The sequence below is a fragment of the Schistocerca piceifrons genome, chromosome 2 (assembly GCF_021461385.2).
Source record: "Schistocerca piceifrons isolate TAMUIC-IGC-003096 chromosome 2, iqSchPice1.1, whole genome shotgun sequence".
Taxonomy (NCBI): Eukaryota; Metazoa; Arthropoda; class Insecta; order Orthoptera; family Acrididae; genus Schistocerca; species Schistocerca piceifrons.
The window spans coordinates 670,357,656-670,418,603 of record NC_060139.1 but is presented as its reverse complement, the minus strand read 5'-3'; the positions used below and the strand labels follow the sequence as shown (position 1 = coordinate 670,418,603).

At 42.4% G+C, this 60,948-nt stretch overlaps 1 protein-coding gene across 3 annotated transcripts; it reads right to left on the bottom strand.

The window, feature by feature from the left end:
* Positions 1 to 3,254: 3,254 nt before the first annotated feature.
* Positions 3,255 to 44,359, bottom strand: LOC124775035. 3 transcript variants are annotated; one of them, XM_047249809.1, is made up of 4 exons: positions 43,728 to 44,359; positions 39,532 to 39,668; positions 32,594 to 32,688; positions 5,439 to 5,568 (listed from the first exon to the last, which is right to left on the bottom strand). In XM_047249809.1, the coding sequence occupies exons 1-3, from the start codon at positions 44,133 to 44,135 to the stop codon at positions 32,610 to 32,612; spliced, it is 624 nt and encodes a 207-aa protein (XP_047105765.1). In that variant the 5' UTR covers positions 44,136 to 44,359; the 3' UTR covers positions 5,439 to 5,568; positions 32,594 to 32,609. The 3 variants fall into 3 exon arrangements, with proteins under 3 accessions (XP_047105763.1, XP_047105762.1, XP_047105765.1); XM_047249807.1 differs by lacking the exon at positions 32,594 to 32,688 and having other exon boundaries at positions 3,255 to 5,568; positions 39,532 to 39,623; XM_047249806.1 differs by lacking the exon at positions 32,594 to 32,688 and having other exon boundaries at positions 3,258 to 5,568.
* Between the last annotated feature and the right edge of the window lie 16,589 nt (positions 44,360 to 60,948).

Genomic DNA, 60,948 nt, shown 5'->3' with positions numbered 1-60,948 from the left:
GGAGACAAAAATTTAATAGTCATGGGTGACAGGAATTCGATAGTAGGAAAAGGAAGAGAAGGAAACGTAGGTGAATATGGAATGGGGGTAAGAAATGAAAGAGGAAGCCGCCTGGTACAATTTTGCACAGAGCATAACTTAATCATAGCTAACACTTGGTTTAAGAATCATAATAGACGGTTGTATACATGGAAGAGGCCTGGAGATACTCGGAGGTTTCAGATAGATTATATAATGTTAAGACAGAGATTTAGGAACCAGGTTTTAAATGTTAAGACATTTCCAGGGGTAGATGTGGATTCTGACCACAATTGATTGGTTATGAACTGAAGAAACTGCAAAAAGGTGGGAATTTAAGGAGATGGGATCTGGACAAACTGACAGAACCAGAGGTAAAAAGACAAGGGCTAGTAGAAATCTTAGAGTAACAGAAGAAATTTAGAATTTAATTGATGAACGGAGAAAATATAAAAATGCAGCAAATGAAGCAGGCAAAAAGGAATACAAACGTCTCAAAAATGAGATCGACAGGAAGTGCAAAATGGCTAAGCAGGGATGGCAAGAGGACAAATGTAAGGATGTAGAGGCATATCTCACTAGGGGTAGGATAGATGCTGCCTACAGGAAAATTAAAGAGACTTTTGGAGAAAAGAGAACCACTTTTATGAATATCAAGAGCTCAGATGGAGACCCAGTTCTATGCAAAGAAGAGAAAGCAGAAAGGTGGAAGTATACAGAGGCTCTGTACAAGGGTGATGTACGTGAGGCCAATATTATGGAAATGGAAGAGGATGTAGATGTAGATGAAGTGGGAGATATGATACTGCATGAAGAGTTTGACAGAGCACTTAAAGACCTAAGCCGAAACAAGGCCCCGGGAGTAGACAACATTCCATTAGAACAACTGATAGCCTTGGGAGGGTCAGCCCTGACAAAACACCATCTGGTGAGCAAGATGTATGAGTCAGGTCAAATACCCTCAGACTTCAAGAAGAATATAATAATTCCAATCCCAAAGAAAGCAGGTGCTGACAGATGTGAAAATTACCAAACTATCAGTTTAATAAGCCAAGGCTGCAGAATACGAACACAAATTCTTTATAGACGAATGGAAAAACAGGTAGAAGCCAACCTCGGGGAAAATCAGTTTGGATTTCGTAGAAACGTTGGAACACGTGAGGCAATACTGACCCTATGACTTATCATAGAACAGATTAAGGAAAGGCAAGCCTATGTTTCTAGCATTTGCAGCCTTAGAGAAAGGTTTTGACAATGTTGACTAGAATACTCTTTTTCAAACTCTGAAGGTGGCAGGGGTAAAATACAGGGAGCGAAAGGCTATTTACAATTTGTACAGAAACCAGATGGCAGTTACAAGAGTCGTGGGGCATGAAAGGGAAGCAGTGGTTGGGAAGGGAGTGGGACAGGGTTGTAGCCTATCCCCGATGTTATTCCATCTGTATATTGAGCAAGCAGTAAAGGAAACAAAAGAAAAATTTGCAGTAGGAATTAAAATCCATGGAGAAGAAATAAAACCTTTGAGGTTGGCCAATGACATTGTAATCCTGTCAGAGACAGCACAGGATCTGGAAGAGCAGCTGAACGCAATGGACAGTGTCTTGAAAGGAGGATATAGGATGAACATCAACAAAAGCAAAACGAGGATAATGGAATGTCGTCAAATTAAATCGGGTGATGCTGCAGGAATTAGATTAGGAAATGAGATGCTTAAAGTAGTAAAGTAGTTTTGCTATTTGGGGAGCAAAATAACTGATGATGGTCGAAGTGGAGAGGATATACAATATAAACTGGCAATGGCAAGGAAAGAGTTTCTGAGGAAGAGAATTTTGTTAACATCGAGTATAGATTTAAGTGTCAGAGAGTCGTTTCGGAAAGTATTTGTATCGAGTGCGGCCATGTATGGAAGTGATACGTGGACGATAAATAGTTTGGACAAGAAGAGAATAGAAGCTTTCAAAATGTGGTGCTACAGAAGAATGCAGAAGATTAGATGGGTGTATCACATAACTAATGAGGAGGTATTGAATAGAATTAGGGAAAAAGAGAAATTTGTGGCACGCCTAGACTAGAAGAAGGGGTTGGTTGGTAGGACATGTTCTGAGGCATCAAGGGATCACCAATTTAGTATTGGAGGGCAGCCTGGAGGGTAAAAATTAGAGGGAGACCAAGAGATGAATACACTAAGCAGATTCAGAAGGATGTAGGTTGCAGTAGGCACTGTGAGATTAAGGAGCTTGCACAGGATAGAGTAGCATGAAGAGCTGCATCAAACCAGTCTCTGGACTGAAGACCACAACAGCTCTTCCTGTCACCACTCTTAATCCCCAGGAGGGAATGTGTGTGAACCTTAACTGTATGTGAGAGTCATGTGAAAGTGTATAATAATAATAATAAATAATAATAATAATAAACTTCAAAGGAACAAGCTTAATTGAGGATGATTAACATACTGTGTACATAGCCCTGATCTAGTTGGGGCAGGAAAATATGTCGCATGAACAGCTGACAAAACTGGTTTGAGGTCAATGTAAGTGTCTGCAACCACCTCTTATGCTAACCAATTTCACTTCATGAATGTTGCCTGATTCTGGTAATCTGTATGATTCACTACAGCATCTGAACATTGCAAAACTGACCACTTACTGTGCCACTTTAAGGTGGTGAACAGGTTCCTCCTCAGCTGAACGTGCAGGCCAAAGAAAGCACAAATTGTTGGAAAAATGATCCAGTGAAAAATAATTTTATTCTGTATTAGCAAAATGTGGCAATCCCTATCATCACCAAAATTGTAAGAGATGAAAAGTAGCAGATCCAGTAACTGGAACCTGTGCTGTGTGCAGCTGATCTATTTAGCCCCAAATACAGCATCTGTAAGTGTAAAAGTCTCACATTGACAGTACTGCACATGAGATTCCGCTATTCGAGAAATTTTGCAGAACGTATTCCAACTATCCTTTGTGGCTTCTTTTGTGTCAGTTTTGAATCTGAATGGATTTTTTAAAATGGAGTTTGAAGAGACTTTGTCAACTTCTGGAAGGTCTTCATGTGAATCTATGAAGTACAAGAATTATGGCTCACTGTAGTATTTGGTAACTATGAACCTGATTCTTCAAGAAACACTCAATGTAACAAAAAGTTTTAGCAGTGAAAGAATACAACATCCACAGCAAAAGTTTTTTTTTCGGAAAAGTTTATTTTGTTACACAATTACAAAACTATAATAACTTCAAATAAAACTTTTCATACAATGTATAAATACTGCTACTGTAACAAAGCAAGTTAAAAGTAGTATAAACTGATTTTTCTCAGCAGTAATATTCAATAAATGTTAAGTACACTTTAAAACAGACAACCATGCTAGATGCTGTTTCTTATACACAACCTGTTTAAAACAACTTCATTGCGAAATTACTGTGAAGTATAGAACTGGAAAATTATTTTCATTTTTTGTAAAATTAAGAATGATGTTCAGAAAGAGACAAAATTAGTCTGAAAATGGATCTAATACTCTCCCACAATGACGTAAGTTCCCTTATTTGAATACTTTTGTAGCAAACAAATGATTCAAATCAATAAAAATACATTAATTTGATTTTGATATTCTGATAACAATTAATAAAAATAACAATGATTTTCCACAAATGAATCCATAAATAGCTTGTATGAAAACAGTATAAAATTATACCATAAATCATTTGTTATTGCACTTCATGTCTTCATATGTCAAAAGCATCCTCCTTGGCATGGCAAAATAAGACGTGTACACAGAATGAGACATCGTCAAACTATTTATGTGAAGAAGTATCATTCCCATGAAGATATAGTCAAGTCATAAATAAACTAAAAGTAAGTACAAATCAACATGAAACTAAAAACTGGACGGTGAAATGTAGCGAGATAAATCATGAACACACTAAAATGAAATGCTCTGCACTAATAATCAGTCTTAGTAATGTAGTCATATTTATAAAACAATGAGAGAAACAAGCCAGTAAATAAGAATGCAATGTACAATTCTATTGTCAAACAAGAATGAAAAATATACAAGCTGGTTTATTTCATTTATCTTTTGAAATACAAATCACAGTTTGAGATATAGGCCACATTTTTAATTGCAGGTGAGCCAAGGCAAAGAATTAAACCTGAATCACTGGTAAAATGTTCTTCAATGATAAAATAGCATCAGTAGCAAATTATTACCCCCAAATTACAGTATGAATTGTGACATATCAAGGCATAACCACTGAGGCTCACTAACTTTCAGTTGATGTCTGCGAACACTTCCCCTGTCAACACCAATACACAACTGTTTAATTGAACCAGTCAATCAAACTGTGCTGAACAGTAAAACCTGAAAGTATTTTGAATTAAGTTATAACTTGTTTAAATACATGGAAATTAATTGAACAGGGAGAATTAAGACTTCTGTGCCAAATTTCAGAGGCATGCAGTCACTACTATTTTTCCAACCTGAAAAATCGAGGTATTGTTGAAATTTCAGCTTAATGAGATTCTTTGGTATCTAAGGACAAAACTCCATGAACTGTACCTATTTTCTATTACCTTACATCAATCAAGAATATGTGCATCGCCTGCAATGAAGAATATGGAATCAACTGCACTGTGACAGTGTATTTTCTTAAGTAGCCAAATCAAATTTTTCTGTACATGATTACAACATTACTGACATTTTAATTTAGCACCTACAATTAATTAGTGTGCTCTGACTAGTTCCTATAAACATTTACTGTGATAAAATATTCAATTTTTTTGTAACAATAGCAGACGCTATCTTAATTCATTACTCGAATCACGTTCAGAATTAAAAATGGCGACCTAGGAAAAAAAGAACAGCAATAACTGAATCCACATTCTGTCTCTAACAAAAATATACAACTGACGAATCTATATACTTTACAAATCTGATTGTTGTTACCGCATATAAAATCTAAATGCGTACATGGCAAGGTAAGGTAACACAGAAAGCAAAGAATTGTGTGTGTAGCTATACTGTCACATTGTGATATAACAGACAATACAAAGCTTAACAAACCACTCTGAAAGACAATGACTATCAGAAATGGAAGCTAGAAACAGAAGTTCATTTATTAACTAAAGACTTCATACAAGACAGAATTTACAGATCAAACTGCTTTCTTTTCCTATGTGCTTTATAAAATAAACTAATACTTGAAAAAGCAAGCAGTCAATTAAGCTCAGTCCAACATTTTTTTTCTAAAAACAATATTTCACACAAAGGCAGCGAAATTCTAAGACACATCAATTAAAACCACAAATTTCATCCACATAACTAAAATGCCAAGCAGTCACTCAGTTGCTGTAGATGAACCAAGAGAGAGGTCTGATGGGTACGGTGTCATGTTGTAATAAACACTTGCAAACGAAGATCGCAGTGATGGCGTTACATCTTCACCTGAAGCAAGAGGTGCCAGCCGACGACCACCAAAGCAGCTGGAAGTGGAAGAAATCTTCCTCATCTTGGTGGTGATCATTGACTGAATGTTTCCTCCAGCAGCAACACTATCACTGATGGCAGTAAAAAAAAGTTTGCACACTTTTTGTGAACTCTGAAGATTAATTATATTAATCTTTATCCAAGTTACATAAAAGATTTTTTTCCCTTCTAGAAATTAAATAGCTATTACTACAAACATTTAATACTATGTAGGAGCAATCCTGTGTAATAAATTGAAACTTCATGATGCTGCAACACTACACTTATCCACAAGCACTATAAAGAATAACTAAAGTATTTGCAGGGGAAAAAGCTCTTCATATAATGATGCAATAAATAAAAAGATATTTGTATGGGTACATTGCTTCATTATATAAAGAATTATTCCCCTACTAGGCTAAGTTTCCAGGTTGGTACAGATGTGGTACTGATACAAAATGTTTTGTCTCAGGTTCTCACAAGGGAACCTCCCCATCGCACCCCCCTCAGATTTAGTTATAAGTTGGCACAGTGGATAGGCCTTGAAAAACTGAACACAGATCAATGGAGAAAACAGGAAGAAGTTGTGTGGAACTATGAAAAAAATAAGCAAAATATACAAACTGAGTAGTCCATGGGCAAGATAGGCAACATCAAGGACTGTGTGGGCTCAGGAGCGCCGTGGTCCTGTGGTTAGCATGAGCAGCTGCGGAACGAGAGGTCCTTGGTTCATGTCTTCCCTCGAGTGAGAAGTTTAATTTTTTATTTTCAGACAATTATTATCTGTCCGTCCGTCCGATGCGAGGTAACTGCGCCGTAGTATGGGGACGCTAAACCTAAACAAACATCAAAACACCTAAATCGGGCAAGGTAGAAGAATCTTTCTACCCATTCGCCAAATGTACAAGTTAGGTGGGTCGACAACATATTCCTGTCATGTGACGCACATGCCGTCACCAGTGTCTTATAGAACATATCAGACGTGTTTTCCTGTGGAGGAATCTGTTGACCTATGACCTTGCGATCAAATGTTTTCCGTTCCCATTGGAGAGGCACATTCTTTCGTCTACTAATCGCACGGTTTTGCGGTGCGGTCACAAAACACAGACACTGAACTTATCACAGTGAACAGAGACGTCAATGAATGAATGGACAGATCACAAGTTTGCAAAAATAGAGAAAATAAATTTTTCACTCGAGGGAAGACTTGAACCACAGACTTTTCGTTCCGCAGCTGCTAACGCTAACCACGGGACCACGATGCTCCTGAGCTCACACTATCCTTGATGTTGCATATCTTGCGCATGGACTACTCGGCTTGTATATTTTGCTTATTTTTTTCATAGTTCCACACAACTTCTTCCTGTTTTCTCCATTGATCAGTGTTCAGTTTTTCAAGGCTTATCCACTGTGCCAACTTATAACTAAATCTGAGGGGGGGGGGGGGGGGGTGCGATGGGGAGGTTCCCTTGTCAGTGTGAGTGATTATTCGTTGTACTTTCAATTGAAACAAGTTTTCTCCATTTTCTGCATAAATGTGAACAACTTGGTTGAACACCCAGAAGCACACCTTTAAAATTGTGCTTTTTATGTATAGTTTTGTTCACACAAGCTTTTAAAGTATTCTTTTTTATGTTTCAAAAGGCTCTGAGCACTATGGGACTTAACTTCTGTGGTCATCAGTCCCCTAGAACTTATAACTACTTAAACCTAACTAACCTAAGGACATCACACACACCCATGCCCGAGGCAGGATTCGAACCTGCGACCGTAGCAGCCCCGCGGTTCCGGACTGCGCACCTAGAACCACTAGACCACCGCGGCCGGCGTTATGTTTCAATCAAATGGATTAACTGGAATACTGTGTTGTCTAAATGATCCTTGCCTTCTGATACAAAGTTCTTTGGTAGCTAGAAAGATATTTTTTGGTTATGGACTGTTGAAACTCAGGTTTTTTTTTAATTTTTATTTTTTAGTGTGCAAGTCATTTAAGTCAGAGTTCAGGCACCTACCAAGTAAAAAGCCCCATTTATTCAAGTACTTTTGTTCATTATAAATAAGAAGACAGCCATTTCCAAAAATGTAAATGGAGACATAGCAGGGGTACTTGGCACATGGTTACAGCTTCTGAGCTTCTCACATTTACCTCTGTGACGTGTATCCTCCAAATAAATTTCAATCACCTTAATTAAACCTGCAATCAACAAAATCTTCGACATACAAGACAAAACAGAGAGTGGGAACTTGTCAAAAATCTCAGTAACGGAAAGTCTACTGAAGTAGTTGATAGTTTTTGGGCCAGTTCATTCAACTTCGGAAGCTGATAATGGAAGTCTAACTCTTGATGTGACCCTACTTCTGTAAGATTAACCAGGTGAAGGATGTATTAAAACAGCAACAGAAATGACCCATTACTGTGTTTGACAATGGTGATTAAAAATATTCCCATAGTTGTGTTGAGAGGGTGGGAGAATGTGTGTGGCATATTTTACATCAAGAATTAACTATGGGAAAGTTCGCAAATGATGCAGTTGTGAAAGGAGAACAAAAGTAATGTGCACTAATAGGTACAATGACTCAGAGTGGAGTGAATGGACAATTGGCAGCAATAATAACAGTAGAATACCTACAATTATTGTTCGAGAGTGACCTGAAAGTGGAATAAGACACAGAGGGAGAGGGAGAGAGAGAGAGAGAGAGAGAGAGAGAGAGAGAGAGACTAAGAACAGAAGCAGAAGCACAATTCATTGTAGGTTCATTTGATAACAATGGCAAAAAATTAAAATTACTTAGGTTTCCTTCAAAGTACTTTATTCCAGCATCTCTTCTCCCAACAACAACAGAAGAATGGATGTTCCACCTTAAATGAAGCTGGATGGATACATCTAGATTCCATACATTTAGGGATGTTACTGCTGACTAATTCCAAAACTGTATTCTTCCCCTACAATTTTATTATTTAATATAAATTTTGATAACTGTTTAGTTACTGAAAAAGCACTCCAAGCCATTCTTTACTCTTCTTTATTTCTTTCTTCTTCCACCCTCTCCCTTTCAACTGCCCTAAACACAAGAGCTTATAAACTGGTTCTCTGATTTCTTTATTAACCTGCTTATTTTCTTTCCAGTATATTAATTATACTTCATTTTGGTCTTCACGTAACTGATTTCCAAGCCTACTTCACGTAACTGATTTCCAAGCCTACTTCCAAAACCTACTCTGTTAAGTTCTTGCAGACACTGGCAATGTTTATCCTCAACAGAGGCAATCAGTACAATGTCAGTAAGAAAATTAATATGGTTCAAATACGTTCTTTCATAGTGCACATCACATTGGTAGGATGCACATTTTTAAACGTTCTGTGCCTTCCCATTTACTAATTATTTATAGTGTGTCTCCAGAGACATTACTCTGACTAATGCTGGACAGTGATACATGTTCAATGACTGGCATGGCCGCTCTGCAGTGGGGAGGAAATTTTTATCCACTTTCATCTGCAGCAACATTTTGTCTGGCTTGGTTACCTGGAAGACGTTTGACACCTCTCTGCTCCCTTGTGTGAGCAAACTTCATTCCATTGACATTTCTAAATCACTACCACTAGTGCAGATGCACCTTCCAATCTAACATGCTCTACTACATATTTCTGTTTTCCCATTTTTAACGACATAACTTCCTCTATGACTTAAGAAGTGTATTGCTAATATGGAATTTTCTTGTCCGACTTCTTTCTCAGTTCTGAATTTCTCACGAGCTTATTTAATGGAGCTGCAGCACAGACCGTTTTTAGTACACCAATCGATCATTCCTCAAGAGCAGTCTATACCGATCTGGTTAAGACTGAGTCAAGAGCTACCTCAAATTTTATCAATCAAAGGCAAATAACCAATTCACGCTCATTGCTCTGTTCTGTAATTTTATTCATGACTTGTCCATTGCTCTCTATGCTCTTTTGTGGTATCAATAGTAAATTATAAGAACAGTATCTGTGTTAGATTTTTGAATGAGCACGTCTCCAGAGATTGTATGTGGTGTACTATTACAGTAATGACATACCGAAATGCCTTAACAATGTTTCAATTCTATGTAGTGACCTCAACAATATTAAGAAAAGCATACATTGCTACTCCCCATAAAGATGACATGTTGAGTTGCAGGCAGACACATTTAACTTTCAGCCAAAGCCTTCTTCTGAAGACAGACAGACAGACAGACAGACAGACACAAAGCAAGCACAATTTACACAGACATGACCACCCTCTCTGGCAGCTCAGACCAGTCTGAGCTGCCAGAAATGGCAGTCATGTGTGTGCGTGTGCGCGCGCACACACACTTCTTAAGAAGGCTTTGGCTGGAAGCTAAATGCGTAACAGGCTTTTCACTGTGCCTGTCTCCATGTGTCATCTTACGTTGAGTAGGAATCTACCATTTTCCAAATATTGTTTATATTCCAACCTGGAGTTTTCAGTATGTATCAAGGTCTGTTGACCATTTCATGTTTTTTGACTTTATGTAGAGCAAAGTACAATGTCTGCACAAAGTCATACCATGGTAAGATAGCCGCCTCCTCCTCCTCCTCCTCCTCCTCAATACACGTTCTGCCCATTCCAGCCTTTTAATCTTAATGTACCTGACAATGTGTGTTTCAATATAAAGATTACATAATTCATAGTTTAATCTCCCCCTTCAGACACCATGTTCTTGCACTCGTGCAAGAATTTGTCTCAGATCTTTAAAACACGCCCAGTTCCCTTTCATCAAATTTTGTTCGAGTCCACGTTCCAGCACTGGCCTTACTAAAATTTGATAAATCGTAACTTTTGTTTTCTGATCAGCAATTTAGGTTTCAGATATTTTCTGTGGTCATGATAGCACTTGTTAGGTGACAATATTTGTTTTTGTATTTCAGAACTGATGTTGCTCTTAATGTTTACTTCTCATCCAAGGTAAGGTACGTGAAACTACGCACAATATCAAACTTATATGAATGAAGTTCTATGGATGGGGTTTATTTAGATAACCTTTCTTAGTTACAGGCATATACATAGTTTTCCCTCCATTTATCTGTAAATTCATCTTACTAGCAGCTCTTCCAAGACTTTAAAGCTTTCATTGCTCTTTGCTTTCTTGCAGTTATATAATCTGCATATGCCAGCACCTGAACTGTTTTATGCAGGACAGTCCTCGTTTGATGCCGCCGCCTCTTGTAACCTTCACCAAGGTCACGTTAAACAGAAGGCAGGATACTCCATCTCTCTGTTTTCCTCCACTTTTTTTTGTGATCACATATTCCGTATTTTAATTTGACTTCAGGTGTTTTCTGTAGCAGCTTTTACTATGGCAATCAATTTATTAAGAATTGAAAACTCTTCCATTGCTATATACAGCTCCCTTCTGTCAATACAGTCTTAGGCTGATCTGAAGTCTATATGGATGCAATGTGTTTCAGTTCCAAATTCTTTGCATTTTTCTAGTAATTGCCATATTGTGAATATCTGATCAACAGTAGATCTCCCCTGATGAAACCCACACTGAGTCATCAAAAGCATTTTCAACATAGGTCATAAACCTGTGAGAAAGGATGTTTGAGACTATTTTACATGCTGTAGGTAATAGGCAAATTTCCATATAGTCAGAACACTACATAGTTTCACCTTTCTTTTGTACTGGGTGTACGATACCAATGTTCCAATCATCAGGGATACTTTTCCCTATCCAAATCTTAATTCTAAGCACACAGAAATGTTTGACAAATTTCTTTCCTCCATTTTACGAGTTCTGCTTTTTTAGATCCATTCCTGAGGCCTTAATATTCTTCAGCTTCTTGATGGCTGCCTGACTTCCTCAGCAGTTGGTACTGGTTCCTCTGTATCTGAGTTCTGTGTATTTACAGAGGGTAAGACTCCTTGGTTCTCAAGCTGTACTATCATTCAGCAGTTACTCAAGGTGTTGAGCCCATTTTCTCCATCTTGCTTCATCGCTATTCAAAACTGAACCATCTGTTTTTCTACCCCAATTCATCATTGGCTGGAAATCCTTCTGGCTCTTATTTAACTTCGGATAAAAAGCTACTACTTTATCCATCTCTTTCAGCTGCTCCATTTCTTCAAGTTTTTTGTTTCATGCTCGCTCTTCTATGCAGCCACTTTTCTTCTCCTCTTGCTCTTCGTTTACTTGATGCATTCTCCCATAGGCTACACTTTTAATTCCTGTTACTAGTGTATACTCTTCATCAAACTAGCCATTGTGTATGGCCTAATCTACTATTCCCAGACCTTCATTAACAGCATTTGTAACCTCTTAGGTTTTCCATATTTCTTCGATACTGTTATTTAAGAGTGTCAGGTCTTCAATGAGTTTATCAGATAATCTTTGAGCAGATCTGGCTCCTTGAGCTTACCAATATGGAATTTTCTTGCACAAGACCAATTTACCTTCCTTTGTTTAGATGTTTGACTTCTGACTGTTGCTATTACAAGGTAATGGTCAGAGTTAACATTAGCACTCTTACAACTTCTAACACCCATTAGACTGGACAGATATCTTACCTATAAGGATATGGTCAAAATGGTTAGAAGTAAATCTGTTATATCCTAGTCAGTAATGCCACCCGAGCCCGCTGCCAAAAGGTTGGCAGCATCAAAGTCCGGACGTCATCCGCATAAGCAGCGCCAGCGAGACAGCAAATCGCCGCAAGTCTGCGCGCGCCACCGCTGGCTTCTGGCTTCTTAAGCGCTGGAGTCGCGAGCGCTAGGACAGTTCTGTATTCGCCGCTCAGTTGTATACTCGCCACCGAATTGTGTACTTGCTAGACAGTTGTGTGTTCATCGCAGCAGAGTAGTTGTTTGTCGTCAGCCGACGCTGACCTAGCCGCAACGACTCGAACTAGCCAGATCTCTGTAGACACGGAGTTCACTATTGTGTTTCTGTATCTTCATCAATAAAGATAAGTACCGACTTTTATTTAATCAGAGTGTTTGGGTTTTCATCTTTCTGTTCACTGTTCCAGCGGACCGGTCGGCCCGCTATTAAAAGTGTGGCGGTGACTTCGTAAGCCGTTTCTACAGCGAATTGTTTGTCGCTACGAACACCGCCACAAAAAAATCTGTCTTGAGATTTTCACATCATTTTGTGTATATCTTTACGTTTAAAAGCTGCACTGCCCACTACCCTATTTCTTGAAGTAGGTGTAAGAGTCCGATCCCACTTCATTAGAGTTATCATGCAGGCTGTATTTTCCAATACTAGAGTGATATTAATCTTTACTTATTTTAGCATTAATATCTGCAAAAATTATCTTTCAGTCTCCCCTTGAACATTCAGTGTATGCTTATTTAACTTGTCATAAAAAGCATCTTTTTCCTAACTCTCCTCTTCAGTTGGAGAACACAAGACTCCAGCTGAAAAATTTTCCTCAGATTCCAAGTCGGGACAATATGTGCGATTTAGCGTGGACGTCTGTAATAAGATGGTTTTCCTCTTACTTACAATAAAATCAGCACCAAACATGTGATATTTCTCTTGGCAGCTATGAAGAACATCATATGATCTTTCTCTATCACTCCTTCACTTAACCATTTCAACACTAAGAGCTGTAATATCCAGTCAGTATTCATCCAGCTGATCAAGTAATTTCTGTGAAGCTCCAGCTTGATAGGTGGGTAGAACATTCCATGATCCCGGTCTCAAGTTCTTTAGGTATCTGTCTGTTACAGACAGGTCAAGCTGGCTATTTCTTCATAATATTTCCCCCATTTTAAAGTGTTGTGAACTTGCTTTTTCGCCCTTGCATGACTTAACCATATACAATGAGTGTACATGTTGTCCAGGGGCCAAGGCATGAATGTGCATGCACTGGACTTTGTAGGGATACAGGCATTTCCTATGTTGTTAGTACATTTCTACCAGCAGAAAATATACCCACAGTACCATAGATTACTCATTTGACCCTTGGAGTGTTGAAGTGCTTGTATTTATATTATGGGAAAGAGCACTTTGCAGTGTAATAGCGTTTTGATACAACTGAAGCTTAATGAGAATTCTTTTCATTTCGATTATTTGTGTGTTGTGTGACTCAGTACCTATCCATCTGTTATTTACTCTGCCTCGCACTGACTAGAGCCTTGCATGTGGCTACCACAACTGGACAATCTTCGGTGAAAAAGCATGTGAGGAGGATAAACTGAGAGAACTATTAAAGCTAAAATCATGTTTGTGAAAATCAAAGGCATGTGCCAACAACAGGTGGTAGGATACCCACAGCTAAGTGGAGGAAGCAGTGTTGCAGACCACGCAGCTGGTACGTAGTAGAATTTTAGAATAGTAGGCTGAATAAATTAACACTTTCATATGATTTGAATATTCGAAGGAATGCAAGTTTATAAGAAATGAAATTTTAGTTTTTGCCAAGAAGTGCTAAGAGAACAGATGGTTGGAGCAGCCACATTTTTTCAGCATGAATAATGGATCACAATTCAAAGTGAACTGTATCAGGACTGTACTTTGTGTTTTTATTCAAACTGTTGAGATTGAACTATTACGAAACTACTCGTTATTGCTCAAATGAGCGAGAAGGCAATAAATTCAATTTCGAATAACAATGGCAAACATTTGTTCTGTTTTGTTTTAGGGTGCAACAACAACTAAGGTCATACACGGCCATGTCAGAACTGTAGAACATGAAGATGAAGAGGAGTTAAAAAGCAACTATTTGCTGAGCCCAATCGATGGAAGGAAAGACAACTAGAAAACAGACTCTTGGAGAAAGGGCCACAAAATATGCCACAGATGTAACAGAGGTCCTGAACTACAGGTTAAATATCCTTCACCATACTGCTATGCTGGATAAAAAGTAAAACACAGTCAACACCTCACGTGTAGTTCGCTAAAATGGCCGAAAACTCATATGGCAAACATACGCCTCACAGAGAGAGGTGGTCAGCCAAGCCGCAAGGAGATGTTTGATTTCTTTAATTCCCAGAGCTTGTTTCCATGAAGGGAAGACCAGTGGTGATGTCAAAGTGACATCACCTGTTGATAGATGGCAACACAGATCATTGGAGGGAACGGAAGAATCAGTGGGCCGAGGTTTGAGGACTGCAGCTTTGGCATTAGCTTCAGCGGCCTCCTTTACCAGGGACTCTCAAACATACTGTGACTGCATAAAGAGTAAGCAAGTGACGGCGTGCACTAAGGGATGGACATTGTACAGCAAACAAGGGCATCTCTGAAGGGCACAGAGGGTGAGCAGATAAAAATCAAAAAGCCCGCGTCTTCAGACATACTGCGTGGCTTGATACAGGGTGAAGAGATTTTCTGTAAATACTGAGCAGTGTTCCAGAAGCTATACCAAAAATTGTAGGTGTCAATGACAAAAGCACACCCAACACCACAATCAGTCTTAAGAGTCATCATTGTACACAAAGGTACTACTGCGAAGGTCATGAAGCTTACAGTGTACAGTGATAGAGCGAGGCTGGAGTAGTGTCCTTAGAAACAAGCCAAGGTGAACACGGGCCACCACACAAAGCCAAGGTGGTTAACACCCTTCGAGAAAGTGACTGAAGGCCAAGGTGAACATAGGCCGCTGCATGAAGCCAAAATGGTTTACACCCATTGGTAAAGTGGCAGATAGTGTGAAGTTAAGCTGCTGGAGCAAGAACTGAGAGGAAACTCCAGGAGGTAACAGAAGAGGGACACACCCCATACTGGCAAAGGAGGACACACAGGATGGGTGGCCAGGCACAGCAGTCAAATGGCATGCCTATCTGCTGAGGAGAAAGTCGCATCAGTATGGCAGTGAGATTTCAGCAGCTTCTGCAAATGGACTCTTAACCAGGCTAGTGTAAAAGGTGCCAGTGACCAAACGGATGCCACGATGGTGGATTATATTGAGACGGCGTATGATGGATGGACGTGCAGATGCATAAACGAAACACATACAGTCTAGTTTCAAAAGGACAAGGGATTGATACAAAAGGAGAAGGGTGGTCCGATCGCTCCACAGGAAGTACCACTGAGGACACAGGGCATTGAGGGACCAGGTATAGTAGACGGACAGGTAAGACAAGTGGGAGGACAAAGTTTGCTATCAAGAATGAGCCCCAGGAATTTCACAGTTTCACCAAATGGAAGAGCAATGGGCCCAAGATTTGAGTATGGCGGAAGCAACCCATTGTGGCAACAGAAAAAGCCATTGTGATTCTTCATGAGTAGAGATAATTGAGACCATGCTGAAGATGCCCCTCAAGTAGAGAAGTCTGTGGAGAACTGCAGTAGACGGCAAATCATCAACGAAATGGGAGCCAGAGATGACTGGTGGGAGACAGACTATAACAGGGTTAATGGTGATTTCGAAGAAGATGACACTCAGGATGTTACCCTGAGGCACACCTTTTTCCTGGATAAAGGTGTCCAACAACTCAGAACCCACACAACTTGAAAGCTCTGTCTTAAAAATTCCTTAAGAAACAGGACAGGTGGCCTCTGAAGACCCCAGGTGTAGAGTGTATGGAGGATACCAGTCCTCCAGCAGGTGTCTTATGGTTTCTTCAGATCAAAAAACACAGCCAAAGTCTGGCATTTACACACAAAACCATTCATGACATGATGCGAATCTTCATGTTTTGGCGGCCCAAAGACTGTTCCATTAAGTTTCAGGTGTGCAGCTGCAAGAATTCTCCTTCTAATATTTCGGCTGTATCACATTCAGCCCTCTTCAGAGTGAGCCGCAAGACTGCCACTCCAGTGCTCGCTTTGTCCCTTTATACTTGTGTACTGTGCAACTTCGCAAGCGGCCACAGATGCAAATGCCCCAGAGACGTTGGTCGGCGGCAGAGACGTGCACAATGCACGAGTTACATCTATGACTCCACAGTCGATCTGTGTTGGAATGTCGATGTATCATTGTGAGCTGCACTCTGACGACATCTTTGCGAGTTTATTACATTAAGTGCCAGATTCCATGATTTATCAAGGTTGAAACCACTATCTCTATTAATTAAATTCAACACAAGCGAATCTCAATTGCCTCCTTCACTATTGAGTCCCAAAAAGATGATGTAGTTACCAGAATTTCAATGTTGTCATACAACATACTGTGACCAGTGCCAACACAATGCTCTGCCTCTGCCAACTTGTTAGGTTGTAAAAGTCGTGTATACCTCCGGTGTTCTGTACATTTTTCTTGGACAGTACGAGTTGTTTGTCCAATGTAAGAAAGGCCACATTCACATGGAATTTTGTAAACTCCAGATTTTCGGAGCAGCAAATCATCTCTGACAGAGCCCACAAGTGCAGCTGTCTTGGGTGGAGGATGAAAAATTACTTTTACTTTGTGTCTGCTGAGAATCTGTACTATTTTTGATGAGAGGTTACCTACATACGGCAGGAAGGCCATCGATTTAAAGGTTTCTTCGTCTTCTTCTGCTTTCTCTGTGGCCTCTTTCGGTTTCATTTTCAGTGTCTTCTGTATTTGCTATGGAGAGTACCCATTGTCTTCAAACACTCTTTGTAAATGGGAAAGTTCAACTTGCAGACTGCTTTCGTCAGAAATAATATGCGCTCTATGGGTCAAAGTTCAGAGAACACTCATCATCTGGGCAGGATGGTGGCTCGATAGTGAAGGAGGCAGTCGAGATTCGCTTGACATCAAATTTAATTAATAGAGTGGTTTCAACCTCGACAAATCATGGAATTCAGGACTTGCTGTAATAAACTCACAAAGACATCATCACAGTGCAGCTCACACTGATACATCGACATGCCAACATAGATCAACTGTGGAGTCAGATGTAACTCACTCATTGTGCACGTATCTGCCGCCAACCAACGTCTCTGGCGCATTTGCATCTGTGGGTGCATGCGCAGATGCACAGTACACGAGTATAAAGGGACGAAGCGAGCACTGGAGCGGCAGTCTTGCGGCTCACTCAGATGAAGATGGCTGAACTTTAACAGCCAAAATATTAGAAGAAGGAGAATTCTTGCATCTGCACACCCGAAACTTAATGGAACATTCATGACATGGGTTGACAAAGTGACAAGACTCAACTGCAGCATGGTGTCCCTGAAATCCACATTGTGCAGTGGTTAGTAAATTGTGAGACTAACCACCATATCAGCTGGGCATGAAATGCACATTCCATCACTTTGCAAACACAGCTGGTGAGAGAAATGGGACAGTAGCTAGAAAAAAGGCGTTAGTCCTTACCAGGCTTAGGTATGGGTATGACTGTGGCTTGACATCAACTTTGAGGAAACATGCCCTCTGCCCAGATGTAATTGCACGAATGAAGGAGAAAGTGCTTGCCCGCAATAGAAAAGGGCTGCAACATCTGAATGGGAACAACGTCCGGCTCTGGGATGGAGGATCAGGATGAAGTGAGAGCGTGGTCTAGCTCCCTCATAGTAGAAGAGGCATTTTAGCACTCACGACTGAGAAGAGAAAAGTATCGCCTGGGCTTCCTGCACTCATTTCCGATGGAAGAAGGTAGGGTGATAGTGGGTGCAGCTCGAAATCTCCACAAAATAACGGCCCAAGTGTTGGAGGTAGCAATAGGGTCCATGATGACTTCACCTGCTACCAACGTGCCGAAATTAGGGAATGGACCTCGGTCCCAGAGAGCTGGAGCTTTTTTTTTTTTTTTTTTTTTTTTTTTTTGTGGTTTTAGGGAGCACAACTTCAATGGTCATTAGCGCCCTGACTACATTAAGAATGCACCGCGAGGCACAAGTTTAAAACAACAACTAAAAGGGAAAACATGATAAAAGACAGACTGACAGGCATAGGATTAAAAAACAGATAGGTTTGTCAAATTGATAAAACAAAGAACGCGAGCAGCTGCTCGTGGGTCATCCGCTAAAATGGCATCTAGAGTACATGGCAGGTTAAGATCTAGACGCAGTGTGTTAAAATCCGGACAGGACATTAAAATGTGGCGGACCGTCAGCAATTGCCCACATGGGCAAGAAGGCCAAGAAGGGCGGGAGGAGGACGTCCAAGCTGCGGGAAGAGGTTTCAAGGCCCGAAGCTTGTTGTCTGTAACTGCAGCCCAATCGGCATGCCACAGCGATAAAATGCGCCGACAAATTACCCTACTACAATCCGACGAAGGGACACAACAAGAAGCTGTCCGAGGCTGGAGGACTGCAGCCTTGGCCGCGGCATCTGCAGCTCCGTTCCCAGGGATACCGACATGGCCAGGGACCCACATAAAGCTAACCGGAGAACCGACATCCACCAGCTGCTGAAGAGAGCGTTGGATCCGGTGCACGAAAGGGTGAACCGGATACGGATCAGATGACATAAGCAGAATGTCGGTGGTGGCAGATGTAAAGAACAGCCTGGTAGAGGGCAAAGAGCTCAGCTGTGAAGACCGAACAATGGCCATGGAGCCGGTATTTGAAACTTTGTGCCCCGACAATAAAAGAACACCCGACCCCGTCATTGGTCTTTGAGCCATCTGTATAAATGAAGGTCATATTGATGAACTTCGAACGAAGTTCAACAAAACGGGAGTGGTAGACCGAACCGGGGGTAACCTCTTTTGGGAGCGAGCTGAGGTCAAGGTGAACGTGGACCTGAGCCTGGAGCCAAGGTGGCGTGTGGCTCTCGCCCACTCGAAAGGTTGCAGGGAGTGAAAAATTAAGGTGTTGAAGGAGGCGACGAAAGCGAACTCCAGGGGGTAGCAGGGCAGAGACATACAACCCGTATTGACGGTCGAGAGAGTCGTCAAAAAAGGAACGATAAGACGGGTGGTCGGGCATTGACAGTAGCCGACAGGCATACCGACAAAGCAGTATATCGCGCCGGTAGGTGAGTGGCAATTCGCCAGCGTCAGCATGAAGACACTCTACGGGACTAGTATAAAACGCTCCGATCGCAAGTCGTAAACCCCGATGTTGTATGGAGTTGAGGCGGCGTAAGATGGATGGCCGTGCAGTGGAGTATACGAAGCTCCCATAATCCAGCTTGGAGCGGACAATCGACCGATATAGACGAAGTAGGACGGTTAGATCCGCTCCCCACGACATACCACTGAGAACACGGAGGACATTTAAAGAACGGGTACAACGGGCAGCCAAATATGACACATGTGGAGACCAGCTAAGTTTCCTGTCAAATGTAAGACCTAAAAATTTTGGTGTCTCCACGATTGGGAGAGCAACGGGACCGAGTCGTAAGGACGGTGGGAGAAACTCTTTGTAGCGCCAGAAGTTAATACAGACCGTCTTCTCGGCAGAAAAACTGAAGCCATTGGCGACACTCCAGGAGTAAAGACGGTCAAGAGAACGCTGAAGACAGCGCTCCAGGACACGTGTACACTGCGCGCTGCAATAGATGGTAAAATCGTCCACGAAAAGGGAGCCTGATACATCAGCTGGGAGGCAATCCATTATTGGATTGATCGCAATGGTGAAGAGAGCGACGCTCAAAACTGAGCCCTGTGGCACCCCATTCTCCTGGCGAAAGGTGTCTGACAGGACAGAACCCACACGTACCCTGAACTGTCGATCCATTAAAAAGGAACGAATAAAAAGAGGGAGGCGACCGCGAAGGCCCCATGTATGCATGGTGCAGAGAATGCCCGCCCTCCAACAGGTGTCGTAAGCCTTCTCCAAATCAAAGAACACAGCCGCGGTCGTGCGCTTTCGCAAGAAGTTATTCATAATGAAGGTCGACAAGGTAACCAGATGGTCAACAGCAGAGCGGCGCCTACGAAATCCACATTGTACATTGGTAAGTAGGCGTCGAGACTCGAGCAGCCAAACCAATCGCGAGTTAACCATTCGCTCCATCACTTTACAGACACAGCTGGTAAGCGAGATGGGTCGATAACTGGAAGGCAAGTGCTTGTCCTTCCCCGGCTTAGGAATCGGGACAACAATAGACTCGCACCAGCATGCGGGAACATGTCCCTCAATCCAGATGCGATTGTAAGTACGAAGAAGAAAACCTTTACCCGCAGGAGAAAGGTTCTTCAGCATCTGAATATGAATAGAATCAGGCCCTGGAGCGGAGGACCGTGATCGGCCAAGTGCGTTTTCGAGTTCCCGCATGGTGAATGGGGCATTATAACTTCCACGATTCGAGGAGCGGAAGTTAGGTGGCCTAGCCTCCTCTGCCTGTTTGCGGGGGAGGAAGGCAGGGTGGTAATGAGCGGAGCTCGAAACCTCGGCAAAAAAGCGGCCGAAGGCATTGGAGACATCCTCAGGGGCCACAAGGACATCATTCGCGACTGTCAAGCCAGAAACTGGTGAGTGGACCTTAGTGCCAGATAGCCAGCGCAGGCTACCCCAGACAACAGAAGAAGGAGTAAAACTGTTGAAGGTGCTTGTGAAAGCAGCCCAGCTGGCTTTCTTGCTTTCTTTAATAATACGACGACACTGTGCACGTAATCGTTTATAACTGATACAATTCGCCACTGTAGGGTGGCGTTTAAAGGTGCGTAAAGCACGTCGACGAGCACGTAAAGCGTCTCTACATGCTGCGGTCCACCAGGGGACCGGTACGCGACGTGGAGAAGAAGTAGGGTGAGGGATGGAATATTCAGCAGCAGCGAGAATGACTTCCGTGAGGTGTGCGACCTGACGATCGCAGCTTGTGAAGGTTTGATCCTGAAAGGTCGCCCTGGAAGAGAAGAGCCCCCAGTCTGCTTTGGAGATGGTCCAACTAGATGAGCACGGAGAGGGGGTATGCTGCAGGAGGTGGATAACACACGGGAAGTGGTCGCTCGAATATGTATCAGAAAGTGCATACCACTCAAACCGGCGTGCAAGTTGGGGAGTACATATAGAGAGGTCTAAATGGGAATAGGTGTGAGATGTGTCCGAAAGAAAAGTAGGGGCACCAGTATTGAGGCAGACAAGATTGAGCTGGTTGAAAAGGTCTGCTAACAGGGAGCCCCTCGGGCAGGATGCTGGAGAGCCCCAAAGGGGATGGTGGGCATTGAAGTCGCCAGTTAACAAAAATGGTGCAGGTAGCTGAGCAATAAGTTGCATCATGTCTGCCCTGGTAACGGCAGATGACGATGGAGTGTAAACGGTACAAATGTAAAATGTAAAAGTGGGGAGAGTAATGCGGATGGCAACTGCCTGCAGGCCGGTGTGCAACGTGATGGGATCGTAGTAAATATCATCCCAGACCAGCAACATAACCCCTCCATGAGCCGGGATACCTACCACAGGGGGTAGGTCAAAATGCACAGAGGTGTAGTGTGCCAAGGCAATTTGATCGCATGGGCGTAGCTTCATTTCCTGGAGGGCTACGACGAGCGGACGGTGCAAGCGGAGCAGCAACTTCAAGTCCTCTCGGTTGGAGCGAATGCTGCGAATATTCCAGTGAATAAGTGCCATCGTAAGAAGAAAAGAAAGATGAAAGAAGGGGTCACCTCGAAGGCCGCTGAGGGCCTGGCTTCGAGCGAGCACTGCCGCCGCTATCAGTAGGCGGACAGTCATCGTCCATTGGGTCTATAGGTTCATCGGCCATCTTGGGAAGATGGCCGGGAGGGGGAGCTTCCTCCGCCGGTGAATGGCCAGATGTTCGGCTACCAGCGGTGCGGCCAAGTGAAACGGATGACGGCCTGGGGCGGCAACCGCTGGGTGGCGCAGGAGAAGAAATGCGCCGTGGCGGAGAAGGAGAACTGTGCTTCCTATGAGCCTTCTTGGAAGGACGTTTGGTGGAAGTACCGGTCGAAGGCTGGGAGGTCGAGGTACGTAGGAAGTCTGCACGGGACGGTTCCTTCTTGAAGGCCCGTGCATCTGACTTCTGGGTCTTCGTCTTAGCAGAAGCTGATGAAGGGGCTGGTGTCTGGTGTGATGGGACGAAGAGGAGACGTCGACCGCGCGATCTTAGCACTGGCCGAACGGACGACCGTGGTGCTGAAGGTCAGATCGCATGTCTGGGTTGCCACCTCCCTGGTAGTCCGAGGAGAGGCGAGGACAGTACTGTATTTCCCCGCTGGGAACAGCGTGGGCTTCCTACTAGCCAATAGCTTGCGAGCAGCCGAGGTGGACACTTTCTCTTTGACCCGAATTTCTTGGATACAGCGTTCTTCCTTATAGACAGGACAGTCGCGGGAGGATGCGGCATGGTCACCCTGACAGTTCACACAACGAGGAGACGGAGGTGGACAGTCACCCTCATGGGCATCCCTGCCACAAGTGACACATTTAGCCGCATTGGAACAAGACTGTCGAGTGTGATTGAAACGCTGATACTGGTAGCAGCGCGTAGGTGTCGGGACATAGGGGCGAACAGAAATAACCTCGTAGCCCGCCTTGATGCGCGATGGCAGCTTAACACTATCGAAGGTGAAGAATAGTGTCCGGGTCGGTACAAGGTCATTGTTGACCTTTTTCATGACCCTATGGACAGCCGTCACGCCCTGCTCAGTGAGGAAAGATTGAATCTCCTCGTCAGTCAATCCGTCGAGGGAGCTAGTATAGACTACACCACGAGACGAATTCAAAGTTCGGTGAGCCTCCACCCGGACAGGGAACGTGTACAGGAGTGTGGCCCGAAGCAGTTTTTGTGCCTGAAAGGCGCTCTCAGTTTCTAGTAATAAGGTACTGTTACGCAACCTGGTACAAGATTTGACAGATCCAGCTATGGTATCTACGCCCTTCTGGATAACGAAAGGGTTGACAGAGGAAAACTCCTTTCCGTCCTCAGATCGAGAAACGACGAGGAACTGTGGGGCAGGCGGTAGTACTTTTGTCACTGGTGGCTGGTCATGTTTCCGTTTTTGGGCAGAAGTCGAGAGAGATGGAGTGAAATCCATTGCGGAGGAATCCCCCAAGACTGCCAGCGTCTCCGATGGCCCCTCCTTCCTTGTGGGGACCCTCTCAGAGGGCACTCCCGCCTTAGGTGAATGTTTACACCTCAGGTCACACCTCCCGAGAAACAGATGGAGGGATCAATCGGCATGGTCAGAAGGTATCAGCTCAGGTAATCACCCCTCCCTGGGCCTGGCCTTTACCAGGGGGTACGTGCGTGCCTTACATGTCTACCCAGGGCGGGGAATTACGCGTTACCCAGTCACCGGCTACGCGTGCGAATGCCTTCAGGCACGCACAGGGAGGAAGGAAGAAGAGGAAAAAGAAGAGAGAGAGGACAGACTGTCTCAAACGCCGAGGCGGAGACCAGAGAAGGCAGGGAGAAGAAGGCAATGAGAAGGCAAGGAGATTTTTTTTTTTGTTGGGTTTAAGGGCGCTCAACTGCTGAGGTCATTAGCGCCCAGTCACTGTTGTTAGAGCACATGGAATCTGTTACAACTCAAGGGGATGGGGGGACACCAGAAGGACCTGACAAAGATGCAGATAAAATAAGTAAAAAGGTTAAATGTCTTTGGACAAGCCAGTTAAAGTTATAAAATGCAGAATACGAGCAGCTGCTCGAGCGTCATCAGCTAAAACATCCGGTAAAGTAGATGACAGGGACAGGACAACACGAAATTGACTAAAACGGGGACAAGACAATAAAACATGGCGCACCGTTAATGCCTGACCACAAGGGCACTGCGGGGCTGGGTCACCGGAGAGCAGGTAGCGGTGGCTAAACCGGCAATGCCCAATCCGCAACCTGGTCAGAAGGACCTCCTCGCGCCGAGATGGTCGGGAGGATGTTGTCCATACAGTTGGAAGCGGTTTTACTGCCCGGAACTTGTTTCCTTGGAGGGATGACCAAGCATCCCACCACGACGACACAAGCCTCTTACATACATCCCCACGAACGTCAGATGACGGGACACAATGGGAGGCTGGCCGAGGCAGGAGAACTGCAGCCTTGGCTGCAGCATCCGCAGCCTCATTCCCAGGCACTCCTACATGTCCGGCAACCCACAGAAAGCTGACAGAACCACCATTATCAGCGAAAGAATGGAGGGACTGCTGTATCCGTTGAATCAAGGGATGGACCGGATAGGGAGCTCCAAGGCTCTGAAGAGCACTGAGTGAGTCAGAGCAGAGTACGTACGATGAATGGCGGTGGCGGCGGGCATACTGAACGGCCTGATGGAGAGCAAAAAGCTTGGCCGTAAAGCTGGAACATTGGTCGAGGAACCGATATTTAAAGGTGGCGGCCCCGACGACAAAGGCACAGCCGACACCATCGTCAGTTTTGGAGCCATCGGTGTAAATAAAGGTGTGACCGGCAAGGCGAGCACGAAGTTCGACAAACCGTGAGCAATACACTGCAGCCGGAGTACCCTCCTTCGGGAGTGAGCTGAGGTCGAGATAAATATGAACCGGAGCCCGGAGCCTGGAGCCAAGGTGGTGTCGGGCTCTCACCCTCTCTGAAGGTGGTAGGGAGGGCAAAATCCAATTGTCGAAGCAGGCGACGGAAGCGGACTCCGGGGGGCAGCAGGGCAGACACATACAACCCGTACTGACGGTCGAGAGAATCGGCGAAGAAGGACTGGTAAGAGGGGAAGGCAAGGAGAAGAAGACAAGGGAGAGAGTAAGGAAGACCGTGAGGTGGAGAAGAGCAAAGAAAGGAACCAACCAAAGGAAGGAAGAAACGAGAAGTGAAAAAGCAAAATGACCGCAAATAGAGGTCGTGGAACCGTCCGTCTCCGGACGCAGGCGCTAACGACCCCCTTGAGGGGGTGGGACTCCTTTTAGTCGCCTCTTACGACAGGCGGGAATACCTCGGGCCTATTCTAATCCCCGGACCCGCAGGGGGGGGAGCTGGAGCTGTCTGAGATTAGTCCATGTCTGATGGTAGAGTGAGTGGAACTGTTAAGAGAACTAGTAAGAGAACTAACATTGTGGACACAACTGTTTATATCTAATACAGTTTGCCATCACAGGAAGACTTAAAATCATGGAGAGCATGTCACAGTGTGCGAATTGTGTTGTGGCATCCCTCAGTCCATCAAGAGACTGGGACACTGAGGTAAATATGAAGTGTGAGAAATAGAACATTGTGCAGCAGTAAGGATAACATTGGTAAAATATTCTACCTGGTCATCACAACTGGGGAAAAATTATTCGTCAAATGTCACCAGGTAGAAGTAAAGCTCCAGTCGAACCTCAGAAAGCTGCTACTTGGATTTGCACGTAGGTGGGGTAGGAGACAGCAAACAGATAGCACACAGGAAATGGTTACTCGAATGTCAGAAAGGATCATTCGTGACGCCGAGCAAGCTGGGCAATGCAGAATGAGAGGTCCAAATGGGAATAGTTGTGCGTGGAGTCTGAATCGAATGTGGATATACTAGTGTTAGGGCAGACGAGGTGGAGTTGATTGGGAAGATCAGTCAAGAGGGCACACCTATGACAAGTTCTGTGCGAGCCTCAAAGAGGACGGTGTGCATATGTCACACAGCAGCAAAAGAGAACAGGGTGAGGGAGTTGTCCAACAAGCTGGAGGAAGTCTGCCTTGGTGACACTGAAGGACGGAGAGATGTACATGGTAGAAAGAGAAAAGGTGAAGTGAGGGCGCAAAATGCGGATTACAGCAACTTTTACCCAGGTGTTCAGGGAGATGATTTGACTGAACATCATCCCAGATGAGCAGCACGACTCCCCCATGAGACGGAATGCCGTCCTCAGGGGGTAGGTCAAAGTGGACCAGGAAGAAATGCGAGTGGCTGAAGCGATCATGAGGATGCAATTTTGTTTTCTGGAGGCAGGGGATAAGTGGATGCTGCAATTCCAAGAGCAGCTGTAATTCCTCCTTGTTGGATCTAAGGTTGCGAACATTCCATTGGAGGAGAGTCATGATGGAGAAGGGGGAGGAGGGAAAAAGTGAAGTGGTGTCATCTTGGCTGCTGCCAAGTGCCACCCTCTGAAGACACACTGCTACAGGGCACAGAGGTTGGAGGATCCTGGTCCATGTGATCTACAAAGGCATTGGCATTCTCCCTTGTTCGATCAGCAGAGCCCATGGCAGAAAAATGGTTGGTGGTGAGCACCAGTGACATGCAGGTCAGCCAGGTGAGGGTATCATGCAGCAACAACTTTACAGAGGATCTCAGAGTCAGTTAAGGAGAAGACCGTCTGCCCTTGTTTGATTTCTTGGAGCCTCTGCAGTTGGCAAATACAATTCAGATGTCTATTGGCTGGAGGAGCATAAAAAGTCTTTGCAGGAATGTTCTTTTGGTCCTTTTCAGCTTCTCGGCTGTGTAGCAGGTGATTTCACTGCGGAATATTTTACAACTGCAGTGCTGAATTTGAGGTCTCATGTCTGCTTGGCCATGTCCATTGTGGAGTGAGATGTAGCAAGAACTGTACTGTAAGAGCCGGTGGTAAAACGCAGGGCTTCCAACTAGTCAACAACTTGTGAGTGATAGGTATGACACTTTTTCCTTCACCCAGATCTCCTGAATGGCCAGCTTATTAAGATATACAAGACAATCTCTGAAGGAGGCTGCATGGTCGCCATTGCAACTGATACAGTTGGGAGGATGTTTGGTTGGTTGGTTTGGGGTATGAAGGGACTAAACTACAAGGTAATCAGTCCCTTTTTCCGGAAGCAAACAAAGCTCAAGGTAAAACAACACCCTAAGTATGTCTGGGAAAGTAAAACAGGAAAATGAATGGGGAACCACACCTAAAAAGAAAGCGGACTGGGTGGGGGGAAGGGAACCTGGGGAAACATACACCACAAGGAAAAGTAGGAGGAGGTATTAAACACGTAGAGCAGATGGTCTGGGCTGGCTGATCAAAATAATAAAAGAGGATGAGCCAGCCACTGTGCAAAACACTAAAATGACCACCCCAAAACGGCAAGGGGAGATGAACACAAGGAGAAAGACAAACACCAAGACAAACAAATGGAAAGAAAGGGTGACAGAGTTAAAATGGGGGGTGGAGGCCTCAGAGAGAAGGCCAAATGCCCACCCTTAGATGGTACAATACCATGCGGGTGAAGATGGTAAGGAGGTGGCAGTGGGAATCTGCTGACAGATGTTTTAGCATTTGCAATTTATGTGGTCTGGGCCAGGGGATGTGTCAGGATAGTCGGCAAGGGCACTAAGAAATTCTCACTGACTGAAGGGAGCATTATAAGGCTCGGGTTGGCATGGAGCGAAAGATAAGTGTTGTCATTCCACCCTCTGAGGAGACGAAAGGTGGGGTGGTAATTCTGAGACCTAAGAGTTGCAAGCATATTGCTCAGTTACAGGCTCTGCAATTATGTCTTGATTGGCTGATACAGCTCCATTTGTGGAAATTCCAGGTATACCTGCAGGGTTCTGATAGTTGTCAAGTTGTGGAGCTTGGTCCAAACTTGGGAGGGAGAGGTTCATCTTCCAACAGTGGTGACAGTGTTCCCAACACTCCTGCTTCCCTCGTTTGATGAGGCGACGAACCTGGATGTGGAACCGTTTGAAGGCAATAAGGTTCTCCAGGGAGAGGTGGTGCTTATGATGTTGGACGGCCCACCTACGGTCTCTAATGGCCGCAGCGATTTCTGGCGACCCCCAAGGCACTGACTTCCACTGGGGGCAACCAGAGGAACAAGGGATTGCCCATTCAGTTGTGGCAACAATAGTATTAGTGAAGACATGGATCACTTTATTGATGGTGGCATGCAACGGATACTTAATGTTGGTAGCGGATGTGAAGGCATCCCAGTCAGCCTTGGGAGGAACCCACCTGGGCAAGTTTTGAGAGGAGGGACACTGGGGTAGGTGGGCAGGACCACAAAAGTCATCATGTTCTCTCCAGTGGACAGTTGGGAGAAGGCCAGGTCTGCAAACCGAGAGATCAATGGCTGAAAATGTGCCATGTGCCACACTGAAATGTGTGGGGCACCTGTATTTAGGAGGTAAATATCGAGTTGTGTTAGTAGGTCCTTAACATCTTTGCCATGCCCAGTAACCTTGGCTCCATCCCACAAAAGGTTATGGGCATTAAGGAGAAAAGGTGGAGGAAGTTGCGAAATGCGTGCAGCCAAAACAGGGGGTAGTGCTTCACCATCTGGAGGGAGGTAAATGTTACAGATGGTGATTTCCTGTGTTGTCCCTCACCTTGACAGCCACAGCTTCTAAAGGTGTTTGAAGGACACAGGTTCACTACAGACAGAGGTAAGGATGAAGATGCCATGGTTCCACTGGAGAATGGCGCTTTCTGTCATCTGGGTTGGCATGGACAGAGCAAGAAGGCAAATTGGGCCTCATCACCCCGTCGCCACTGGTTGAGTGTTGGCATCCAGTACCATTGCATCCAAGGCGTTGATGAGATCTAGGTCCTCAGGGGATGTCAGAATCTCCACCTCATCCTTGGACATAGGGCCATGAGGGAGTGCTGGTACAAATGGCACTGGAGGCTCCTGTTTCTTAGCAGACTACTATTTTGAAGTTTTGCCCTCTAGCTGCTTCTTAGAGGCTTGCTGGGAGGGCTTCTCAGAAGTAGCCTCAGGGACAGAAGAAGACCTCGAAGTCCATCAACCAGCAACCAGTGGCTCTTTCAGCCACTGGCGGGTGTCCGCTGGACTACTAGGGGGGTGGGGGACAACTATGGAAGGTAGAGTCCCAAGGGACCCCTTCCGCTTGGGAGTATCCGGAGGAGGCCATTGCTCCTCTGGCTGGGGGGAGGGGACCCATGTCCCTGGCATTTTGGGGGGACGAGCACAATTGCCCTTGTGAGAATCCCTACCACAGGTTACACATTTGGCTGTATGTCAACTGGCCATCTGACTACGGTTGTAACTATGATACTGGTAGCAGCGCATTGTGTTCGTAATGTGCAACTGGACTGAACTTTCACAGCCTGCTCTCATCTTTGAAGGAAGTACTCCTCTCTTGAACGAGAGAAGAAGAGTGCATGTAGGCACTAAGGATGCAGTTACCTTTTTCATCATCCAATAGACTGCAATGACGCCCTGATCAGAGAGGCAAGTTTTGATTTCTGCCTTGGTCAGACCATTGAGCAGCCTAGTATAAATAACACCACACAAAGCATTTTCATCTGATGGTCCTCGACACAAACAAAATAGCCACAGAGGACTGAAGCTACAAGCAGTTGTTGTGCTTGAGAATCGTACACTGAAGCTGGCACAGTTGTTAGATCAGTTACTGCTGCTACAATGGTGGATTATCAAGATTTAACTGAGTTTGAATGTGGTGGTTTAATCTGCACACAAGCTATGGGACACAGCATATCCAAGGCAGCGATGAAGTGGGGATTTTCCTGTACGACCATTCAACAAATGTACTGAAAATTTCAGGAAACCGGTAAAACATCAAATCTCCAACAGCACTGTGGCCGAAAAAAGATCCTGCATGGCGAGATCAACAACAACTGTAAATAATCTTTCAATGAGACATAAGTGCAATCCTTCTACAAATTGCTGCAGATTTCAATGCTGGGCTATCAACAAGTGTCAGTTTGCGAACCATTCGACGAAACATTAATATGGGCTTTTGGAGCCGAAGGTCCACTCATGTACCCTTGATAATTGCATGACAAAGCTTTACACCTCACCTGGGCCTGTCAACATTGACATTGGATTGCTTATGACTGGAAACATGATGCCTTGTCTGACGAGTTTCAAATTTTATAAAGAAGCCACCTCATGAATCCAGGGTCCCCACATGTGAGGAGACTGTTCCAGCTGGTGGAGCCTTTAATGGTGTGGAGCATGTGCAGTTGGAGTGACAAGTGACCCTGATACATGTAGATACAACTGACAGGTGACAAGTACTTAAGCATCCTGTCTGATTACCTGCATCCACATTCACGACCATTGTGCATTCCAATGGACTTTGGCAATTCCAGCAGGACAATGCGACAACCCACAAACCCAGTATTGCTACCGAGTGGTTCCAGGAACACTCTTCTCAGTTTAAACACTTTCGCTTGCCACCAAACTCCCCAGATATGAACATTAGTGAGCATACCTAGGATGCCTTGCAATGTGCCATTTCGAAGAGGTCTCCTCCCCCTCATACTCTTATGAATTTACGGATAGTCCTGCTGAACGCATGCTGTGAATTCCCTCCAGCACTACTTCAGATGACATGCCACATCGTGTTGTGGCACTTTTGCATGCTCATGGGGAACCTACACAATACTAGGCAGGTGTACCAGTTTCTTTGGCACTTCAGTGTAAGTAGTCTCCAAAAGAGAAGAGCCATTGCGTGGACAAGAACAGGACTTCACCGGGCTGGCAACTGCATCAGCACGTTTCTGAATAATAATTGGATTAACTGTAGCAAAGGACTGACCTCCTTCAATATGCGAAACCATGAGGACACGATATGCGGCTGGGAGTGTCTGAATCATTAGCCTCATTCGTTTACGTTTAGTACATACCATCTGAGAAGATATGATGTTTGACTCATTGCGAGTAAATTACCCATGACTGCCAGTGTCTCTGATGGTTTACTCCTTCCAACTGGAGGAGACTTAAAGAATAAGACAGAACTGAAGCACTTTCAGGTAGAAGTGGAGAAATCTTTGTGAATACAGATTTCAAGTCAGGAAGGCTGTATGAACATAAAAAGTGGTAGCCTTAGTGTGGTATCTTTATTCTTGTGGACTCTTCAAGCAGTCAAGTCAAGTAGCACTAATGTGTCAAACAGTTTTGACGTTTGTTAACAGCTGGAGTGCTGAAGCGTATGCAATTAAATTGTGAAAAAAGAACAAGTTGCAGTGTAATGAACAGTGTTTTAATACAATTTCGGTGATGAGTTCTTTATTTCAACCCGATTTTAAGTGTGTTGTGCGACTTAGCCTATCTGCTCAATATTTACTCCTCCTGGCACCCATTAGAGACTTACATGTCCTCTGACTCTTACAAGGGAACCTCCCCATTGCACTCCCCTCAGATTTAGTTATAAGTTGGCACAGTGGATAGGCCTTGAAAAACTGAACACACATCAATTGAGAAAACAGGAAGAAGTTGTGTGGAACTATGAAAAAAATAAGCCAAATATACAAACTGAGTAGTTCATGCGCAAGATATGCAACTTAACAGGAGATTGTGATCTCAGGAGTGCCGTGGTCCTGTGGTTCGCATGAGCAAGTGTGGTACGAAACGTCCTTGGTTCAAGTCTTCCCTCGAGTGAAAAGTTTAATTTTTTAATTTCAGACAATTATCAAAGTTCAGGCACTCACACATAATCAACTTCGCTCTCCAAAATTCCAGGACATGTTCAGATTTGCTTGAACATATGCAGGATTTCATGGTCTCCGCACGGAAAAATTTGAAAACGTTAAAAAACATATGTTTTGACAGAACACAGGGAAAACTGTGCGACTGTGAAACTGTTGCATTCATTTGTTGCAGTTTATGTGACAAACTCTTATGTTTTCATCACTTTTTTGGGAGTGATTATCACATCCACAAGAAAACCTAAATCGGGCAGGGTAGAAGAATCTTTTTACCCATTCGCCAAGTGTACAAGTTAGGTAGGTCGACAACACATTCCTGTCATGTGACGCACATGCCGTCACCAGTGTCCTATAGAATATATCAGACAATTTTTTCCTGTGGAGGAATCGGTTGACCTATGACCTTGCGATCAAATGTTTTCGGTTCCCATTGCAGAGGCACACTCTTTCGTCTACTAATCGCACGGTTTTGCGGTGCAGTCGCAAAACACAGGCACTAAACTTACTACAGTGAACAGAGATGTCAATGAATGAATGGACAGATCATAACTTTGCGAAAATAAAGAAAGAAAAATTTTTCACTCGAGGGAAGACTTAAACCAAGGACCTCTCGCACCGCAGTTGCTCACGCTATCCATGGGACCACGGACGGCGCTTCTGAGCTCATAGTTTGCTGTGATGTTGCCTATGTTGCGCATGGACTACTCAGTTTGTATATTTTGTTTATTTTTTTCATAGTTCCACACCATTTCTTCCTGTTTTCTCGATTGAGCTGTGTTCAGTTTTTCAAGGCTTATCCACTGTGCCAACTTATAACTAAATCTGAGGGGGGTGTGATGGGGAGGTTCCCTTGTTAGAAATTAGGACAATCCTCTTTCTTTACATGCATGTTTAACGTTTTATGCCCTAGTGGCAATAAACTTACTCAGGTCTTAATACCTTCTTTGTTTCATTTGTTTAGTGACTTAGAAGTGATATATTGTTCTGAGACACGAATTTTAACATACTGATCTTATACATAATGAAATATCCATATACATTCTAGAACATACCTCTCATTTTAATACATTAGGCTTCTTCAACATGACTACGTGGCCTCAGCACAATTCGTGGATCAGGTTCCAGCATACGTTCACTTTCCTCAACGCTGAAACAAATGAAGCGTGCAGCAAGCTTGTTAGCAGCATTGTTAATAGCACACACATTAAAAAAACTGTTAGCACAGCTCTGTTAAATATATCAGTGATGAGCAACAAATGCTATAATATGTATCATTTAATGTCTAAGCTCATCCTGGAAGTGTCAAACTCATAGTTAATGAAAATAGTACAGCAAACTACTTGCAGAGAAAAATCTTATTTGTTATACATACCATGCTTACAAAGGAAAAGAAAGGGCAGGTATTTCGTGGTGGATTCTAATTAAAAATTCAGCAAGTATAAAATTCTCCAGTTACAGATTTTAGTACTAATCATTCCATTCCAAAATGTAAATATTTCACTCTTGCAACACAGAATGTAATACCTAAGCTATGTAACGCTTGTGCATAAGAAATAAAGCAATTTATCTTTGGAAACCAAAATATTAGAATATATCAATACAAAAAGTTACTAAAGTGTCTTAATACACATGCCCTACAAAAGTAGAAACAACGTAGACCACACAATTTCACAAATGAACAAAAAGTTCTTGCACTGTTATTCAGATAAATGAGGGGTTTTATTAAGGATTTGCAGAGGCATGTTTTTGGTAAGAGAGACACTGCCCACATAGCTGTCACAACTCCTCCCATGACCCCCCCCCCCCATGCATTTCCTCCACATCCCTCCCTCTGTCCACTTCCTTCTCCCCCTCACTTTGTCCTCCTCCTATCCATCTTAACCTGTCCCCAGCCATGCTAATCGGCATGTGTAGCCCTTACAGTAAAGGGCAATAAAGCAGGCCAATAATACTCTAAGGCAATATTGCCCCTCATACAGGGTAGCCTACATGTCGGGGCCATGAAAGCTGTTTTATGGCCTGGCATCTAGGCTTCTCCGCAAGGTAGGTCGATTTGGTAGGTAGGCCAGTAATGTTATCACACAACACGCCTGCGATGAAGGGCAGCCTACAGGCCAGAGGCTAAAAAAACACTTGCCTGTATCTCTGATCCTACTGGAGTTATGTTCTATAAGCCCCCCCCCCCCCCCCCCCCCCCAGTGCTGATGCGCGTGCGCACGCACGCACACGCACACGACCACGACCACAACCACGACCACAACCACAAAAAAAAAAAAACCACGTACCGTATGTGTCTGCAGTCTCAGAGAGCTGAAACTACACTGTGTAGTTTCAGCTCTCTTGAGACTGCAGGTGTGTGTGTGTGTGTGTGTGTGTGTGTGTGTGTGTGTGTGTGTGTGTGCGCGCCCGCGCGCGCGCGCACTGCTGACAAAGGCCTTGATGGCCAAAAGCTTTAATTGTGTGAATATTTTTGTTGTGCCTATCGTGACTCAGCATCTCCGCTATATGGGAGTAGCGAATTTCCTTCTCTGGTATTATTAGATACCAACCTAATATCGGCTTTATCACCTTTTGCATTTAAGACAACGAAAGGCAAATCTATTCTCAACCCTTTTAAAAAAACTAAGAACAAGCTACAATCAGCAATGACCATTTGAAAGAAACCATCCCAGAACTTGTCTAAGGATTAGGAAGTGACGGAGAAATCTGCCTAGGAGTCATGAACCCCTCCCTCAAATGAGAATCTAGTGCCTTGCCAACTGCATCATTCTGCACCTTGGACATGGGCGCATATAATCCTTAATTGTTTGAATAGGTTGTTACATTATTCCTCACAAACAGTTCCAATTAATTCAGACATGTAATCGCGACTTCCAGGTCATCAGCTAAGCTGTTGATTCCATTGTACTCATAAAACTGAATAAACGCAGCTGGAAACCCAAAAGCACCTCATTAATCAATCACACCCAGAAAACCTGAGACACAATGAACCATATTTTTTGTTATTAGAGACCACATTGGTTCCATGGTATTGAAACGCAGAAATTTTAGCGACCACTAAAAAACCATAGCATTCTCAGTTAATAAATAATGGGACAGTTCTGCTCCTGTTATCAATGAATGAATGAATGAATGAGTAAGTAAATAAATAAATAAATAAGGGTTAATTGGAGTCAACAATATATTTGTCAGTCCCTCAATTTGCAGAATTATGTAAGGGCTGTCATGTCAGTGGGAGAAGAGTGCACCAGTAGCCCAACCATTCTCCCCTCCCCACTCCAGATCAACTAGTTGAAAAGACATCCCCCACACCCTTTCCACATTGACAGGAAAGAGGTGAAACATCTTAAGGGTAAAACTAGTGTGGGGGAGGCAGAGAACTAGTTCAAAGAGAAAACGGGTCTTTTTGAGAAGGACTTCTGCGAACATTAAGCCTTGGTCCTCTTTCTACACACTGAATAACCAACAGAAAATTATAATGAAGATATAAAATTAAAAATAAATATAAAACAACGTCCAAGAATTTATTAATGATCACACAAAATGTAATAGGGTGGACATCTCAGACAAATAGGTTTCCCCAATTGTATCAATCACTACATGCAATTTTTGTACACGAGACTGAAACCTTGTCGTAGTTACTGTTTTCTTACACTTTAATTGCAATACTCGTGTCACCTGTTAGGGATATGTGGCAGGGATTGAACCACATATTCCTAATATGATATAGTCTAAAAAGTCTGTTTAACAAGGTTATTAACCATTGTAAGTGCTCCACACTGACACCTGTGTGGTTCTTCGTGTAGAAGCTTTGAGTGTGCAATAAATAAGAATGTGACATGGAACAAATGACTCTCTAGGAAAAGTGACAGTATGATTTCCTATATTTACTGGCATTTTTTATTTTTCTGAGTTTGTTAGTATCGGTGTATCACTCCTCCTCCAATTTACAAAAAACCTGGTGTCTTAGATACTTCCTTCTGAGGGCCTTTCTCATTCATGTTATTTCCTAGAATGAAGACACGACTCTGTACACAGAGGAAGACAATTGTGGGTCCAGTTCTGTGAAGGTTGTAGAGGAACTTTGATATCTTACTAGGTAATGTTTCGGAAAACTTATTGCCTGGAGACTGCTGAATGAGTCAATGCAACCAAAGGCTTCTTGGATAGAGCAGGTTTTTGATATAGGTAAGCTGTAAGTAGAGTTATTTATTCTACGGCATAAATGCAACTTTTGCACAGTAAATATTGGGAGTTCAAAATAATTATTACATACATATGCAAATCCAGTTTTTTCCTCATCTTTGGAGTCATCTGTGTTGACCTGACCGAAGGATTCAGGTATGGCTAGAACTGACTGTAATAAATACATAGAGGAGTCAACTTTAATGCTGTGCATGACATTCAGTTGCTCAGTAGTGGATGGAATGTACTATGGTATGACTCCTTCCAGTCTGACTGTAAGTGTAGGTAAGATGTCGTTTAAATTCAGAGAAATACTATGAAAGAAATTGAGAGATACATACCACATAAATTAACAGATGTTACTGATTCCTCTGGCATACAAAACAGGCCAGGGCACTGTTGCAGAAGCAATGAAAAATGCAGACCGAATTTAAAAGAATGCAAAACTCCCCGAAGATAGGCAAAGTTTACAAAAGCTTGGAATTTAGTGCAAAATTCAATATGAGATGCTTTTAATAGTTCCCACAACTAATCTCATCACAAAATCTGCTGGAAAACCAAAAGAGATTCTGGTCACATGTAAAGTATACAAGCAGCAAGACGCAATCATGACCTCACAATGGTGATGTGACCGATAACAATACCACTTCGGCAGAATTTCTACACAGTTTTCCAAAATTCCTTTAGCAAAAAAGACTAATTCACATCAAGAACAACTGGGAAGTAGATATCAATTAGTGAAGCAGTTTATATCACTTAATGGCAAGGACCCTGGTCCAGATTTTGTACCAGTCAGGCTCCTTTCAGTATGTGCTGTCTCATACAACCGATAACTTGCTGAAAGAGCCACACCTGAAGACTGGAAAGTTGCACTGGTCACACCAACAACCAAGAAAGGAAATAGGATTAATCCACTGAATTACAGACCAATATTGATGATTGGTATTTGCATTGGAAGTCTTGAACATATAGTGTACTCAAACACTAAGAATTACCTCAAAGAAAGCTATTTACTGACAAACAGCTACCAGGATTAAGAAAATGTTTTTGTAAAACACAACCAGCTCTTCCTTCTCATGAAGTAATAAGTGCTATCTACAGATGACAAACTGATTACATAATGTTAGATATCAAGAAGGCTCTTGACACCATTCCTCACAAGCAACTTCTAATACAATTGTGTAACTATGAGTATAGTCATGGTTGTGCAACTGTATGCGTGATTTCCCGTCAGAAAGATCACATGTCGTAGTAATTGATGGAAAGTCATTGAGTAAAACAGTAATAGTTAACTAAATGATCTCGCGGAATAAGGAAGATGGCATTCAGCAGCAATCAGGTGCATGGGCAGCGGCAGTTGGACTATACGAAACTTGTGACGAATTAATTCTTATCTGCGACCTGGAAAAGGGAGAGAAATATCCTTGGACTTGTGCTGTCAGGATTGTAACAGCCAAAAAAATGCTGACAGCTTTAAATATATTTAAAGAGTAACAAGAAAAAAATAAAAGAAATTAAGAAGTCAGGGAGTGCAGTAAGCCGTATCATTTCCAAGAAGTGTACGGAATGGAATACGGATGTCCCACTGAAGACCAAGGAATTTATGAATTCCTCTATGTGCTTATCCTGACCTATTCTTCTGAAAACTGGACAATGAATACATGGATGTGACACAAAATTACACAGAAACAGTCTGAGTAACAAGGATGGACAGAATAAAAAAATGAAGGTGGTGCAGGAATCATCTTTGCTTGACTTGATAAAACCAGCAATGCACGAGTGGTACAGAATGGAATCTTAAATTTATTACTCAAAATGATATTTAATGGAACTAACACATAAGGCAACTGTGGGAATGCAGAAGAAGACTTTTATTGGAGGAGTTCTAATTAAATGTCTCATTCATGAAGGAACCCAAGACTAATGGAGTACTCAACAGTAGTGTCAACAGCAAAAATTGAATGAAATCAGTGACATACTGTAAGGACCATTACAGGTTAGTATAACCAATACTGATGCTTAGTAGAGATGGTTAGAACTTAAAACGTGAACTCTAGAAGTTACGCAGCATTCTAGGGAAACTCTTTTTGTGTAAATTTAGAGAAGATCAGGCAACAATCTGCAACCTATAATAAATATCATGGACAGGGATAGTAACAGCAGGAAGGGGGGTGGAGGGAAGACTGACATGAAATGTTTCCGAGCCCACACACAGTCAGTAACTCCTCACTGAACATGCCAATGTAGTAACAAAATCACTGATACTAGTACTATACATGCAAAAAAGTTGACACTAGGCGCGATGGCTGATGGGAGCGACCGTAAAGGCATTTCCCATTTACAGCCGCTCCCATCATCTACAGTGCCGAGTGTCAACATTCTTTGCACGAACAATATCCTGAACTACGTAATGTACAAAGGCTTCCATAGTATACTTTAATAACTTTTTGCCTGTAGTAGAAAGATTGTTTTGTGTTCAGAACATGAATTACTTACTTCACATCAAGTGAAAATAACGTATGTGTAAGGCATGGCAGTCCTGGACCTCTTCAATAAAATCAAATGGAAAAATTTCTTATAAATTTTTTTAATTTATTTTATTCATTTAGTTTTTGTGAGATGTGTCACTTTTCATTCAATGTAATAATTCCTAATGCATATAGAACCTTCTGTGGGGCAGTATGCTGGTAGTACCATTTGCATCATTACAGACATCACTGATGCAGTATGTTAACTAATTGCAATTACATCCATACTCAGCAAGCCACCTGATGGTATGTGGTGGAAGGTACTTTCAGTACCTCTATTGGTTCTCCCTTCTATTCCAGTCTCCTATTGTTTGTGGAAAGAAAGATTGTCGATATGCCTCTGTGTGGGCTCTAATCTCTACGATTTTATCCTCATGGTTCTAAGAGAGATATATGTAGGAGGGAGCAATATACTGCTCGACTCCTTGATGAAGGTACGTTCTTGAAACTTCAACAAAAGCCCGTACCGAGCTACTGAGCGTCTCTCCTGCAGAGTCTCCCACTAGAGTTTATCTATCATCTCCGTAACACTTTCGCGATTACTAAATAATCATGTAATGAAGCGTGCTGCTCTCCGTTGGATCTTCTCTATTTCTTCTATCAACCCTATCTGGTACGGATCCCAGACTGGTGAGCAATATTCAAGCAGTGTGCAAACAAAGTGCACTGTAACCTACTTACTTTGTTTTCGGACTGCATTTCCTTAGGATTCCTCCACCGAATCTCAGTCTGGCATCTGCTTTACACCAGAACTGCCCTAATGAAAGTGATAAACTACGGGTGGGCATCAAGGTACAATATTACTCTGAAATCTTGAGAAAAGTCCACGCCTACTTTGTAGTTTCGGGCTGTATATTTCAATAGAATCATAATGCTGTATTTGATTTTAAAACCCAAATAATCAATACAATTAAGTCACCTGTATGTTTAAGTCTTTCTACTGCAATTTTGAGCCACGAATTTGGACTGGAAAGAAATAACCTAACATTTTCCTATATTTCAATATTTTCGAAAGGGCTGTGTGTGAATGTTGCAGCAATTTGTGGTACTGATGAAATTTCTGGTACATTGGCAAAATTTGTGCAGTAACATTACTTCTACTTTTCTACATGCATTATCAACCTCTACATTTTTTAGATGTTGACCATGCATTATTTTCTCACGGCAGCTCATTTGAATGTGCTCTAGCTCATGCAAATGAAAACTTGGACCTGTATTGTACAAGATAGCCACAAAACGTAGAAGAAAATAACATGAAATATCATACTTCTACTTACCACTCTTTGTTGTCACTACCCATGAGTTTGCGTGTCTCCTCCTCCTCAGACACTGCTGGTGGCTGATACGAAATCTCTGACACAGGAGCATACTGTGCAGTCACAAGAAGATCAGTTGATGGATTCAATGTCAGCACCTACAGTAGTCACAAAGTTAGTATGTGGAATTGTCGACTGCACAGGAATTAATAGGAAGGCATGCAATGCAAAATGTAAAAAATGCAAGACACACCAATTGGGATAAACACTGTGTGAGAATTAGGTAATACACTGTCATTTCTGTTTCTTGCAGTGCTCAGTGGGTAATTGAGAAAAAGGAGGCACTTTAAGTTTTCATTTCTATTACACTGAAATCATGAAGCAAAGAAACAACTGGCATGACAGTGGCAGCTAATATATATTACAAATAATGTGCCACATGTGATTTCTTTTGGTATTATGTTCACTTTGTGCAGAGCATTGGTCTTACCACATGGTTAGATCTAAGAAAGGTAGAAAACCGTGCGAGCACACGCTCGCACTTCATCGAAAAAAGTAATATAAAATGCCATTTCGAACTATATATTGTTTTAGAAATACTTAACTAAGAGAGTAGACAGCATGTGCCGAAACATGGCTTGGTGGCAAGGGAAAACAATTTTGTTTTGTAGAAGGTAAATTCCTAAAAACTAATCTTTATTTTGGGGATAGTCTTAAATAATAATTTACTATGCCACATTTTAGAAACATCACTTTCACTTATAAACTATTGCATTATTTGGTAAGCAGGCAGTAGAACATCCGATAACCCAACCTTAAGGTAAACGGAGCTTACATCTTCACTGTTTTGTCAGAGTTGTGCTACTGTTTGGGCAAGAAAGGAGATACCATCTGTGGAAAGTTATGTTCCAAAATATATTAAGAATGAATTGCTAATTGATGTCTCGTTAATAAAAGTGATATGCTGACACTGTAAAAAAATGTGATAAAGAGAAAAAAATATTACTTAAAAGTCACAAAGAGATGGGCAGGTTGGCTAGCTTTCAGATCAATGGACTCATTTTTCAATGAGGGAAGAGGGAAATGGGAGGCAAAGCCACTCAGTTCCTAAGCAGCAAATAGGTTCCAAAAGCTGAGTGCTGTCTCCTGTTTTTGTGAATTTCTTTTAGCAGTAATGGGAATTGCTTCTGTTTTTAAGCACTAGCCAACTTTTGTCTCAGTGAGTAAGTTTTATGAAATGAATTTTTCTTTTCAAGCAAAGTCTTCATTACTATACTATATGTTGTTATGAAAACTCTGGCTTGCAAAAGTGATTTCATTTTAAAAAATTCTTTCAAAAAGAATTGTTTACATACAAAGTACATTTGGCATCTTAATGTGTGTAATACTCCACAAACAGCAAAATATTTCACATAAGTCTGTACAGCAGGAACAATATGGGCACACAGTACATTTCCGTACAAATAAAGCAAAGAAATTTAATCAAAATCTGTTTCAAAATCAGATTTCATGCTATTCTATTTCGGTCAATCATTCTAATGATATTTAAAAACCAAACATGCAGATAATGTATTTTTTTAAAATAATTACAAAATTGAAGAATGTCTACATTTTCTCTCATTTATGATGGGCCCTAAATGATAACTTTGAGAAACTGAATAGATCATCATTTGGACTAGGGAGATGAGCGTACCTCATTTTCAGGAATTCACAAGCTACGATAACCTACCAGATCTGTTAATGTCCAACCCTAATAACTGCTCAGAAGCACAGGAACTATGCCTACAGCCAACTATTAGCACCTAATTACATCCTGTAGATCCTTAATTACACTTTCTGATAGTCAACAGACATAATATTTCAACGCAACTTATTTCTGTTGATTCTCACTGTAAATTGACGTTCATATTACCAAGTAAGTGCACATTATGTATCAAGATGAGAAAAAAAAGGGCATCATTAATTACCAGATCTCCTCGCAAATATTTGTAGCATTCCAAAACATTCTATTCTTTGTCATGGCTGGGTTTGCCAAGGCTATTAGTATTTCTGACAGAATGTAGTCTACTCTCGGGACCTTTTTTCAGCTCAGGTATTTCAGTGCTTTATCAATTTCTTCGTGCACAGTATCATCTCTCATCTCTTAATCATATATATCCTCGTCTATGTCTATAATAATGCATTCAAGTTCATCTCCCTTGTATAGACCTCTATATACTCTTTTTCACCTTTTCCTTAGGATTGGTTTTCCATCTGAGCTCTTGATATTCATACAGCTGCTTCTCTTTTCTCCAAATGCCTCTTTTTTGTAGATGGTATGTATCTTTCTCCTAGTTAAACATTCTTTTAAATCCATACATTTGCCCAGTAACTGTTTTGCACTTTCAGTCTAACTCATTTTAAATGTCTGTATTATCTTTACTATTTTTATCAATGTAAAACCTGGATGAATAGCACATCTAAGAACACCAACATTTCAACATTCAAATATAACAGTTCAGTAAATTCAGCATGTGGGCTCTTTCTAGGCAAGTACCATGAAAAGTAGTGCTGATTATAGAAGCAAAAAATAGTTGCACTACTTTTTAACACTGGCTGTCTCTGCGATAACACTCCCCTCTGCTTTTTACATTATTTTGAGTGCAGGAACTGTCATTCCATCAGTTTTAACACTTAGTAAGTCTCCTGGTTTGTTTTACCTAAATTAACCTGCTGCCACAGTTAGTTTATCTCAAATTTCAGTTTCATGGAATTTACTTAAAGGGTATGTCTTATCTTGACAACAAACTTCCAAAACCTTCAAAACATATACTAAATGAATGATACTTCCAGAAGGAAAATGTACACTGCTTATATGCTCACTCTTTCATGCATCAATGGGATTTGTAACATGAGAGTGGAGGGGCTAGGTATTTTGCAACTGCTAACAAAATAATTTATTCTGTACTTAACTTCTGTCCCAAATGCCCACAATCTAGTTACCAAGACACCATACCATATAGCAGTATCAGTTTCAGATTTTTAAATTACCACAATTTATTGTGATAGTTTGCAAATTGTTTTTGTTGCAGTAATTACCAAGGTTGAAACTTTCTTTTTATAAAATTCCCCACAGCCTATCACATAATTTGTATTATAAATTCCTTGAGATCTACAAAAATATAAGAGCACTATTATAGAAATGCACTAGCATAGAAATTTTCAGGGTTAGGCCTATACCACTGCAGTTATCACAAAGATTTGAAAATCTCACGACTACATGCTACTTAAATCATAAAATTAACTAGTACTGTTCATTTATCAAAGAGTAATGGCTACACTATTAGCAATGATGCCATTTCACTCCTACGTAACTTTCGCAGTCCATGCAATAGTTTGCTTAAGAGTAAAATTTACATTTCTAATATGGCAAGCCTACGCAGAAAAAGCCTAGAGAGACCTAGCTATAGTAAAAAGAGAAGTCTGTAATTTATCAAAAACCGGTACCTACCATAAAATACTCCATGAGTTAGCATAAAATGCACAAACACAGCTTATAATATACAGTATACTCTCAATTTCCGATTTGAAAAACATAAAAGATTAAGGTACAAAATTTCCATTCTACAGAAGTGTAAATGTGTTCTCTTACAAACGCAACAGAGAAAATCTTTACATTACAACAAGAAACAAACCTTCTTAGCCTGTCTTAACATAAGTACCTACAAATGGGTTCAAGAAAATCGCACAGAACCATTCCGTTAGCTATTACAGCTGTAACTAATATGGACTTAAAGCAAAACACTGTATTAACTTCATAAACTTAATAGTCTTAACAATTAAGACATGGCTTCACTTAGAGGGTAGCCAAGAACAAAATGTAACTTAAAATATGATTTTATATTTCTCTGTGGGCTAGATAACATCTGAGTTTGAATAATGTCGGTTTTAAAATACAATTAGTAACGGGAATGTAATTCCCACACAAGAGCCAACAGAGGTGACACAGCAGCAAATAAATTACATGTAGGCCTATGTGAATATGTTGGTAGCGACCCACAGCATACTCTCAAACAGTTTTACTATTTAACAACAACTTTAGTTTGGCTGTGAAGCCATCTCTCGATGATATTCCTAATAGTAAAATTTTACACTAGAGAGGGTTTCAAATTAGTATTGAATACTCAGCACAGAACAATGTGGTAGTCAATATTTTTCCAAGAAGTACGTGTCCTCACCTGGCCGTTGCTTGCCTGGTTGTCCAGCTGTCTGGCCAGTCTCTGTTCCTTCGAGTCGAAGCAGAAGCAACTCTTCCTCCTCCTGATCGTGCGTACGTAAAAGGCTATAAGTACAAAACCAATGACAATGAGAATTGCACCAGCAACTGCAATCACTAAATCACTTGTAGAACCACTTTCATCCGCTTCGTGCTGGCGGGTGTCTGAATAATCGACAGCTCCTTCAATGAGCATAATAAGCCCTGCTGCTAAAGCAAACAATCCGAGGACAAGCGTTACCCACTGCAGGCATTTCGTTCTGTTAATGCCATTACTAACAGTCTGAGACAAATAACTGACGCGCGTCCAGTCCCTCTGTTGCTCGTATGTTTCGGTAGTAGGCTGGTAGACGGGCCCGCTGGCAGGCATGGTGAAAATTTGCTGTCGCACTTGTTTACAAACTACGAAAAACGGTTAAGAAACTAATACGGTACGAGAGGGCAGAATTCAGATTCCAGAAAACACATTAAAACTCTAGTTCCATTTAATGAAACACCGTATGTAACAGAACTACACCACGGTCTTCTGTTCTCACCACGAACGCAAACACTACTGCCAGGACACCATTATAGCTTCCGTGTTGCTATCAAGGCCATGTCCACATGAGTCACGTGGTGGGGGCAAACGAATTGGTAGTCAAGCTGACGATTATCCATCGAATTTCAAAGAGAAAACACACTAAGAATAAGTAGATATGATGCAAAATGAATAAAGTAAATTATTTTCATTTCTTGTAAGTCTAGAAGTTACAATTATACATTTTATGGCATATATTTTCATAACAACAGTACAGCCTTTTTTGACAGCAATGACAGGTGGACACCAAATTGTTTACGTGTTTAGCGTTTTCTGAATTGTTCGAAGAAGCTGATGCTGATAAAAATTATACTAGCTGAGCAATATTTTCCCCCAAAATGAAATTGCTTCACTTTATGGCATAAATGACATCTTTGGGTCATACTGTGTAAAAGCCCACTCAACAGTAACTCTAATTGCTTGGTTTTAAGTGCGTAAATGAATAAAATGGTGGCCGTATTGTTACTAAAACGAAGTACACGTGGCAATAAGATAAAAAATCTCGCAGCAAGAGACCACATTTTTGCTGCTTGTTATTTGTCAACGATAACTGGGGTTTTGATTATTTAAAAAACTGATTACTTCGTGATAGCGCTTTTATTAATCGCATCAAAACAAACATTAACAAATAACAAGAAGCAGAAATGTGCATCAGTTATGGTGTGATTGCTTTTCCGCTGCCCGTTTCTGTTTCTATTCTATCATGCACGTGACCTGCGTGTTTCACAGGAAGAAAAAAAATCAAGGATGTCTATCCAGTACTGATCACGCACAGAAAAAGACCTTACGTTAAACAAGGATATATAATCTAGAAGAACAACTTTCGCAATTAAACCTTAGAAAAATCATCCAATATAATAGTTAAAAAATAATTATACCTTAGGAGGCTTTCTTAGACACATCTACACCCATACTCCGCAAACTACTGCGAAGTACATGGGAGATGGTGCTCGCTCTTCTACGCAGTGTTGAGATTTCTACCAGTTCCATTCGGATATGGATGTTTGGTGCTTACAGCCGCTCAAAGACAAGGTTATCAGCGTCGGATATGGAGTGCGTTAAGAATGATAAATGACTGTGCGCGCTGTAATTGACCTATCGTGTCTTCGCGGTTCTTACAGGAGCGATGCGTTGAACCTGAGGTACGTTCCTGGATCAACATTGGTTCCATAAATGTTGAAAACAGGCTTTCACGGGAGATCGCTTATCTTCAAGTGTCTGCCAGTAAACGTTTTATAGTAATTTCGTGGCACTCTCCTGTGGATCAAGCAAAGCTATGACCATTCGTTGCCTGTCTTTGATGTGTCCGGTATATACTATCTGGTATGGTTGCTACTCTCTTGTGCAACATTCTACGATGATTCGCACGAGTATTTTGTAGCAATTGCCTTTGTAGACCTATTCCATATTCTAATCAGTTAACAGGTCTGCCACCTTATTTACCGATCACTGAACCCTTGTGATCAAAATATTTCCTTGTGATTAAAGTATTCCATGGATCCCACGGGGAACGACCTCTGGATGTGCCAAAAATCAAAGATCTTCTTTTTTCGTAATTTACTAACGGTAAGTGAAATGACTGAACACTATTAAAGGCAGTTGAAATATAGCTTTAATTCTAAACATAAAATAATATAAAACATTGAATTCAAGAGATTATGTGAAGATATTCTTCGGTGGAGTAGAAGAAGTTGTCCAGAAAGTTGGTTAATTTAGTCTTAACTTCCACTTCATATCACTATATGACATTTAATGTGCTCTTGCAGGTTGTTGAATACACTTGTAGCCATGTCGCTGACTCCTTTATGTACTCATTATTAATGTTAACTCCTTGAAGTCTTGGTAGAGATGCCTGCAGCTAAAACACAACTACATCTGTCTGTCCACTCAAGATAACACTCTGCGTCCTCCCTACTACGAAACCTTAATCTCATCGCAAATTTCGTTTGATATCCCAATTGATAGACGTTGTCGACAAGGTATCGAGTAAAAATACTTCTCGCAAATACAAAAAATATTACGTCTACGTGACTACCTTCATTCACGGCTTTCAGGATGTAATGTGAGAAAGCACGAGTTTGCTTATCATGACCAATGCTTTCGAAATTCATGTTGGTGGGCATTAGGGCATTCTGTTCGTGATATCTCATTACATTTCAGTTTAGAATTTATCTACTTATGAGAGACTACAATAGCTGGATGTCAATGATAATGGACGATGGTTTTGTGGATCGCTTCTGCTATCTGTCTTGCAGGTCTCAGTAATCTGGGTTTTCTTCCAATCATTATGCACAGTTTTTGTCTGAGTTATGTATTATGGTTAAAGAAAGGGCTAAGTCAGCCGCGAATTCTATGTGGAAACTGAGAAGGACTTCATTTAGTCCTGGGACCTTGCTCAATTTTAGCGATTTCACCTCTTACTCAACGCCATTGTCACTAATGTTACTGTGCTTTTGTTTGTAAAGGAACATCTGGAAACGGAGTTTAGAATTTCATGTTTGCTTCGCTACGTCCAACATTTCCTGCATCACCCATGAGTGTCAATATATTAACTTTGGTCCAACTATCGGCCATTACACACGACCAGTATTTATTTTGCTTTTGTGAGAGGTTTCTCGATAATATTTTACTATGATAGATGCTGAAGGCTTCAAGCATCGTTCTACTCACAGCCAAAGGTGTTTGATTTAACATCTCTCTGTCTATAGCCTTCCACCATCCGTCCAAGAAGTTTCGAGACTGATTTTATTCCAGGCGTATACGTGACATCAGTGCTGTAACTACGATGCCAGCTTAAACTAATAACTGTATACAACAGATGTGCATTCGACCATGTGAGCAGTGTCATTCAGGTCACGCCTTGCTGGCTTGGCGCGCGAAGTGTCTCGGGCAGTCCAGCTCTCCAGTTCTGATCGTTCCAGTAGACAGACATGTTGTCTGTTATAGCAGTATTTGTTTCATGCAGTTTCATTTACTACAGTTCCGACCGTCGCTAGGTACAGACATGTTGTCTGTAGTAGTAGTATTTGATTCATGAAATTTTATTCTCCAGTTGTGACGGTTCCAGTAGACAGACATGTTGTCTGTCGCAGGATGTATTTCATGTTATTTTAGCCAGATATAATGACAGTAGAAAGATATGTTCAATACGTTGTGATCAAGAACAGTTTCTAGTGTCTATATCAATAAAAACGCGAGTGGTATCCCAAATGAGTTATAGTTTTTTCGTAGCAGCAGTTCCTTGCGAAGTTAATTTCAACCTCAAGAAAAGGAATCCATGACCCGCGTGCTGTTTTCTGCGCTGGGGACATCATCATCATGAAGACAGCAGGTTAGTGAAGTGTACAAGAACTTATGTAATCCACACAGGGCAGTGGAAACAACTAGGTACCTCACGTGTACTGCATGCACAGTACAAATGTGCTCAGCGACACGTCATCTGCAGTAATTCAGAGGAGGTAAAGAAGGATGAAAGTATTAACACTATCTCACTTTTTTTTCCTTTTTTCTTGCTTTACGCTATCCAAAACCGGCGCCGAGGCAAAACATTTAGCAAACATTTGTGATTGTGTCTCATATTGCATATTGCATTTTAATATAAGTGCAGCTACTTATTAATCAGATAATACTCTACTCATACAAACAACACAACAACACTTCATCATTCAGTTACAGTGCCACAACCTTGGGCTCGCTAAGGGTAGCAGCAATCCGAAACAGAGAACAGTCACACGAAGTGTTCCGAATGGTGCCAACTTTTAACGATCAGTGCTTCGGAGCCGGCTGCCAACTTATCGCGCACTTACTACAGTTTTTCTGCTGGGGCCTCATAACATCCTAATTTGTACAGGGTGTTACAAAATGGTACAGCCAAACTTTCAGGAAACATTCCTCACACACAAATAAAGGAAGAGGAGGATATTAGTGTTTAACGTCCCGTCGACAACGAGGTCGTTAGAGACGGAGCGCAAGCTCGGGTGAAGGAAGGATGGGGAAGGAAATCGGTCGTGCCCTTTCAAAGGAACCATCCCGGCATTTGCCTGATGCGATTTAGGGAAATCACGGAAAACCTAAATCAGGATGGCCGGAGATGGGATTGAACCGTCGTCCTCCCGAATGCGAGTCCACAAATAAAGAAAAGATGTTATGTGGACATGTGTCCGGAAACGCTTAATTTCCATGTTAGAGCTCATTTTAATTTCGTCAGTACGTACTATACTTCCTCGATTCACCGCCAGTTGGCCCAATTGAAGGAAGGTAATGTTGACTTCGGTGCCTGTGTTGACATGCGAGTCATTGCTCTACAGTACTAGCATCAAGCACATCAGACGTAGCATCAACAGATTAGTATTCATCACGAACGTTGTTTTGCAGTCAGTGCAATGTTTACAAATGCGGAGTTGGCAGATGCCCATTTGATGTATGGATTAGCACGGGGCAATAGCCGTGGCGCGGTACATTTGTATCAAGACAGATTTCCAGAACGAAGGTGTCCCGACTGGAAGACGTTCGAAGCAATTGATCGGCGTCTTAGGGAGCACGGAACATTCCAGCCTATGACTCGCGACTGGGGAAGACCTAGAACGACGAGGACACCTGCAAATGGACGAGGCAATTCTTCGTGCAGTTGACGATAACCCTAATGTCAGCGTCAGAGAAGCTGCTGCTGTACAAGGTAACGTTGACCACGTCACTGTATGGAGAGTGCTACAGGAGAACCAGTTGTTTCCGTACCATGTACAGCGTGTGCAGGCACTATCAGCAGCTGATTGGCCTCCACGGGTACACTTCTGCGAATGGTTCATCCAACAATGTGTCAATCCTCATTTCAGTGCAAATGTTCTCTTTACGGATGAGGCTTCATTCCAACGTGATCAAATTGTAAATTTTCACAATCAACATGTGTGGGCTGACGAAAATCCGCACGCAATTGTGCAATCACGTCATCGATACAGGTTTTCTGTGAACGTTTGGGCAGGCATTGTTGATGATGTCTTGATTGGGCCCCATGTTCTTCCACCTACGCTCAATGGAACACGTTATCATGATTTCATGCGGGATACTCTACCTGTGCTGCTAGAACATGTGCCTTTACAAGTACGACACAACATGTGGTTCATGCACGATGGAGCTCCTGCGCATTTCAGTCGAAGTATTCGTACGCTTCTCAACAACAGATTCGGTGACCGATGGATTGGTAGAGGCGGACCAATTCCATGGCCTCCACGCTCTCCTGACCTCAACCCTCTTGACTTTCATTTATGGGGGCATTTGAAAGCTCTTGTCTACGCAACCCCGGTACCAAATGTAGAGACTCTTCGTGCTCGTATTGTGGACGGCTGTGATGCAATACTCCATTCTCCAGGGCTGCATAAGCGCATCAGGGATTCCATGCGGCGGAGGGTGGATGCATGTATCCTCGCTAACGGAGGACATTTTGAACATTTCCTGTAACAAAGTGTCTGAAGTCACACTGGTACGTTCTGTTGCTGAGTGTTTCCATTCCATGATTAATGTGATTTGAAGAGAAGTAATAAAATGAGCTCTAACATGGAAAGTAAGCGTTTCCGGACACATGTCCACATAACATATTTTCTTTCTTTGTGTGTGAGGAATGTTTCCTGAAAGTTTGGCCGTACCTTTTTGTAACACTCTGTATATGTATTTATTTATTTTATAACAGTTGTAAATTGTCGTAGCTGTGCTGCGAAGGTACCAGAGCTCCAAGCGCTAAGAGAAAGCACTGATGCTCAAATCAAAGAAACGGGGAACGACGGTTGTGGATATGTATACGGACGAATAGACGCGCAACTGGTCGCTCAGATGAACCAAGGGTCTGCCAGCAGTGCCCCCTTAACGACCGTACAGCGAACGTTGCTGCTTAGTGGCCTCTGCATCAGGTGCCTGGTTCAAGCATCCAAGCTGACTCCTGTTCTTCGACGACGGAGGTTGGAATTTGGACGCCAGTACCGCAACTGGATGTCCGCTGATGGGCGACGGATGGCCTTTTCAGATGAATCGCGTTTTATGCTCCATCGGCATTGGCGTGTATGGCGTGAAAAATCTGAAAGCAATCATCTTGCAACTAGGAGGGACCGTTACGGTCTGGAGAATGTTTTCGTGACATTCCCTGGGCTATCTTGTCATTGCGGAAAACACACTGGAGAACACAAGTACACATCCGTCACTGAGGGCCATGTCCATGCCCGCATGCAGTTTGTTTTTCCTCGGCATGATGACACCTACCAGCAGAACAATACAATGTGTCACACAGCTCGGAGTGTACGTGCACGGTTTGAAGAGCACGACGATGAGTTTACCACGATCCTCCTGACCATGAGACTCCCTGGATATAAACCCAACCCAGAATCTGTGGGACCACCTCGACCAGGCTGTTCGCGCTATGGAACCTCAACCGAGTAACCTAGCGCTGCTGGCTACCGCTCTGGTCGGCTTGGCTTCATATCCCTGTTGATACCTTCCAGAACCTCTGCAAAAGATGGTTATTCAGGCTTTTGAAGATGGGCTGGACAGTGAAAGCGGATAATACTTGAGGTACTTTTGGTATCTTTGGTGCATACTTCTCGGTAATCCACACAACTTCTTCCTTTGCAGCAGCTTCCAATTGCTTGGCAACATTCTGGGTGATTTCTAACTGCTTATGAACAGCAACTAACTCAGCCCATGCCCGAGAACAGCATTCATAGGCAGGTTCCATTGTGGTTAGCGTAATGGTCTTCTCAACAATCAACATATAACTTTAAACAATAAGCGTATCATGTGGGTCATACTTGACCCACGAGGGTTTTTCGAGGGCCCCACGCCCACTCCATAGTCATCGCAGGACCAAATGCTCCCGTGACTTGTAATCACTTATGGGGTTATGCAACTCACCAAAATTTCTACCCCATTTAGTTCACCCAGAATTATGAAAAATTTGCCTGTCACACTTGAACCGGTTTTCACACTGTAAATAGTTTATAGCTGTGCCTCGACGCTGTAAATAGTTTATAGCTGTGCCTCGACGCTATCCACGAGATGTTTGAGTATATTACGACAGTTTAGGAGAAAAAAAAACCTGAAATACGAAGAATTCGGAGGTCGGACGATACTTTACATCACCGCAGCTTTGGGTTACCTACGGATTGGTGACGAACTGACACAGAAATATGCAGTCACCTTAGGTTTGATTCTACATTATTAAGGAGATAATGAGAGGAAACTGTTGAATTTTTCCTTGCTTTAGAAATATGGAAACTACACTACTGGCCATTAAAATTACTACACCACTAAATGACGTGCTACAGACGCGAAATTTAACCGACAGGAAGCAGATGCTGTGATATGCAAATGATTAGCTTTTCAGAGCATACACACAAGGTTGGCGCCGGTGGCGACACCTACAACGTGCTGACATGAGGAAAATTTCCAACCGATTTCTCATACACAAACAGCAGTTGACCGGCGTTGCCTGGTGAAACGTTGTTGTGATGCCTCTTGTAAAGAGGAGAAATTCGTACCATCACGTTTCCGACTTTGATAAAGGTCGGATTGTAGCCTACTACGATTGCGGTTTATCGTATCGCGACACTGCTGCTCGCGTTGCTCGAGATCCAATGACTGTTAGCAGAATATGGAATCGGTGGGTTCAGGAGGGTAATTCAGAATGCCGTGCTGGATCCCAACGGTCTCGTATCACTAGCAGTCGAGATGACAGGCATCTATCTTATCCGCATGGCTATAACGGATCGTGCAGCCACGTCTCGATCCCTGAGTCAACAGATGGGGACGTTTGCAAGACAACAACCATCTGCACGAACAGTTCGACGACGTTTACAGCAGCATGGACTGTCAGCGCGGAGACCGTGGCTGCTGTTACCCTTGACGCTGCATCACAGACAGGAGCGCCTGCGATGGCGTACTCAACGACGAACCTAGGTGCACTAATGACTTTTTTTTTTGGGATGAATCCATGTTCTTTTTACAGCATCATGATGGTCGCATCCGTGTTTGGCGACATCGCGGTGAACGCACATTGGAAGCGTGTATTCTTCATCACCATACTGTCGTATCATCCGGCGCGATGGTATGGGGTGCCATTGGTTACACATCTCGGTCACCTCTTGTTCGCATGTTCCATGTTCTTTTTTACAGCATCATGATGGTCGCATCTGTGTTTGGCGACATCGCGGTGAACGCACATTGGAAGCGTGTATTCTTCATCGCCATACTGGCGTATCACCCGTTGTGATGGTATGGGGTGCCATTGGTTACACATCTCGGTCATCTCTTGTTCGCATTGACAGCACTTTGAACAGTGGACGTTGCATTTCAGATGTGTTACGACCCGTGGGTCTACTCTTCATTCGATCCCTGCGAAACCCTACGTTTCAGTAGGATAATGCACGACCGCATGTTGCAGGTCCTGTACAGGCCTTTCTGGATACAGAAAATGTTCGACTGCTGCCCTGGCCAGCACATTCTCCAGGTCTGTCACCAATTGAAAACGTCTGGTCAATGGTGGCCGAGCAACTGGCTCATCACAATACGCCAGTCACTACTCTTGATGTACTGTGGTATCGTGTTGAAGCTGCATGGGCAGCTGTACCTGTACGCGCCATCCAAGCTCTGTTTGACTCAATGCCTAGGCGTATCACTGCCGTTATTACGGCCAGATGTGGTTGTTCTGGGTACTGATTTCTCAGAATCTATGCACCCAAATTGCGTGAAAATGTAATCACGTGTCAATTCTAGTATAATATATTTTTCCAATGAATACCCGTTTATCATCTGCATTTCTTCTTGGTTTAGCAATTTTAATGGCCAGTAGTGTATTTACTGACAATTGAAGTGTCTGCTACAAGTCAGGCGAGAACGTGACTGTCGACGAGCAGTTGTATCCTTACAAGTACTGGTGCTCATTTATCCAGTACATGCCGAGTAAACCTGATAGACATGGGATACAATGCTGGCTTTTGGGTGATGCTGACAAGCACTACTTTCTGAACGGATTCCAAATACGAAACTCGTGATCCAAGAAAGGGTCTTGTTCACCATGTCGCTATGAAGTTGGCACAGCCATTCCTCAACTGTGGACGTAAAATCATGACTGGCAACTTCCTCACAGCAGTGAAATTGGCGGATGAGCTGAAAGAAAAAGGAACAAGTTTATTTGGCATTCTTCGAAGATCACTCAAAGAGGTCCCTCCTGCGGAGCGAAGTGGAGACGACGAGTTGTATGCAACAAACTTGTACAATTCGGGCGACAGCCTTCTCATAGTATACCACAGGAGAAAGAAACAGAAGTCATTGTTCCGAGTAACATGCATGTTGGATGTCAGGTCAATGAAAATACTGAGAAGAAGCTTCCAGAAACAGTGAAGTTTTATAATGAAACTAAGGGTGGAGTCGATATGGTTGGTCAAATTACTAGACTCTACAGTGTCCGACCTGGCACCCACCGATGTCCTGTGCATGTCTTTTACGACATTCTTGACCTTGCCATGATGAAGAAGATTTTACGGCGAGATTTTATCCTCAGAGTAGCAGATGAGCTTCCTGGCCCCTACAAACTGCAGAGAGGAGGCGATCTCCTCTTGCAGGTGCTCGTTTTCGGCACTGGCCAAACTGGAAATAGAAAGCATTGTCAAATTCAGGTTTCTTGCAAAGAACAAAAGGGAAATAAACATCATGCGTATGTTTCGAGTGTAACAAGTATGCGTGTAAAACTTGCCAAGCCAAAACTCTCATCACAGCTTAGACAATTTTGTCCACTCCTTTGTCCCTAAATATTTCCAAATATTTATAATTCTAGTTTGAAATTGTTTGTTCTATGTTTCGTTCCTTGGCTTCAGTAAGCAAGAAAACGCACTGAGCATTTTAGTCCCATGGTGCATTTTACAATCTTTAACAAGTAGTCTGTACTTACCTTATTTGTCTGTAAAAGTAAAAATAGTTTTAGTACTCATATAAAAAGCATGTTTCGACTCTGTTTCCATTTTCTTATAAAGAAAATCTGTGCAACAATGTTTTACTTAAAATAAAAAATGCTTATTTTTCAAAATTTATTTTTGACAGTGTAATATTCATTTTAGAGACCACATTATCATTTGAATACACTTCAGAGTCTTCCTGAACGTACTGTTAACATGTTGACACCCAAAACACCACCCAAATACCAATAAAAGGTTATTTTCTGCTGTGGAACAAAAATGACCCATGGGATGCTTTAAGGGTACGGCACTTCTAGTGTTAACCTAAGTTTTCTGATTCTTCTGAGTCTCTATTAATTTCTGTATCTGTTATGCTACAAGGGTTACAAGTTCCCTTTAAGACCTAAGCGATTTGTTGCCACGAATACGATTTTGAATTAAAGCAAGAGCAAAAATTGGAATGAAATTGATTGAATGTCTAAAATACTTAGAAATTTTTAGTCTCGGACTTTTGTCTTGTCGAGGTTAAATTCTCTAACAGACTCTTGTAGCTACGGCGAAAACAGAAGAAATTTACGACGACACGAAGGCACTTACGCAATTTATAAAATAGGATAACCATTACCTACGTCGAGACAGAACGCTGCCTGGTGGCGTTGCATGCACGTGACGCTTTTCTTTTTGTTGAGTCATCAGTCTTCTGACTGGTTTGATGCGGCCCGCTACAAATTCCTCTCCTGTGCCAACCTCTTCATCTCAGAGTAGCACTTGCAACCTCCGTCCTCAATTATTTACTGGATGTATTCCTATCCCTGTCTGCCTCTACAGTTTTTACCCTCTACAGCCCCCTCTAGTGCCGTGGAAGTGATTCCCTGGTGTCTTAACGAATGTTCTATCTTCCTGTTCCTTCTCCCTGTCAGTATTTTCCATAGATTCCTTTCCTCTCCTATTCTGTGCAGAACCTCTTCATTCCTTACCTTATCAGTCCACCTAATTTTCAACATTTGTCTGTAGCACATCTCAAGTACTTCAATTCTCTTCTGTTCCTGTTGTCCCAAACTCCATGTTTCACTACCATATAATGCCATGCTCCAAACCTACCTTCTCGGAAATTTCTTCCTCAAATTAAGGCCTCTTGTGTACGTAGTTCCGCGTAGTCAGCGCGTACACAACTTTCCCACCAGAGCGCGCCCCGCTAACCACAACAGCGCAGGCACAGCGCTCGTCCGTCTTTGCACTATGAGATGGCGCTGCCATAGAGAGGGACCAAATTCTGCTTCCGCCGATCCGTGTATTAATATGTAACGCAGCCAATGAGATTGCTGCTTACGTATAACCTTTTCTCCTCGCGGATCACATTCGCGCAGTGATACATGAATGTGTGAGGTATTATAACGAGTGTACAGACCTCCGATTAGTTAGTCAGCATCAGTCTGTACCAGTCTGCATTAGTTTGTACCAGTCTGTACGAGTTCTATATTTGTCTGTAGCAGTCTATAGTCATGTTTCAGTCTGCGCCTAATAAGATTACCATATTCCTGTACATAGCCATGAAGATAAATGTATAGACACTTTTGTCAGGTATCAGAGATATATGCAAGAATAAGATTAACGGATCAATACCAAAGGAACTTCAGATTGTCAATTGTAAATAGCATCCAGAACCAAGTTAAGTAATTTTTATGCTTGTTATTATTTTAATTAATGTGTGTGAAAATTATTCAAGTTCTGTTTAAAGTTGGTCATCATCAATCTGCTACTCTAAGTGGCATTTCTATCGTCTGACCTAAAGGCAGAAGATAAACACGCCACGATAAGACCACGAGACATATTGCTGACACTCGCCTACTTCGTTAAAGCGACAAGTCAAATAATCTGATGGTGTGTGTACTGAAGGTCTTACAGTACGCACACCACAAGGCCTATGTTTGATACTAGTAGATTTCTTTTGACCGGGAATGCTCTTTTTGCCAGTGCTAGTCTACTTTTGATGTCCTTCTTGCACCGTCAGTCATTGGTTATTTTGCTGCCTACATAGTAGAATTTCTTATCTTTATCTCCTTCGTGACCATCAATCCTGATGTTAAGTTTCTCGCTGCTCTCATTTCTGCTATTTCTCATTACTTTCGTCTTTCTTCGATTTATTCTCAATCCATATTTTGTACTCTTTAGACTGTTCATTCCATTTAGCGGATCATGTTGTTCTTCTTCACTTTCACTCAGTGTCATCAGCGAATCTTATCATTCATATCCTTTCACCTTGAATTTTAATTTCATTCTTGAGCCTTTCTTTTATTTCCCTCATTGCTTCTTCGATGTATAAATTGGACAGTAGGGGTGAAAGACTACACCCTTTTTAATCCGATAAATTCACTCATGGTCTTCCACTCTTATTGTTTCCTCTTGGATCTAGTACATATGTTATATTACCCCTATTTTTCTCAGGATTTCGAATATCTTGCAGCATTTGACATTGTCGAACGCTTTTTTTGGTAGACGGATTCTATGAACGTGTCTTGATTTTTCTTTAGTCTTGCTTCCATTACGAACCGCAACGTCAGAAGTGCCTCTCTGGCGTCTTTACCTTTCCTAAAGTCAAAGTGATTGTCATCTAGCACATCCCCACTTTTCTTTTCCATTCTTTTGTATATTATTCTTGTCAGCAATTGGCTGCATGAGATGTTAAGCTAATTGTGCGATAATTCTCCCACGCAGCAACACATCAAATGAATTTGCAATTGCGAATAAGGACTACGATCAGCTGTGGAACGGAATGACGACAATGAAAATTTCTGCCGGGCTGGGACTCGAACCCGGATTTGCCACTTATCGCGAGAGGAGCGGTCGCCTTAATATATATATATTTTTTGTTCATGGCTGATCGTTGTAAATGGTCGCTGCGGACGCCACATGATATTCGTTCAAGTTCGTTTGTTGGTCCTTCTACTCAGTTTTTTATTACAAAGGCCAACCGGCTCTCTGGCCGAACACGCTGACACGCTGAGCTACCGTGCCGGCTAGCATTCGGCTATCCGTGCACAACCCACATCCCGACCCAAACTTCCATATGTCGTCAACCATGCGTCTACGACCTATACTCGTACATCAATTATGTATAGTCCCGTACAGGTCTGACGCTGTACTTGAAAGTCGCTTTCCCAGTATCGGCAGAAAAATACGATATAGCAGTGCCTGTGTTATTCAGATTACGATGCAAAGCTCCTTTGGACATGTATTAATGTGCAAAGGAGCTTTGAATCGTAATTAGAATAACACAAGCACAGCAATATCGCAATTCTCTCACTTGTCAGCTTCGGAAATCAGATGGTATGTTGCCAGAGTCATACATTCTACACACCAACGTGTTGCCACTTCTCCCTATGATTTTAGATATTCTGATGGAATGTCATCAATCCATTTGGCCTTGTTTGTTCTTAAGTCTTCCAAAGCTGTTTTAAATTCTGATTTTAATACTGGATCCCTTATCTCTTCTATATTGACTCCAGTTTCTTCTCCTACCAATCTTCCCGCTCTTAGAGGCCTCCAATGTAATCCTTCCTCATATCCGTTCTCTTCTCTGTATTTAATAGTGGCAGTCCCGTTGCACTCTTAATGTTACCACCCTCGCTTTTAATTTCACCGAAGGTTGTTTTGAATTTCCTTTATGGTGAGTCAGTCTTTCCGACAATCGTTTCTTTCTCGATTTCTTCACATTTTTCATAGAGCCATTTCTTCTTAGCTTCCCTGCACTTCCTATTTATTTTATTCCTCAGCAACTCGTATTTCTGTATACCTGAAAATCCTTGAACATTTTTGTACTTACTTCTTTCATCGATCAACTGACGTATTTCTTCTGTTATCCGTGGTTTCTTCGCAATTAACTCCCTTGTACCTGTCTTTTTTTTCCAACTTCTTTGCTTGTCCTTTTTAGACATATCCATTCTTCTTCAACTGTACTGCCTACTGTGGTATTCCTTATTGCTGTACCTATAGTCTTAGAGAACTTCAAGCGTATCTCGTCATTCTTTAGTACTTCCTTATCCCACTTTTTTGTGTATTGGTTCTTCCTGAATGACCTCTTAAATTTCATCCTACACTTCATCACTACTAAATTGTGATCTGAGTCTATATCTTCTCCCGAGTACGCCTTACAATCCAATATCTGATTTCGAAATCTCAGTCTGACTATGATGTAATACAGCTGAAGTCTCCCCGTATCTTTTTCCTGTATCACCAATTCTTTTCCAAGTATACCTCCTCCTTTTGTGACTCTTGAACAGAGTATTCACTATTACTAGTTGATATTTATTACAGACCTTAATTAGTCTTTCTTCTCTCTCATTCCTTGTACCAAGTCCATATTCTCCTGCAGCCTTTTCTTCTACTCCTTCCCCTACAACTGCATTCCATTCCCTCATGAGTATTGGATTTTCATCTCCCTTTACGTACTGTATTATCCTTTCAGTATCCTCAAATACTTTCTCTATCTCTTCAACTTGCGACGTCGGCATGTATACCTGAAATATCGTTGTCAGTGTTGGTTTGCTGTCGATTCTGATAATAACAACCCTATCACTGAACTGTTCACAGTGACACACTCTCTGCCCTACCATTCTATTCATAACGAATCCTACACCTGTTATATCATTTTCTGCTGCTGTTGATATTACTCTATGCTCACCTGACCATAAATCCGTGTCTTCTTTCCATTTTACTTCACTGATCCCTATTACATCTAGATTGAGCCTTTGCATGTCCCTTTTCAGATTTTCTAGGTTCCCTACCACGTTGAAGCTTCTAACATTCTACGCCCAGACTCGTAGAACATTATCCTTTCGTTGGTTGTTCCGTTTTTTCTCATGGTCACATCTCCCTTGGCAGCGCCCTCCCGTAGATCCGAAGGGGTGACCATTTCGGAATCTTTTGCCAATGGAGAGATCATCATGACACTTGTTCAGTAGAGGCCACATATCCTGTGGATACAGGTTATGTGTCTTTAATGCAGTGGTTTCCATTGCCTTCTGCATCCGCACGTCATTGATCATTGCTGATTCTTCCGCCTTTAGGGGCGATTTACCACCCCAAGGACAAGTGTGTGCCCTGAACCTGTGTCCGCTCCTCCGCCCTCTTTACCAAGGTCGTTGACAGAACGAGGGTGACTTCATGAGCCGTAAGCCTTCAGTGCTGATTACTAACAAAAGTTTAAGGGGTGGCGGGTTTCGAACCTGGGAGCGCGAACGTTTTGAGTTCTAATCAAAGACGCTTCTTTTTTTGTATTCGGTAATGTTCTTTGCGTTTGGTCTGGGCAGACGTCATAGGACATCCGTTTAAGTTGATCGTTGATTCCTTTACTCAGCTTTTGTATTACAGAGGGCCAGTGCCTCTCTGACCGAACACACTGAGCTACCGTGCCGGCTTTTTTGGTGTTGAGGTCTTCTAGACCACGGGGGACGCTGTTGGAGAAGTATATCGGTGTAATGGAGACGAATGGGGAATTATTCTCGTGACAGTACGGACTGCAAATGAGGAAAACCACAGACAAAGGATAGGTGGTTATGGCCCAACACATGGGAGCGAGCATCTCAGAAATTGCTATACTGGTTGGCTGTTAGCACGAGCTTCTATGGAACGTGCTTAAATGACGGTGAAACCACAAATAGATAACAATGTTTTGGACTTCCACGCTTCGTCATAACGTACTGGTTGGAGGCTTGCTCGCAGGAAAGGAGGCGGATCTCCCAGCTGGTGCTGGTGCAGGTAGAAGAGTTTCAGAGCCCATCATTCGGTGCATATTGTTGATCCTAGGGCTTCGAAGTACACAAACACTTCGTGTTCCCATGTTGACCCAAAGACATCGTCAGTATGACTAAAGTGACATGAGAGCAACGAGATTCGACCATGGATCAATGGAAGCGTATTGCCTGATTGGGAGTAGACGTTTTTTGCTGCACCAGGTCGATGGTTGTGTCAGGATATATTGGCATCCAGGGGAACGGCTATTCGAAATATTCACTGCGCCAAGGGCACAAGCTGTTGAGGGCAGTGTTATGCCATGGAGGACACTCACCTGGGCTTTCATGAGACCTGGTGCTAATCGAAAGCACCTCGACAGCTGTGGACATTATTGCGGATTACCTTATCTCTTCGCACCTAATGTGTTCCCTGATGGTATCTTTCAGCAATATAACTGTTCGAGTCACAAGGCCAGAATCGTGTTGCAGTGGTTTGAAGAAAGTGATACCGATCTCAGGTTGATGTCTTGTCCAAAAAATTCGCATGATCTGAAGCCAATGGAAAACATCAGGGACGCTATCGGGTGGCAGCTCCGCGTCCACAAATCAGCGGTCCATAGATTATGGTAACTTATAACACCATTTGCTTATGGTTCATCTAAATGTTTTGCTTTAAAATTTTCGCATATTGGTATTATATTTTCTGCATATGTTAAGTAAAGTGTACTACTCTGGAGACTGAAGTTCTTTGCATTGTATGTGAATAATGTATGTAAAATATTATGTAAATTGTTTATTGCGTTAAATGATTTGCTGATGACATTTGTATTTAAAAATATTTGTGTGTATAAACTATTCATGTTGATATAATTTTGACAGTTGTAAGAAATGGTCACGCTTAGGAACAATGTAAGAAGTAGATGTTAAGTAAAAGCCAGTGTG

Coding starts and splice junctions, on each gene's coding strand:
- LOC124775035 (XM_047249806.1), bottom strand. CDS start 44,135: ATGCCTGCCAGCGGGCCCGTCTACCAGCCTACTACCGAAACATACGAG. Junction 39,669..43,727: donor ACCAGGCAAGCAACGGCCAG/GTGAGGACACGT, acceptor TGACTACTGTAG/GTGCTGACATTGAATCCATC. Junction 5,569..39,531: donor GGTAGTGACAACAAAGAGTG/GTAAGTAGAAGT, acceptor TACTGCCATCAG/TGATAGTGTTGCTGCTGGAG.